The 52,084-nt window shown below is 33.2% G+C and overlaps 2 protein-coding genes across 2 annotated transcripts; both read left to right on the top strand.

Annotated features, from left to right (window-relative positions):
• Positions 1 to 17,501: 17,501 nt before the first annotated feature.
• On the top strand, positions 17,502 to 18,295 carry LOC130051457 (CD209 antigen-like; the record flags this gene model as incomplete). Its single annotated transcript, XM_056153400.1, is given in 1 exon segment — positions 17,502 to 18,295. A coding segment is annotated over 1 exon segment (573 nt), but the record flags the coding sequence as incomplete, so codon positions are not given.
• A 133-nt stretch (positions 18,296 to 18,428) lies between these two features.
• LOC130051456 (kinesin-related protein 4-like) lies at positions 18,429 to 43,215 on the top strand. The gene is made up of 3 exons (XM_056153399.1): positions 18,429 to 18,455; positions 18,934 to 19,125; positions 42,814 to 43,215. The coding sequence occupies exons 1-3, from the start codon at positions 18,429 to 18,431 to the stop codon at positions 43,213 to 43,215; spliced, it is 621 nt and encodes a 206-aa protein (XP_056009374.1).
• Positions 43,216 to 52,084: the final 8,869 nt, after the last annotated feature.

Here is a 52,084-nt window from a genome sequence, read left to right as displayed (position 1 = left end):
CAAGATATTGAGTGGACAGTATATTCCTATGTCCAGTTTGACACTTGAACTTGACAGACATCAAACATGGTACATAAAAATTTATGGTTTATGGAAGGAGTTGTATGCAGCTACATGTATCAAAATATTAACTATTTCAAGAAGCCCATTATATATCATAATTATCTCCCCTGAAGAGGAATGTGTCCCTTAGGGTAATTCCACCCTTCTAGAATCATATTGATTGATGTTTTCGGCCAAACTCAACAATTTTTTCAAGCAAACGGTTCTCAAGATATTGAGTGGACAGTATATTCCTATGTCCAGTTCGACACTTGAATTTGACATCAAACTTGGTACATAAAAATTTATGGTTTATGGAAGGAGTTGTATGCAGCTACATGTATCAAAATATTAACTATTTCAAGAAGCCCATTATATATCATAATTATCTCCCCTGAAGAGGAATGTGTCCCTTAGGGTAATTCCACCCTTCTAGAATCATATTGATTGATGTTTTCGGCCAAACTCAACAATTTTTCAGGCACCCTGTTTTTATTGGTGGAATAGAGAACCCAGATACAATGTACCTGGGAAGAGACTACTGATGTTTCAAAAGTAAACTGGGCAACTTTCTCAATTAACGGCGCGAGCGGGATTCGAACCCGCCCCGACAGAGGTAAGAGGCCGTGTGATTTTGAGCATGATGCTCTATATTAACCACTCAGCCACGGAGGCCCCAGTTCTAGAATTATAAGTTGAATCTTATAGTTCAATCTTATATTTGATTGTTGATTCTTGAAATAATACATCTTAGTTACAAATAAAAATGATAAAATAAGTATGTTGTGGTATTAATAAAAATTTTGTCCATTAGCAAATATATACCTGTTATCAACATCACAAATTTACAATTTTCCTTAAACAGCACTACCAAAATTTTATAAAAACTTTTTTAAATGACGTAATAGTATTCATAACAATTTCACGAAACTTTTTCTTTAAAAAATATACAAAATGTATGTGAAAAATAAAAGAAATCTATTGTATGATAGACTTAATATAGGATTCTATGAAAACAAAGTGATTACCCTTGGATTCAATATTTTTAAACATATTGATTATTTATATATCTAACTTAGACTTTTGAAATATTTTATGGTTAACAAGATTTTTTACAATAACAATTGAAAAAGACTCCAATAGAATTTATAATTCTGTCATGCATAAACCTTAATAAATCCGAAATCTTATGACGTCACAGGAGGGTGGAACTACGTTTGAAAACTGATGGATACTCCCCAAAATGCATCCAATCACTGTACTACTTCATATGAAAAATTGACTCGAACAATGATCAATAATTGTTGAAATATTGTTAAAATAATGAAGGTTTCTTTTTCATATATAAGGTGTATGTTGAGTGACATGGACCTTTACTAAATGACCTTCATTGACCTTTGTCTGAAATGTATTTCCTTAATACTTACTATTGTAATATATGATCAATATTTGTTCAAAAACTGTTTAAATGAAAGAAAGCAAAAGTGAGCAAGCTCACATTCCCCACGCTCCAACAAGTTCAAACTTTAAAAATAAAAACTCAAAATCTCTCTCTCTCTCTCTCTCTCTCTCTCTCTCTCTCTCCACATCCACTCCACTATCTACAAGTGAACACTTTTCATCTGATGAATAAAGAACTTCTGGGAGACCCAAGTGAACACTATTCTCCAAACCAAACTGAATCATTCTTTCCAAAGACTCTTCTACTGAAAGGTAATGTTTGAAATTTTTACTTAGAATTATAAGTTTTCTATTAATAGAGAAGCTTGGAATAAAATGAAATTCTAAAGCATGCAGTTTTAGTAATATGTGACTATCCCTACTACACATTTAATTTTTTTAATGCAATTATCCGCTGTATGAATTGATACATTGTAGTATTTAATATGCATTCATTCATGATATGATTTTATAGTTAGAAAATGGAACTGGGTGTAGTTATTGATGCAAATTTGAAAGGTTAGAAAGTAATCTTTCTTGTCCAATATTTTTGTGGTATTCATCGTCAGTGTAAGTGAATCAAGGAATTTGGTACACACCATATTGCGCCGTTCCTGCGTTTGGCCACGAAATGCAAGTGTAGGAAAAAGTAGGTTTAAATACCTAGGTAGCTATAAGTAGCTAATTAATAAGGTAGAAATAGTCTTTGGACTGGACCTGTTTAAAGCATTCTTAAAACCTACCCCAGAGTGCAATGCTAAATTTACATAGTGTCCATTTTTTGGTTATAATTTGGTGCAAATCTGTGGTATGCAATTTATTTTTGCATAAAACCATAAAATAGATGTACAAGTTAATGGATCAGTCTTCACGAAAACATTTAAAACTTGCTGGCCAGTAGTACCATGCAGTAAACTGTCTAAATTTACTAGCCCACAGTGAAATTTACTGCCCCCCCCCCCCAAATTTTCAAAGTACATGTTTATCACATACATTTTGGAATGTATTGTATAATTGTACAATAAATTTACTGAAACTTTATCAAATATGATTATTACTCATATTTTAATTCATCCAAGACATCCTTTCTGTCAATACCAGAAAGAAAAAAAACTTTCCATAGGATTCTATTAGACTCTACAGATGAGATTACAAAATTATTGACACTTGAACAGTAAAAAAAAATATCATGTCATCATTCATTACTTGAGGTATCAATCATTAAAATGAATTTTAAAAAAATGCATAGAAATAAAAGTATAGCGAAGCCAAGCCGTCTATGAGATTGATCAACTCAATATATATATATATATATATATATATCCATAGACAGTCATGGCAAGGTACAAGATGGTGTCTGATACCTTTTAACTTTCCGTTTACAGTTGATGAGGCCCGTGGCAAGGGATATGTATGAATTGAAATATAAACACGGTTGATTCGGTTATGATTACGCCATATTGTCAACTATCACATATATCAATCAGACATAGTTATATAAACGGCATTTATAAAGCATAATTAAACCAATGCAAAAGCGATATTTTAGTCCGAGGAAATATAATACAACAACAGATGTTTGTAAAACACATACTTCTTTGAATGGGGGCATAATAAGAATTATTTGCACTTTCACAATGAAAAGTTTTAGAAATGCAGTGAAAAATAGCATGACGTGATGATTCATGGGTTGAGGTACCATTCGTTAATATGAAGTAAAAATGCTTAGAAATGAAGTATAGCCATGAAATTTCATATTTGACAAAGTTCTGCTAACCATGTAATCTGTGAACAAGAGGCCGATGGGTCATATTGCTCACCTGTGTCATCTAGGCCCTGCTATTGTTCAGCTGTTGTGAATTTTAAAACATTATTTTAATCGATCCCATTTTCCCATGAATAGTCAAAATATCAAATGCCATTGCGTCACAAGATCTTGCCATAATGGATTTATACACAAAATATGATAGCCACACCTAGAATACTTATGAATACATTTTATGGGTTATGTTTTCTTAAAAGCAGGTCAAATTCCAAGTTCAAGGTCACAAAGTCTAAGGTCATGATATGAAATATAATGTCTTGCAATAATAAATATATGTACAAGATATGAAAGACCGACCTTATAAAATAGGTAAAACTAAAAAAAATAGATGAGCTAAAAATTCAAAATGTCAAAAAATTGTCATATATGTATGGCCCTTTTCTTATGCACATATAATGCATTAAGTTTATTTGCTTTAAGTAGTCTAGATTACTGAAAAACTTTAACCCTTGATGCTATATACCAAAATTGGCCAAGTAGTTTTCGAGAAGTTAAAAGTGTTAAAAAGTAAACGGACAACAGATAAATGACAATGGTTGACTATAGACATCCCAATAGCAATATGCAAATCAGGTGACCTAGAAATGTAATCTCTCTCTAATCCCCAAAACAACCAGGGGGTCATATTACTGCAACTCCCTAAAAGACATGAATATTTGTTGAGACCTAGCTGTCATTTACTTTCATATCAGGTTGCTTAAATGTACTCCTGCATGAAAGGTGTCACATTTTATTACAGATATGGAGTTTCAAAATTCAAATTACATTTTTGCTGACAGCAGAGGCAAGAATTTGAAAATTGATAATGTCTGTATCAAGACTTATCCAGGAGAATGCATGGGTCCAATTCTTCAACATGCATACAACTTTTCAAAAAAACCATCCAGGATCATTTATCTATATCTATGCTGGAATTAATGATTTTACCAACTTCAAAAAAGAAGGACAATATCAAGAATTGCTTGCAAAACCCAATTTCTCAATTCTAAAATTCATTCAGGAGGTAGAGAAGATGAAGGAACTCGTTGAGCAAAACAAAAAGATAATTTTTACAACGATTCCAACAATAAATATTCAAAAATGGAATGAAACTCGACAACAACAAGGAAAAACAACACATCTTAAATTCACTGAAAAATATAAAGAAATGCAAGACACTATTAATAAAAACATTCAAGAAATCAACAGAAACATCATCAGAATTAACTCGCTCTCAAATTACACCACCCCATACTTACACTCGACAATTGAGATAAATGTACCTGTAAAGAGGGCGGGGACAAGAAAACGATACCACTACTTCAAATTAGCAGATGGAATACATCCCACAGACCAACTTAACAAAAAAATCAAAATTATGTTTGAAAAAGCTATACATGCCAACATAAAAAAGTGGGAAGATGCTGGGGAATCAGAGGACTCAGATGAAGAACCAAAAAGATCATGGAAATATTAAGACTTTAGGCTTTAAATTCAGAATTCTGTATAATCTGTATCAAGTACAACTTAAACTAATTCCATCTTCATGTGATATAATCAGATTTTGCAAAATCAATGATATATTTAGATTTTTGTATAATGTGAACAGAGTTATCATGGTTATTTTTACAGATATTTTCTAAAGAGGTACTCTGCATTGTCGTAATGGCTGACTTCCTTTTAAAACATGGATGAAAATATAAATTTCAGCAATATTTGTCTATTCATTTCTAAAATCATTGTCTAGCTGAGCCGTCAACTGCAGAATAGTAGATCGCATGTTCTAGTCCAGCAGGAGTTATAAATTTGAATGCCCCTGAGATCGAAGAAGATCAGGGGAGGCGGAGGGGGGGGGTATTGTTTTTGTCCTAAATGTCTGTCATTCCGTCATTCTTTCTGAAACTTTAACCTTGCTAATAACTTTTGAACAGTAAGTGCTAGAGAGAATTATTTGTGACAGGACCTTTCCGTGGGTACCAACAATTTTGACCCTTTGACCTTGACCTTGTAGTTTGACCTACTTCTTGAAAACTTTAACCTTACTAATAACTTTTGAACAGTAAGTGCTAATCTTTGATATTTCACATGAGTATTCCTTGTGACAAAACTTTTCTGTGGGTACAAATACTTTTGACCCTGTGACCCTGGAGTGTGTCCCACTTTTAAAAAACTTCAACCTTGCAAATAACTTTTGAACATTATAGTGCTAGAGCTTTGATATTTGACATGAGTATTCCTTGTGACAAGACTTTTCTGTGGGTACCAATACTTTTGATCATGTGACCTTGACCTTGGAGTTTGTCCTAATTTTTGAAAACTTTAATCTTGCTTTTTACTTTTGAACAGTAAGCGTTAGAGCTTTGATATTTCACATGAGTATTCCTTGTGACAAGACCTTACCGTGGGTACCAAAATACTTGACCCTGTGACCTTGACAAGGGAGTTTGACCTACTTTTTGAAAACTTTAACCTTGCATACATCCTTAATGAAATTTTTATGTATATCATTACATTGTTATAAACTGTTTTTGTGAAATTTTGATATTAATGCTATGAAAGGTAAATTGAAATTTTCTGATGTTGTTATATGATGTTTATGTATGTCTCTCATCTTATAAAAAGTGATGAGTCTACGTTTATTTGTTTTGATAATTTAAATTATTAGTTTTATTTCTAATGAATGGAAATTTATAGATCAATTTCTTAATCTAAAATGCTAATACATGTATACTGAATTTTCATAGTGAGAATTAATGTTGGTTCATTTTGGATTTTAATGGAATTTTGTTTCCACAATACAAGCTTTTTGAAAAATATTTTTTTCTTTTTAAATTCAAGAGTTATTTTTCCTTGATTACAACACTGAATTTATCCCAATTTGAAGACGCACTTCATAAATCACTTATTTGCAATAGTTAGAAATATCATTTTGTTTTTGCAATTTGGCCTATCATTGCAAAACACCATGCAAATTATTCTAAATGCATAATTTTCCTGCGAAATTTCACCCTATCACTTGTAATCAATTGTTTTTAAAACAAACATTCATTACAGGGCCTTGGTGTACGTCACAAAGTATGTGGTTTGAGAAATGTGCGATTTGCAACACTGTAATTAAACTGTTTTGTTTATTCATATTTTTCAGCACAAAACGAAGGATATAAAAAAATCTGTGGAAATTTTAGAAACAATCGAGCTTCAAATATTGGGAGGTCTTCATAAAATTAAAAGTGGAAACAGTACAGAGGGAGAACAAGATATTGAAAAAGTTTCTAGAAAAAGTAAAGCGTCTTGTAAATCGATCAAAATTAAATTCAGTATGATAGAAAAAGAAATGAAAAATTTAAAAGACGAAAACAAAAAACTTCACAAAGAAAATAAGAAATTAGCTGCATACAAAACAGAAACTACAAAACTAAAGAAAGAAAAATCAGACATTCAAGAGGAACTCAACAAATCACAATCTGTTTTGTCGAGTTACCTCACAAATAGTCTTGATGACAAAGGAATGAATGAAGAGGGAAAAAAATTCCGATACAGATTCTAAGGCTGATGAACAGTCCCAGGACTTATTTGCACCATCATGTGCTAAAAAAATTGAAGACTGACTAGTCAATATTTATCTACAAGTTCATATTTTCATTCAAATGTCTCAATAAAGCTAGATTGAACATTTATCTTCATAAACATACCGGTATATCTAAAAAAATATTTAATCTATTAAACTGATTCCATCCTCCTGTGATATCATGAGATTTTAGAAAACCTGCTTAAAATTATTGAATCAAAGGGCAATAATTCTGTTTTCATTGAATACTTTGTCAAGTTCATTATGCAACATATTTTCCTTATTTTCTAAAAGAAATTGTGAATACTTTTGTAAAGAAACAATTTCGTGGTATTATTAATGAATACTATCATATTGTTTTAACCAGTTTTTGTAAAATATTAACGATGCTGTTAAAGTAAAATTGCAATTTTTCTGACATTGATATATGATTTTGTATAAAGTATGCCTTGCATTTTAAAAGGTTTGATGACCTATATATTTTATTTCATATTTGAGTTATAACTAAAATAAATTGAAAAAATACACATATTAAACTATCAGATGATCATGCAAGTATGAAGTTACCTTAATTTCCATTTCCTCTTCATTCATATTCCTGTCATCAAGACTATATGAATATATCAATATGTTGTAGCAAAGTTAGTATATTACCCAATTATCATTTTCTTTTGTTCATAATACATCCATACCATTTAATTTCTCATATGGTTTCTTCATTCACTTGTCTCTAAAGAGCTGGAATGGACAATGAATGTCAACAAAATGTTTAAAAGTTCTATTCATGATCACAAACATAAAACAATTGTGTTTTTCATTTTTTGCACTACAACATAAGATGTGCATTTAATTCAAATAATAATTACAATTAAAAAGATCCACGTGTCTCAATAGAGCTGGGATCTTTAAGCTACATGGCATCCTTACAAAAGAGTAAAGAATCAAAAAAAAAATTAAGAGCAAAAAAAAAAAAAAAAAAAAAAAAAAAAAAAAACCACATTTCCTTGGAGGTCCACAATATCTATGGTTCAGAGGTTCGACTCCTCTCGAATGTATTAATTTGCCCTATCTCTTAAATGATAAATGCATATTAATGTTAAATTAAACATTAAACTGGCAATTTTTATACATAAAACTTATGTTAAAATTTATATATGTGCTGAAACTTTTAAACATTTCTTGTATATATCAATTGATCAAATTATTTCCTAAAAGACATAAATACACTAAAAATAAACCCATTGAATAAAAATAAATTTTTAATTTCTTTTAGCGCTCATTCAAACTCATAAAGTACTTTTTCATCTGTATTTCAATAATTTCTCTGAATGAGGCACTAAAGGACTCAATGAATGTCCTCCCAATTCTGTTATCTTGGTTATAGGTCAGAATAAGCTCAGCAAAATTCAATCACAAAGTCAATTACAGTGGTGTTGCTATATTTAAGCACTGTTACAGCATATATGCGTAATGACCGAAAAACGAAAAATTCATAGGCCATGTTGGCCTTTCTGGAGAATTCTAGTCAGCCATTTTCAATACTAATAATATTTGCAATTTTTTTTTTATATATAGTCTTTAGTTTTGTGTGTGTGTTTTTATGCCCCTCGAGATCGAAGGGCATATCATTTTTGTCCCGTCTGTCATTCTGTCTGAAAATTTAACCTTGCTAATAACATTTGAACAGTATTAAGTACAAGAGTGGTGATATTTCACACAAGTATTCCTTGTGACAAGACCTTTTTTTTTTGTCCAACATTTTGGAGCCTGTGACCTTGACCTTGGAGTTTGACCTACTTTTAAAATTTTTTTTACATTCGTCATAACTTCTAAATGGTAAATTTATATTAGAGCTTTCATATTGCACAAGAGCATTTCTTGTGACAAGATATTTCTACTAGCTGGTACCAAGATATTTGTCCTTGTGACATTGAAATGAAAGGGAGACAATTTTGAGGAGAAGTACTAGAAAAAAAATTGACACCAAGTCAGAAAGATGAAATAATAAAAAGAGAAACAAAAGGAAGGAAGAATATAAGACACAACTATTCAACAGAACAAAAAAAGGAACAAATCTAAGGGAAACCTCAGGTAGAAGAAACAAAAGAGAAAATTCATCAACATCTGAGAAAAACAAAATCAACATTAGAGAATCCTCAGGAAGAAGAAATAAAAGAGAAAATTTATCAACATCTGACAAAAACAAAATCAATAGTAGAGAAACAAAGGGGAAAATGACTCTTAGAATTAAACTGCCAATAGAGAAAAAGGAGAAAATAAATTCACTTCAACAAAAACAGAAGGTTTTTCATTGCGATCCGTTAAGTGAACAAAACAAACTTCAAATTTCAAATTTATGCTTTTAAAACAAAACTTGCATAGATTAATTAGGTCTCTTTCTGCGTTTCAAAAAATGTTAGACTTACCGGAAGTTTAACCAGCAACTTCCGGTTTTTCGAGAAAAACTTCGGAAAAATGGTTTCTCTTTGTCCTCGTATATCTCACATATTTACCAACTTTTTAATACAATATTTACAGATATTATTGACATTATCCATATCTAGGGTACCCGTTAACACTATTTCAAAATTCACTTCCGGTCGCAAGTTACGGCCGAATTTCTGTTTTTCAAATGACATTTTGTTTCGGCGTTTTCTCATAAACGGTTAAAGATTGAGTCTTCAAACTTTCAGGGATGATAAATGGTGACTTGTAGCTCTGTAAAGTTGTTTATCATTGCGATCCGTCAATTCCGGTCGTCACCGGAAATGAACAAAAGAAACGTCAGATTTCAAATTTATGCTTTTGAAACAAAACTTGTATAGATTAATTAGGTCTCTTTCGGCGTTTCAGAAAATGTTACACTTAACGGAACTTTAACCAGCAACTTCCGGTTTTTAGAGAAAAACTTCGAAAAATGGTTACTTCTTTGCTATCATATCTCTCGCTTATAAATCAAGTGTATGATATGATTTTCACATGTATAATTGACATTATCCACCTTTAGAGTATAGTGAATTATTGTTTTTTCCAATTCACTTCCGTTCGTTAAATGTCTACGATTTCCGGGTTTTTTTCTCTCTCCAGGCAAACGTTTTCTCATAAATAGTCAAAGATTGAGTCTTGAAACTTTGAGGAATGTTAGCTTATGACGTGTAGATGTGACATACATGTTTCAATTTTGCTGCCGTCACTTTCGTCATCCACCGGAAGTACCTTAAAAATATGTAATTTTTCATTTTTCTAAATTCTAATGCTCATAACATTATTTGATAAAGTGTAAAAAGTCATGCCATTTCCACCGGAAGTTGGTTGTTGGAAACCGGAAGTTGTCGCCAAAATCAGTATTTTTCATGGAAATCTTTAGTGTGGGTTCCTACGCGGTCAATGTGGAATTTTTAGTCGTTTTATGGACTCCCGAGATACTCGAAAGTGAATGAAACAAAACCGAAATTGTTAATAATTGATAAATCATGTCTTACTTGTTTCACTGTTTATTTCTTTCATGTATAGTCGTTCTTCACTAATTGAATTCCCCCAGTCAAGATCATATCTCATCAGGAATTGGACGGAAGACCTATTCGTTGATCGCAATGAGATAATTTCTAGTTAAGGTCTTCCGTTCTTCACGGAAGACCTTATAGTGATTCTACTGTTTCTTATTATTATTATTAAGGTCTTCCGTTCTTCACGGAAGACTTATAGTGATTCTACTGTTTCTTCTTATTAAGGTCTTCCGTTCCAGACGGAAGACCTTATAGTGATTCTACTGTTTATTAAGGTCTTCAGTTACCAACGGAAGACCTAGTGATTCTACTGTTTATTATTATTTTTTTCCCCCTTTCATCTCCGAGACCGTTGGATGGATTTTCCTGAAACTTTCACAGATTATAGAGAACGATGGTACCTCGAGGCATATTTTTCATTTTTTCAAAATTCACTTCCGTTCGTGAGATACGTACGATTTTCCGGTTTTTGAAAGTAACTTTGTCCGGGGGTAAACTTGAAAACCACTAAAGATAATCAAATGAAACTTTCAGGGATGATAGATCTATTTTCTCTATGGTGCATGCACTATTATTTTTTGTCACCGTCACTTCCGGTCATCACCGGAAGTGCTTAAATGAATCATCAATTTCAAACTTTTTTCTTTTAAATTCAAACCTATATCGGTTTACTAGGTCTCGTTCTAATTTTCAAAAAATGTTGACCCCACCGGAAGTTGAATCTCCAACTTCCGGTTATATCAAAGAAAGACCAATCATTCTCTCATTTTTCAGTGCCACAAATCTCGGTCATGAAACAAGTTAAGGAGTTGAGTTTTACATATATTATAGTCACTATAAATGTCTAAAGTAACGTCAAACATTTTTGTAAAATTCACTTCCGGTCATTAGATATGGTGTGGACGAATTCAGACTTTATTTCCCTGATATCTCCGCAACGAGGATAGATATACACTTGAAACTTGCAGGGGTTATAGATTAGCGATAGTCCATCTTAAACATATTTTGTATATGAGTGTACGTCACTTCCGGTTTCAACAGGAAGTGGTTGGAAAATTTACTATATTCATTTTTTTTCAACACGATTTCTGAAAGATGTCTAAATGGATTTTCTTGCCAATTATGGAGATGATAGAGAATTGCAGTACCCTTAGACACGATCTTTCATTTTTACAAAATCGACTTCCGTTCGTAAGATATGTCCGATTTCCATTTTTCAAAAAATCATCTTGTCCGGAGGTAATCTCAAAAACGACTAAAGAGGAACAAATGAAAATTTTAGATATTATAGATCTCTCGATTGCATAGTGCATACACATTAATTTGTTTTTCGTTATCACTTCCGGTCGTAACCGGAAGTGATTGAAAGAATCACTAATTTCAAACTTTTTCTTTTAAATTGAAACCTACACTAGTTTATTAAGTCTCTTTCAGAGTGTTCAAAGAATGTTGACCCTGTCGGTATTCAAAACGCCTACTTCCGGTTTCTCGATAAAATACTCTTATACCTTTCGTCTTTGTGTCCCCCATAAATCTCGTTTATATTTCAAGTGTTTGACATGATTTTCAAATATCTGAAGAACAGTATCAACATCTAGAGTTAAGACAATTTTATTTTTCAAAATTCACTTCCGGTCGGTAGTAAGGCACTACGTTTTCTTTTTTTAATCTGCTTCTTTTTCTTGAGAACTCTTTCAAATAGAGACGTGAAACTTTCAGGGAATATAGATAATAGAGAGTCGCTGTGGTTTATGGGAAAACACATCTGAATATTACTTCCAGTCGTCACCGCAAGTTACGAGAAATGGGTGACAACTTCATTAACACATCTCTCATGTCTTGAAAAGGCATTCTCTGATATATTTGAATGATTCTCGTAAGAACAGAAAGCTGTGTACCGGAAGTGTTCAAACGGAAGACCTACTCATTACTAGTAATGAGTGTCTAGTTATGTTCCCCAAACAAAGTTTCGGAACATATTGTTTTTACTCTCTTTCTTATTATTATTAAGGTCTTCCGTTTCCAACGGAAGACCTTCTAGTGATTCTACTGTTTATTAAAGTCTTCCGTCTCAACGGAAGACCTTATAGTGATTCTTATGTTTCTTTTCCTCTATTATTATTAAGGTCTTCCGTCTCAACGGAAGACCTTATAGTGATTCTTATGTTTCTTTTCCTCTATTATTAAGGTCTTCCGTTTCCAACGGAAGACCTTCTAGTGATTCTACTGTTTATTATGTCTCCGAACACAAAGTGTCGGAGACATATTGTTTTTGCTCCGTTTCTTATTATTCTTATTATTATGTCTCCGAACACAAAGTGTCGGAGACATATTGTTTTTGCTACGTTTCTTATTCTTCTTTTTATTATTATTTTCTTCTTATTTTTCCTCTTCTTTAGTGAGAAATTTGTCCGCACGATTTTATGAACATGCTTCGACTGATCCACTTCAAACTTTGTGAGCTGATAGAGGGTCATTAGTAGAGGTGCAATCAACTTTTCAAATTTTCAAAATGGCCGCCGTTTCAAGATGGCGGCTAAAAAACGTAAAAAAGTCAAGATTGTCGGATTTCAACCAAATTCTATTTCTAGGGTAATTTAGTGACCCCGAATCCATTTCCACCATCAATTTTTTTTTGAGCCGCCATTTTTAAAATGGCCGCCAGATACCGAAATTTTTGAAAGTGTTAAAATCTCTACAATATTTGGGTTCTGGGGTCAATTGAGGGTCCACAATTCATTTTTAGAATCACTATCTCCTTCAAATCAATTTTCAAATCTTTCAAAATGGCCGCCATTGAAGAAAATGTTGGCCAAAATTCAAGTCCGTCCGATTTCAACCAAATTTAGTTTCTAGGGTTCTTTGAGGATCCTGAGTGCATATCTGGCATCAAAAACCATTTCCGACATGGGGAGGTGTTCGGAGACATTTGTGTTGGCATCCCAACACAGTTATAGCTCGTTATTATTATGTTTCCGAACACAAAGTGTCGGAGACATATTGTTTTTGCTCCGTTTCTTATTATGTCTCCGAACACAAAGTGTCGGAGACATATTGTTTTTGCTCCGTTTCTTATTATTCTTATTTTCTTCTTCTTCTTTTTATTCCTCTTCTTTCCAGAGAAATTTGTCCGCTCGATTTTATGAAAGTGTTTCAACAGATCCACTTCAAACTTTGTGAGTTGATAGGGGGTCATGAGGAGGGGTGCAATCAACTTTTCAAATTTTCAAAATGGCCGCCGTTTCAAAATGGCGGCCAAAAACGTCAAAAAATCAAGGTTCTCGGATTTCAACCAAATTCTATTTCTAGGGTAATTTGGTGACTCCGAGTTCATTCCCACCATCAAAAAAAAATTTTGAGCCGCCATTTTCAAAATGGCCGCCATATACCAAAATATTTGAAAATGTTAAAATCTCTACAACATTTGATTTCTGGGGTAATTGGAGGGTCCACTGTTCATTTCTAGCATCAGTATTTTCCTCCAATCTATTTTCAAATGTTTCAAAATGGCCGCCATTGAAGAAAATGGCGGCCAAAAATCAAGTCCGTCGGATTTCAACCAAACTTGGTTTCTAGGGTTTTTTGAGGATCCTGAGTGCATATCTGGCATCAAAAACCATTTTTGACATGGGGAGGTGTTCGGAGACATTTGTGTTGTCATCCCAACACAGTTATACCTCGTTATTCTTATTATTCTTTTCTTCTTATTTTTCCTCTTCTTTAGTGAGAAATTTGTCCGACCGATTTTGTGAAAGTGCTTCGACAGATCCACTTCAAACTTTGTGAGCTGATAGGGGGTCACTAGGAGGGGTGCATTCAACTTTTCAAATTTTCAAAATGGCCACCGTTTCAAGATGGCGGAAAAAAACGTCAAAAACTCAAGGTTGTCGGATTTCAACCAAATTCGATTTCTAGGGTAATATGGTCACCCCGAGTCCATTACCACCATCAAAATTTTTTTTGAGCCGCCATTTTCAAAATGGCCGCCAGATACCGAAATATTTCAAAGTGTTAAAATCTCTACAATATTTGGGTTCTGGGGTAAATGGAGGGTCCACAATTCATTTCTAGCATCAGTATTTCCTTCCAATCAATTTTCAAATGTTTCAAAATGGCCGTCATTGAAGAAAATGGCCGCCAAAAATCAAGTCCATCGGATTTCAACTAAATTTAGTTTCTAGAGTTCTTTGAGGATCCTGAGTGCATATCTGGCATCAAAAACCATTTCTGACATGGGGAGGTGTTCGGAGACATTCGTGTTGGCATCCCAACACAGTTATAGCTCGTTATTATTTTTTTTTTCCCCTTTCGTCTCCGAGACCGTTGGATGGATTTTCCTGAAACTTTCACAGGTTATAAAGAATGATGGTACCTCGAAGCCTTTTTTCATTTTTTCAAAATTCACTTCCGGTCGCAAGATATGTCCAATTTTCGTCTTTTTACAAGATATCTTGTCCAGCGTTTTACTCAGAAACGGTAAAAGATAGAGTCACCAAATTTTCAGAGTTAATAGATCTCACTTTGTAGGCGTGCAGTAGGGGGTTAAGAATGTCGGCCGTCACTTCCGGTCGTCACCGGAAGTGATTAAAGGAAACATGAATTTCAAACTTTTTTCTTTCAAATTGAAACCTATTTCGGTTTACTATATCTCGTTCTAATTCTCAAAAAATGTTGACCCCACCGGAAGTTGAATCTTCAACTTCCGGTTATATCAAAGAAAGCCTATTCATTCTCTCATTTTTCAGTGCCATAAATCTCGGTCATGAAACTAGTTAATGAGTTGAGTTTTAGATATATAATAGTCACTATAAATGTCTAGAGTAACATCAAATATTTTTGTAAAATTTACTTCCGGTCGGCAAATACGGCTTATTAGTTGTTTTCCTTGTCCAGCGTTTTTCTCAGAAACGGTAAAAGATAGAGTCACCAAATTTTCAGAGTTAATAGATATCACTTTGTAGGCGTGCAGTAGGGGGTTAAGAATGTCGGTCGTCACTTCCGGTCGTCACCGGAAGTGATTAAATGAATCATATATTTCAAACTTTTTTCTTTCAAACTGAAACCTATATCTGTTTACTAGGTCTGGTTCTCATTCTCAAAGAAATGTTGACCCCACCGGAAGTTGAAACTCCAACTTCCGGTTATATCAAAGAAAGACTATTCATTCTCTCATTTTTCAGTGCCATAAATCTCGGTCATAAAACATGTTAATGACTTGAATTTGACATATGTTATAGACACTATAAATGTCTAAAGTAAATTTAAATATTTTTGAAAAAATTCACTTCCGGTCGTGAGATATAGGGTGGACATATTCAAACCTTGTTTTTTCAGTTTCTCAATAATGAATATAGACAGACGCTTGAAACTTGTAGAGTTGATCAACTAACATTAATACATTGTACACATACATTCAATTTTTTTGTCCGTCACTTCCGGTCTATACCGGAAGTATTTGAAAAAATGTCGATTTTCCGATTTCTTCGAGTGATTTCTCAGAGATGGCTGAAATTTTCAGGAATAATGTCTTATGAAATGACCTTGCTATAATTATTTTTGTTTTTACAAAATTCACTTCCGGTCGGAAAATATGGCCGATTTTCTGTTTCTCAAAAGGAATTTTGTCCAGCATTTTTCTTGGAAAAGGTAAAATATAGGTTCATCAAACATTCAGGGATGATCAATCTCCGTTTGTAGGCGTGCAGTAGTGGGTTGAAAATGTCGACCGTCACTTCCTGTCGTCACCGGAAGTGATGGAAAGAATCGCAAATTTCAAACTTTTTCCTTTAAATTGAAACCTATACTAGTTTATTAACTCTCTTTCAAAGTGTCAAAAGAATATTGCCTCTGTCGGTAGTCAAAACGACTACTTCTGGTTTCTTGATAAAATACCTTTTTAATTTTCATCTCTTTGTCCCCATAAATCTCGCTTATATTTGAAGTCTTTCATATGATTTTCACATGTCTTAATAAAAGTATCAACTTCTAAAGTTTTGATAATTTTGTTTTTCAAAATTGACTTCCGGTCGGTAGTAACCTACTACTTTTTCTTTCTTTAGTCTACTTCTTTTTGTTGAGAAGTCTTTCAGATAGAGACGTGAAGTTTTGAGGGAATATAGACAGTAAAGAGTCGCTGTCATTTATAGGAAAACGCATCTGAATAGTACTTCCGGTCGTCACCGGAAGTTACGAGAAAGGAGTAAAAAATTCGATAATACATTTCTCATTCATTGTTAAGGCACATTTTCTGGTACATTTAAATGGTTTTTGTAGGAACAGAAAGCTCTTTACCGGAAGTGGTCTAACGGGAGACCTACTCATTACTAGTAATGAGTGTCTAGTTAAGGTCTTCCGTCTCAACGGAAGACCTTATAGTGATTCTTATGTTTCTTTTCCTCTATTATTATTAAGGTCTTCCGTCTCCTGCGGAAGACCTTACTATTATTGTTCGCGTTCTTCTTCTTCATTATTATTATTATTATTATTAAGGTCTTCCGTCTCCTGCGGAAGACCTTACTATTATTGTTCGCGTTCTTCTTCTTCATTATTATTATTATTATTTTCCTTGGTAGTACACGCGTTTTTCTCAGCCATTTCTCTATCGATTTTCACGAAATTTTCAGGAAAGATGTCTTTTGGTGACGAGACTTTGCTTGCAAAATTTCGTGCTTGACGTCACTTCCGGTCAGGAGTTATCTCTCTTTTAGTGACTTTTTGAAGGGCCTTGTTGTCCACACATCTCCTCCGTTAGTTTTGAAGCTAGAGTCTTGAAATTTCTACACAAGATAGAGTAAACATTTTAGAAGATTTGTGGAGGATTCGATTTTACCGGAGGCGATTTGCCTAAAGGCTCGCCTGGACCTGAAAAAATGGATGCCAAAATTTTTCGCCGATTTCGGCGATTTTTGACCTTTGATCTCCAATATCTTTTTTCTTGCAAATATTTTGTTAAGACATGTAGAACAAAAGTTGTGCACATTTACGAGATCTTTTCGAAAATATCAGAATTTAGGGAGGAGAAATACTAGAAAAAAATTGACACCAAGTCAGAAAGATGAAATAATAAAAAGAGAAACAAAAGGAAGGAAGACTATAAGACACAACTATTCAACAGAACAAAAAAAAAAAGGAACAAATCTAAGGGAAACCTCAGGCAGAAGAAACAAAAGAGAAAATTTATCAACATCTGAGAAAAACAAAATCAACATTAGAGAATCCTCAGGCAGAAGAAACAAAAGAGAAAATTTATCAACATCTGAGAAAAACAAAATCAACATTAGAAAATCCTTAGAAAGAAGAAATAAAAGAAAAAATTTATCAACATCTGACAAAAACAAAATCAACATTAGAGAATCCTCAGGAAGAAGAAATAAAAGAGAAAATTTATCAACATCTGACAAAAACAAAATCAACATTAGAGAATCCTCAGGAAGAAGAAATAAAAGAGAAAATTTATCAACATCTGACAAAAACAAAATCAACATTAGAGAATCCTCAGGAAGAAGAAATAAAAGAGAAAATTTATCAACATCTGACAAAAACAAAATCAACATTAGAGAATCCTCAGGAAGAAGAAATAAAAGAGAAAATTTATCAACATCTGACAAAAACAAAATCAACATTAGAGAATCCTCAGGAAGAAGAAATAAAAGAGAAAATTTATCAACATCTGACAAAAACAAAATCAATAGTAGAGAAACAAAGGGGAAAATGACTCTTAGAATTTAACCGCCAATAGAGAAAAAGGAGAAAATAAATTCACTTCAACAAAAACAGAAGCAACAAACCAGGTCTAAAATTAAAGATAAAAAGAAAACCATGGAATACATAAAGCAAAAATTTGAACAATCAATAAAAGAAGGACCTATATATATTTGCACATCCTGCAACAGACTTTTGTATCGTAAATCAGTCAAATGCTTTTCTTTGAAGAGATATCACTCCACTTCGAATTCAATATTAAAAATTTGTAGAACAAAGTGTGCGAGTCTTGACAGCAAAGAATACATTTGCAATACTTGTGACAAATCTATGAAATCCAATAAAATTCCATCACAGTCAGTAGGAAATGGACTTCAACTTGACGATATACCTGGTGATTTGAGAGAAATTTGTCCACTTGAAGAAAGATTAATATAAAAAAGACTTCCTTTTATGCAAATTGTTAATTTACCTCGAGGAGGACAAAGAGGTATTAAAGGGTGTGTTGTTAATGTCCCATCCAACCTTTCAACAGTTACAGAAATTCTCCCCAGAATACCATCAAATTGTGGACTGGTTCCAATTAAACTTAAAAGAAAATTAAAATACAAAGGTCATGCAATGTACCAGTCAATAAGACCAGAAAATGTAATGAAAGCATTGCAGTGTCTTAAAAAAATTAATCAGAATTACAAAAATATCCAAGAAGATGAAGAATGGGTTGATCACACAAAATATATTACAGAAAATGTGTACAATGATATATTTGAATGGAAATTTGATACTAACTCAGAGCAAAGTGATGGCAATCATGATTCAAATAATGAAAACCAGAAAAAGATCATATAAAGACACCAAATGAAATTTTGAAGGGAAGTGATGACATCAATATCAATGATGATGATGAAGATGATGATGATGATGATGATGAAGACGACAATGATGAAGCATTGAGAGGATTGCCATTCAATACATGCCTTCAACCCATCAATGATTTACATCTAAGTAAAAATCAAGACATTTTCAGTATAGCTCCAGGTGAAGGTCAAATTCCTGTTGATATGGTAGCTGACACATCAAGTGAAATTCTTGCATTTCCAAGAGAATTTCCTACTGGAAAATTTGGCCTGAACTATTCAGATCGCCCTACAAAACTCTATCCTAAAAGATATTTTAATCAACGACTTCTAAACAAAGATAACAGATTTGCAAACAATGCTGAGTACATTTTTTTTGCTCAATACTATACTGAAGTAAAACAAATCAGAGACAACATTTCAATAGACCTCAGAAAAGGATCAACAGATGATGATAACAGAAAAGCAGGAAAACTTCAAAATCCTGATAATATAAAAAATTTACTTAATCACAATGAAGGGTTCACTTTTCTTCAATCAATTAGGGGAAGTTATCCATACTGGTGTAAACACTTCATGATCTGTTTGCAATGGTACGTCAACTTGATATACCAACATTTTTCTGCACTTTTAGTGCAGCAGATCTCCGATGGCCTGAAACAATACAAATCGTTGGAAAACAATATGGGCATTCCTTTTCAGACGAAGATGTTATGAATATGAGTTGGCAAGAAAGGTGTCAATGGATTAGGAGAAATCCAATTACTGTTGCACGCCAATTCGAACACAGAACAAACACTTTTATAAGTGACGTCATTAAATCCCCTGCGGCCCCAATTGGAAAAGTTGAAGATTTATTTTTAGGGTAGAATTTCAACAAAGAGGATCTCCACATATACATTGTCTCTTTTGGATTAAAGATGCACCAAAGATTGGAAAAAATACTGATGAAGAGATCTGTTCATTCATTGATGAATATATTTCTTGTTCTGCAGAATCTGAAGATGATCTTACCAACTTACAGAGACACAGTCATTCTGCAAGCTGCAAAAAAAGGGATAGAATGTGCAGATTTAATTTCCCACGCCCCCCTTCTTCTAAAACATTAATTGCAAAAAAGTATGTTTCTGAAAATCCATCACAAACTATCCAACAAAAAGCTGCTCAAAAATTCTTTTAAGTAAAGTTTATGAAAAGCTACCAACAAACACAAATATGACTCTGACAAATCTACTTACAGAATGTAATATAACAAAGGAAAACTACATGCAAGCATTGAGGGATACTGCATCAAAGACAACTATTATTTTGCAAAGGGAGCCTAAAGATTGTTTTGTCAACAACTATAACCAACATTTATTGTCAATCTGGAAGGCAAACATGGACATTCAATTTGTAACAGATCCATGGGCTTGCTCAATGTACATACTAAGTTACATTAGCAAAGGTGAACGAGAAATGGGCAGATTACTTAAAGAAGCCTCAAAAGAATCCGATAAAAATGATAATATTCGAAGACAACTTAAAAAATTGGGAAATGTATTTCTTACCCATCGAGAAGTTTCTGCTCAAGAGGCTGTTTATCGTGTTCTTTCGATGCCAATGAAAAAATGTTCAAGGCAGGTTGTTTTTATAAACACAAGTTTACCATCAGAAAGAATTCATATTCTAAAATCAAGAAAACAGTTAGAGGAATTAGATCCAGAAAGTGATGACATTTTTCAAAAAGGGTTGTTAGAAAGGTATTCAGCAAGACCAAAAAATCTTGAAAACATGATTCTTGCAGATTTTGGTTCCTTATACCAAACAAAATATACAACATCAAAAGATGAAGAAAATGTATCTGCAGAGAATACTGATATAGAGACCGAGGAAAATCTTAAAAAAATAAAACTGCTAAATGGTATCGGAACAATGACTAGAAGAAGAAAAAGGGCAGTCATACGATTTCCAAGATTTTCAAAAGAAAAACATCCTGAAAAGTTTTTTCATGGCATATTAATGCTTTACACTCCATGGAGAAAGGAAGAAAATGATTTACTTCAACCATACAACACTTATGAGGAGCATTATTTCACAAGACAAAAAGAAATCATAAAAAATATGGAAGCATACGAGAAAGAAACAGGATTATTAGATTCAGCCCTCCAAATACTGCGATCCGAACACTTTGAGTGTAATGAATGGGATAAAATATCTTCAGCTACAGAACAAGAACAAAATGATTCAAAATTAGAAGGAACAACTTATGCAGATGAATTTGGATTGAACACATGTTCACCTGATATTCTAAACAACCCACCAGAATTACAAAATGAACCAGACATTGCATACAGATTAGAAAAACAAGAAAGGGTTATCAATTTTGAGGAGTACAGTAAATTAATTCACTCACTAAATAATGATCAAAGGCAAATTTTCAACATTATATCAAAATGGTGTAGAAATCTTAAACAATCCTATAAAACACAGGTACCTTTCAAACCTTTCCATTTCTTTGTGACCGGAGGAGCTGGTACAGGAAAGAGTCATTTAATAAATGCTATTGTTAATATGGCAAGACGAGAGCTACAAGTACTCTGTGAAGATAATCCAGAAGGAACTACGGTTTTACTGATGGCACCAACTGGATGTGCAGCTAAAAATATTAAAGGAAATACAATACATAGTGCACTGGGCATTCCTGTTGAAAATAGGCAAAATTCAAATCTTTTACCTCTATCTGCAAACAGACTTGCAACTATGCGTTTTTATTTGCAACATTTAAAATTGATCATCATTGATGAAATTTCTATGGTTGGATATTCATTACTAAACAGCATTCACCTCCGTCTTCAAGACATCATGGGAATCACAGATACATCAACTTACTTTGGGGGAATAAGTGTACTTGCTGTGGGGGATTTCTACCAACTTCAACCTGTAGGAAATAAACATCTGTTTTGTTCACCAACAAATTCCCTTAGCAAACTGTCCCTTCACTTATGGAAAGATTTATTTCAATTGGGCGAACTTACACAAGTAATGAGACAAAAATCAGACCTTCAATTTGCAAATATTTTAAACAGAATAAGAATTGGTATCCTAGAAGAGGATGATTTGAAAGTAATAGAGAAGCAGGTTATACTTTCCACTGCAGAATACTATCCAACAGAGGCACTGCATGTATTTCCTTTAAACAAACAAGTGGATGAGCATAATTTAAAAATGCTACAGAGTCTTAATATGCCAATATATTACTTCTCTGCAAAGACTTCCCAAAGAGATGTAACAACTGGAAGAGTTAAACTGCCTGAAAAACAACCAAATATACTAGATAATTTAGAAGATGTTTTAGCAATTGCAATTGGTGCTAGAGTTATGCTCATTAGAAATGTAGATTTGTCTGACAGTCTTGTCAATGGTGTTATTGGAATAGTGACTGGATTTATCAGAGATGCAAACAGAGATGAAATAAAATTCATTTTAGTTAAATTTGATGATCCAATAGTAGGACAACATAAGAGGAGAAAAATGCACATGTCATCAAATGGATCTACACCAATACAAAGGGAACAAATAACTTTTACAGTCAGAAAACATAGTTCAGTGGAGCAGATGAAAACTCAATTTCCTCTGAGTCTGGCCTTTGCCTGCACTATTCATAAAACCCAAGGAATGACAACAGAAGAAATAGTGGTTTCTTTTGATGGACCTTTTAGACCTGGACAAGCCTATGTTGCTTTGAGCAGAAACAAAACTATACAACGTCTACATTTAACATCCTTTGATAGAAAGAAAATCAAAACAAGTCCATCAGTACAAGAAGAAATGACCAGATTGAGAAATGAAATGCCACTGATCAAATCAACAACTTTAGAGGATTTTGACTGCAATCATTTCTTGAACATTTCTCACATCAACATCAAATCATTAAAATGTCACTTGAAAGATCTGAAAAATGACAAGAATCTCTTATCTTCTCATATCATTTGTATATCAGAAACATGGCTATCCGAGGCTGACAAAGATGAAAATCTGCATATTCCAGGTTTTTACCTATACAGAAGAGACAGAAAAGAATGCTTCAAAGGTCATGACTGCTCAAATCAAATATGTATGAAGTGTAACAAAAAAGGAGGAGTTTTGATGTACCTGAAAAATTCATTGAAAATAGAGAAAATTGATATCGCAAACGATGCCATATTAGAAATATTAGGCGTGACACTATTTTGTGATGAAATATCTCCATATGTTGTTATTTCAGTTTACAGACCAAATCACGTACAGATTGAAACATTTATTAAGGCACTGGAAACAACACTAGACAATTATCAGAGCAAGGGAAAAATGTGCATAATTACTGGAGATTTCAACATTGACTTTTTGAAAAACAGCCTGCCTTTATACAAACTTTGTTGTGAAAAAAAATTGCAACAACTCATTCGCATTCCAACACACGTTTCTGGTTCTCTTCTTGATCATATCTATATTAACATTGAACTGAAAAATTTGTATTCAGGAACGATTTCAACATATTACTCAGATCATGATGCAATTTATTGCTGTGTTCCAATGAAAAGCTCACTAGATCTACCTGAAAACAAACCCTTATGCATCCAGCTTTGTAAAGTTGACAACAATGGCAAAAATATACCAAAAAAGAAGGTACCAGTTGAGCAATACACAAAACAGAGCACAAAAAACAAAAAGAAGTGTATCAATACAGAAAATATGAGAGTTCAGAGAACGAAAGATCATATGAGACAAGATGTAAATATCATGAATATTACTGAACAAAATTATGAACTCACAAAACAAAGCAAAAGAAACAAAGAGAAACTGTGTATCAATACAGAAAATATGAGAGTTCAGAGAACAAAAGATCATACGATACAAGATGTAAATATCATGAATATTACTGAAGAAAATTATGAACCTCTTAGTGTACAGGAATTAAATGCCATATCCCTTTCCAAAAAAAAAACAACAAATAGCACAGATACTCAAAGTTCCCTACAGGTTTGATGATATCAATTATCCACTTCCGAGAGATTTTAGATATACACAGATCATTCAAAAATTACAATCAGAGAGTCCAAATTTTACTATTGATGCAACTGATCCTGACGGAAATTGTTTTTTCCGTGCAATAAGTAAGGAGATACTTGGATCTGAATGCTACCACAAAAATGTGAGAAAACTTATTTGTGACTCTCTCCAAAATCATAGGTTTGCATTCGAGACATGGATGGAGGGTGGAGCAGATAACTTTGAGCACCATGTAAACACTATGAGAAAACAGAGAACTTGGGCAACACAATTAGAAATAATAGCAACTTCTACCATATTTAACTGTCATATTTTCATCTTCACAAACAGTTATGTCCAAAATCACAGTCATGCTTGGAAATGGATTAAATTCCCTCCTCAACAAATAAACAACATTGATCAATATTTTCACGTTGATGGAAATATCTACTTGCATCATACATGGGATACCCATTATGATAGAATTATCAGCAAACGTTATGCTGTTCACTGACTTTAAATTTCACTTTGATTTTACCTCTTTTGTCCATGTACATGTGTCTCAACAAAGCTGGGACTTACAGCTAGTCAGTCAGGTTCTTTGATTATTTAGAACTGTCAACATAGACGTTTAAGATGTAAATAAAGATGTATAGTACTGTACATAGTCAAGATGTAAATACTTGTCTTTTTTACGTATGTTTCCTATAATATTCATTATAATATATTCCAATATACTGCAATTCAAATTATTAACAAGTAAAAGCACACTCAATTTGTCCTCGTGTCTCAATAGAGCTGGGATAAATTCAGTAAGTCTCATTCTCATTTTAGTTGACTTGTAAATATATATATATATTTTGATTGTAAATTTTGCATAATCAATTTGGTTTTTTGTTTTTTGTTTTGTTTTTTTTTTTTTTTTGGTTTTTTAGCTCACTTCAGCCAGAGGCTCACTTGAGCTTTTCTTGTCATTGTTATAACTTGTCACATTTTTATCTTCTCCAGAATCACTAGGCCCATTTTAACTAAACTTCTCATAAAGTATCCATCAGTGAAGGGAATTCAAGTTAGTTCAAAAGAAGGAACAGCCCCATCTACAAGGGGAGATAATAGTGAAATAGCAAAATTACATAGGTGTCAACTTTAAAAAATCTTCTCTTCCACAACCAAGAAATCAATAATCCAATTTCAACTAAACTTTGTACAATGTGTCCTGTAGTTAATGGGACATATCAGGAGATATGTTTATAGCTTAAAGTTTATAGATTTACCACAACCACTTCACTAAACAGAACTGAACTTATCAAGAATTATCCGTTTATTTCATTCATTTATTTCAAGGGGGGGCATACAAATTTATACAATTTCCATGAAAATTCTAGACTAATTGCAAACAGAGTCAGGACTTACAGCTATAGTCAGTCGGGTTCTTTGATTATTTAAAACTGTCAACATAGATGTTTAAGATGCAAATAAAGACATATAGTACTGTAGTTAAGATGTAAATACTTAATATCTTTTTTACGTATGTTTCCTATAATATTCATTATAATATACTTCAACACACTGCAATTCAAATTATTAACAAGTAAAAGCACACTCAATTTGTCCTCGTGTCTCAATAGAGCTGGGATAAATTCAGTGTGTCTCATTCTCATTTTAGTTCACTTGTAAATATATTATATATATATAATATATGTATTTTGAATTTAAATTTTGCATAATCAATTTGTTTAGTTTTTTTGTTTTTGCTTTTTTAGCTCACTTCAGCCAGAGGCTCACTTGAGCTTTTCTTGTCATTGTTATAACTTGTCACATTTTTATCTTCTTCTCCAGAATCACTAGGCCCATTTTAACTAAACTTCTCATAAAGTATCCATCAGTGAAGGGAATTCAAGTTAGTTCAAAAGAAGGAACAGCCCCATCTACAAGGGGAGATAATAGTGAAATAGCAAAATTACATAGGTGTCAATTTAAAAAATCTTCTCTTCCACAACCAAGAAATCAATAATCCAATTTCAACTAAACTTTGTACAAATTACAATGTGTCCTGTAGTGATAGAGATTCAAGTTTCTTCAAATGGAAGTACCTAACCAATCTTTTGATTAATGGGACATATCAGGAGATATGTTTATAGCTTAAAGTTTATAGATTTACCACAACCACTTCACTAAACAGAACTGTACTTATCAAGAATTATCCGTTTATTTCATTCATTTATTTCAAAGGGGGGGGGGGCATACAAATTTATACAATTTCCATGAAAATTCTAGACTAATTTCAAACAGAGTCAGGACTTACAGCTAGTCAGTCGGGTTCTTTGATTATTTAAAACTGTCAACATAGATGTTTAAGATGCAAATAAAGACGTATTAGTACTGTAGTCAAGATGTAAATACTTAAAGGGACTGGTTCACGATTTTTGATAAAAAATATTTTTCTTTTTTTATGTTACACATTAGAAATATAACTCATTTAATGTTCACAGCCAAAATGTTGACCTTCTGAATGCAAGAATGAAAGCAATATTTTAGCCTTAAATATGTGTTATGTAAACAAAGACTCGAGTCTTTTTATGTAAACAAATAAACAAGTGAAATATTGATTTTGTAATATAATGCATCTTAATTTTGCATTGTCTCAAATTTTAAATTATAGATGACACATGTTACCCCAAAATGCTTGAAATGTTAAAGATATAATAAACTTGGATCGATATCCATTTATTTGAAAATTTCGTAAACAATAACATACCGCAATCTTTGTTTACAAAACAAAGAATAAACTCTCTACAATGAGCTTCTGTCATGCTGTATAACCTTAATTTTCATGTGAAATCGTTAAAACACATTAGACAGTAGATTTTGATCATTAAAAGTGAAAAACAAAATGTTGGGTAAAATCGTGAATCAGTCCCTTTAATATCTTTTTTACGTATGTTTCCTATAATATTCATTATAATATACTTCAACACACTGCAATTCAAATTATTAACAAGTAAAAGCACACTCAATTTGTCCTCGTGTCTCAATAGAGCTGGGATAAATTCAGTGTGTCTCATTCTCATTTTAGTTCACTTGTAAATATATTATATATATATAATATATGTATTTTGAATTTAAATTTTGCATAATCAATTTGTTTAGTTTTTTTGTTTTTGCTTTTTTAGCTCACTTCAGCCAGAGGCTCACTTGAGCTTTTCTTGTCATTGTTATAACTTGTCACATTTTTATCTTCTTCTCCAGAATCACTAGGCCCATTTTAACTAAACTTCTCATAAAGTATCCATCAGTGAAGGGAATTCAAGTTAGTTCAAAAGAAGGAACAGCCCCATCTACAAGGGGAGATAATAGTGAAATAGCAAAATTACATAGGTGTCAACTTTAAAAAATCTTCTCTTCCACAACCAAGAAATCAATAATCCAATTTCAACTAAATTTTGTACAATGTGTCCTGTAGTGATAGAGATTCAAGTTTCTTCAAATGGAAGGACCTAACCCATCTTTTGATTAATGGGACATATCAGGAGATATGTTTATAGCTTAAAGTTTATAGATTTACCACAACCACTTCACTAAACAGAACTGTACTTATAAAGAATTATCCGTTTATTTCATTCATTTAAAGAGGGGGGGGGGAGGGCAGACAAATACAATTTCCATGAATATTCTAGATTCACTTGCTAACAGAGTTGGGAATTACAGCTATAGTCAGTCGGGTTCTTTGATTATTTAAAACTGTCAACATAGATGTTTAAGATGCAAATAAAGACGTATAGTACTATAGTCAAGATGTAAATACTTAATATCTTTTTTACGTATGTTTCCTATAATATTCATTTATTTATAATATATTTCAATACACTGCAATTCATATTATTAACAAGTAAAAGCACACTAAATTTGTCCTCGTGTCTCAATAGAGCTGGGATAAATTCAGTGTGTCTCATTCTCATTTTAGTTGTAAGGCAAAAATAAAAATATTGTTTGTTTCCCCTCATCCGACTGAGTCTGAGAAAGTCCCACCGACCCAAAAGATTTTATTCTGTCATTATGGCAAAGTTTTGTTTTTGTTTCCAGAAAATTTTAGGGTTGTGGGTGTGATATTTTTGACAGTCAATAAGAAATATAACTTATTTCGGAACTTGATATATTTACAAACTGGGAAATACCTAATTATGTGCATGTGTAATTCAGTTCTGATTGGTTGATTTAAATATAAGTGAACTTGTAAAAGATGTCAGCATGCATACATTTTTTTTAATCGGCAAAATGAAGTCCCGTTGAAACGTTTTCTGGTAAAAGTTAGATCTATTGATATCATTAAAAAATTATAAACAAAATCAAAACCACATAATTATATAAATTAATTAAGATAATGAACAAAAGCATAAAATGCCAGTGATCCACAAAATTAAATTAAAATTTATTCTAACGTTTTTGAACACACAGGCGGATATTATTATTTTATAATATAATTTGGATTCATTACAAATCGAAGTGGCAAATACGACGAACTAGATTACAAATTGGCATGACCTAACTTGTTTAAAATGGCCTGTAAATTTCCATAGATTTGAAATAGGGAAAAACATATCTATAGATATAAATATAATTGAGAAAAAATAGCTACTTTTTGTGAGGGGAAACTGCCAAATATTGGTGGCTTAAAATTTTTCGTTAAAAAAAAAAAAAAAAAAAGGTTCTACAGAAAGGAGGCCTCCACGTGGCTAGAGCTGGAAACATATGGAAACTATGAATGTTTAAATAAACTTGAAATTCATGTTTTCCTTATGGCTGACGTCCTTATTTATACTAGTGTGTGGGTGGGTGTATATGTGTGTGTGTTTATGTACAGAAAAATCTATATCAGTAGCATAATAAATATATCACTATCATGTAAAACTTATACGGTACCAATTTTCATGCACCAGATGCGCATTTCAACATAATGTCTCTTCAGTGATGCTCAACCTAAATTAAACTTTGTCAATTGTAGTTCCATATATTTAAAGAAATTTTTTTTCCTCGCGCCATTTTTCTCATTTCCTCCTCTTCTTTTCTCTTAATTTTTGTACCCCTGATTAGGAAATTTTGTGCAATTTGTAGAAATAACAAAGTCTATACAAAGGAACTATTTGCTGTTGGTAGCTGAGGCTACTTCCTGAGGTGCACTCTGCCTGTTTACACACATGTGAAAAACATGTGGATTTGAGGGCTAAGTCTTGTTTGCAGGTATTTTTTTTTTCCAAAATGCCGCATAGGGTATTGTTTTTCTGGTGTCGGCAGACGAGATAGCTAGTTACATAGAAAGTTTCCGGCTGCGTTATTCGGCATCAATTCTATAAACTGATTTTTGATGATTTTTTTCCCTTTATAGTAATATATATACAACAAACTGTCAGACACTAGTAAAAAAGAGATTCTAGTCAGTATAAATTTAAGAAAACTGTAAAGAAATTACTCTGTGATAAATACACTGAAACCTGGTACAATAATCAAAATAATTTAATTGATGGGAAACTGTGCACTTTATATTTTAAACTTAAGGAGCACTTTGGTTTTGAGAACTATCTTAATAATATTAAAAAATTTGATATTACAAGATCTATTTGTAAGTTACAGATATCAGCTCATTTAATGATTGAAGTTGGTAGATATTCAGGTATTACTAGGAATGAACGAATATGTAACAAATGCAACTTCGGTTCATTAGGTGATGAGATTCTCTCTTTACTTGTATATGTATATGTACATTATTTGTATGCATTTTCATGCTGCCCCTTGAGGGCCCTTGTCGGATAGGAAAATAAAATATGTTCCATGTTCTATATAGTGAAACATATAATATTGTACATGTGTCCTTGAATTCAATTTTCATGTTCATTCAATCCTAGCATTAATATATACATGTGAAATAGATTAAAATGTATATGCTTTTAAGTTTCATTTTGCTGAATTTATACTGGCCCCCCTTACACTTTATGTTGCTTCTGCTCTTTCTATCTATGCAGGGTTTATGTGTGTGTTTGCAATTGACTCAATATACCTTTCTTTTCTATCTTTACTTTTATTATTTATTTTTTAGTAAATTCCATCAGCAATGCCATTTTAAATATTTATATGTCCTGGCCGCGGCAGGGCTGACGTTGTGTCCTTGGGAAAGGCACTTAACATGAATTTCCTCACTCCACCCAAGTGTAAAAGGGGTACCTGGCTATAGACAGTGAAAGATATTGTTAGAATGTTAGTGCTCTAGGGCTTGTAATGGCAGCTTGCACTGTATGCTTCCTAGGAGGCTGAGAAAGTTCTAGATTGATATAAGGTCTGCCGGGGTAATAATGTACATTGATTATTGTAAAGCGCTTTGAGCAGCATACGCTGGATAAGGCGCTATATAAAACTAATCATCATTATTATGATTAATTTACTACCATCATTGATATTCAAAAATTCTTATACTATCCAGCTTTTACTTGAAACAGCAAACATAGCTAATTGACTTGAAATTTAATGATGATTTTTATATACATATACTCTTGCTTGCAGTATTTTATTTCTTCCTCTTAGTGTTATGCCTTCGTATCTGTATATTCTTGCATGAAAGTTTTCTTTTATTTTCTATTCTTTTGTTAATCTGTGATATGTCTGTGTATATGTGTACATGTATGTGTCTTTATCCTTCATATACATGAATGTGATACTGATAGTCGGTTTTAAAGCTCTGTCAAACACGTGGTACAAGTTTCAGTACAGGGGCATCTTATTCGCTTTGCAGCTTTGTTCTCGATTACACATATATAACTTACAAATATTTACTTACCATGTTACCAACATCATAATTATCCATTTATAAAACATGATAAGAATTCCTAATGCACAAAACCAACTCTTGAAATCGAAAAATCATAGACATGTATAACAGTCCGTTAAATATACACGCCGCGTGCAAAACGCAAAGCATGAGTAAAGGTAAAACTAGGCCTAGTTCTGAAAGAGCTTTGGAATGGGTATTTTCGATCCCTTTAGTCAAGTCTGTTTGCTCATATAAAACTTGTTTTCCCTGTACCTCGTTCGCCTCATTAACTGTTTGTCCCAGTAAAATCATGTTTTAAACGTTTATTTGGATTTTTAAGTAATTTCTACTTTTTTAAACCCAGAGTCATCGTTCTTTACACTCACATACCAGGTATTTATCATTTGAACCAAAGCACCTGTTGATGATCTTAGAATCTCATCCGGCGAGCCCCTTCCCCCTAAACTTTTTATCCGCCACTGCATATTGAATTAAACTATCAAATTACTATTATTGTTTTCTTGCTAGTTATACACAAGTGCAACGGAAAATATATATTTAAAGACAAACACTTGCGTGCGGGTATTACTGTCTTAAGACAGCATCTAGTTATCATTATTATACCCCCACTTTCTAAAGAAAGTTCGGGTATATTGTTTTTATCCCGGTCCGTCCGTCCGTCTGTCCCGGTTGTTGTCACTAAAACTGTGTCCACATTTACAGTGCAATCGAAATGATATTCTAGGAGCTGAATAGCAAAGTCCTGTAGATGTGCAATAAGGTTTCAGAATGTTCATATTGGCCCCAGGGGGCAAATAGGGCCTGAAAAATGACATTTTCTAACATAAAGCTTGTCACTTAAACTCCATCTACATCTGTAAGAGCAGTCACATGATATTCTAGGAGCTGAATAGTAATGTCCTGTAGATGTGCAATAAGGTTTCGGAATTTTCATATTGGCCCCAGGGGGCAAATAAGGGCCGAAAAATGACGTTTTCTATCACAAAGCTTGTCACTTAAACTCCATCTACATCTTTAGGAATAGTCACATGATATTTAGGGAGCTGAATAGTAATGTCCTGTAGATGTGCAATAAGGTTTCGGAATTTTCATATTGGCCCTAGGGGGCAAATAGGGGCTGAAAAATGACGTTTTCTATCACAAAGCTTGTCACTTTAACTCCATCTACATCTTTAGGAATAGTCACATGATATTCAAGGAGCTGAATGGTAATGTCCTGTAGATGTGCAATAAGGTTTCGGAATTTTCATATTGGCCCCAGGGGGCAAATAGGGACCGAAAAATGACGTTTTCTATCACAAAGCTCCATCTACATCTTTAGGAGTAGTCACATGATATTCTAGGATTGTTGACCTTGAATGACCTTGAAAGTGGGGTCAAGGTCAAAGGTCAAGATCACTTTCTCCTCCACAAAGTCTTAGGTGGTTGACCTTTAAAAATGGGGTCAAGGTCAAAAGTCAAGGTCACTCTTCAAGATGTGGGTCTCCACAAGCGACGCAACATTGAGTATGTACGTCATTCCAAAGGAAGTCTATATCCCCTTCCTTCACGGGATTCAGCATGATAGCTGTCTGCACCAAGTACTTGCGAGACACAGATAGATGACTGACACTCTACGCATAACTTGGAAAACAGTCTCCATGGGAAAGCCCTGTCAATGTCAGGGAGGACTGCATAAACCAACCAAGTGCCAATTTACATAGCTGCCCCATGTTCAACAGTAGGACACTGGTACTGATCTTTAAGCAATACACAAAACTGACACTCTACACAAACTGATAACAGCCCCCCCCCCCCCCCAAAGAAAATTAAAAATTAAAACAAATACACATACATGATACACAGAAATAGTTAAACATGTACATTTCACCTTCTGTAATATTGTAAACCAATAAATGAATAAAAAATAATTCCAAAAAAAAGAAAAAGAAATGATAAATAAAATAAATGAACAAGCCAGACTTGCCTGATCAGGAATGATGCAATATCCTCGGTTCAGACTCTATACTCAGGAAACAATTTCTTTGTGCCTTTACTCAGCCTCTCAAATCCAAGTGAACTCACTGAAATGACATCCACGTCCACACATGTACACAAATCATCCAACGAGGAAATGCGTAGCTTCCCCTCCTGTCGTCCGTTTACTGCATCCTCAAAAGTGAAAGTAGAAATCCCCGCCAACCAACTTTCTCACATGTCACTGTTTCGGATCCTATAAAAAGCCACTTTATCAATGTACAATGATCACCATCATGCATTCAAACACAAATAAACAACATTGATATCATTCAAACTCCATTATTTCTTCTCTTTATATCACCCTGGTCACATTACCTTCGTAAATATTTTGCTCACTAAAACGTCATGCTGAGTCAAATGATCATAGTTATATTTAGAGAGGGGAAAAGTGGAATATGACGATGTCTGATCATCAACTTTTATCACATTTGTTTGAGAATGTAATTCACTAAAAATTAAACTTGTCGTAAAAATTACACACTGAAGTAACTACGACGAGTTGCAGAAAACCTGGATTTTCGAGTTACTGCCGGATTCTATCTCTTGTGAAGTATATCTTGTACAGAAGCGGATGTAAGAATTTTTTAAGTGGAGGGGGTGGGGTCCAGCACTTGATCGTTTAAATACTTTTCACAACGTCTATCCGCTATCTATTTCTGATATCGCAAAGAAATGAGAGAGAGAGAGAGAGAGAGAGAGAGAGAGAGAGGTTACTCCCAGTAGGCTTGGGGCGGCCTAGCCCCCCCCCCCCCCCCCCCCACCGAAGCTGTAGGGTAAATGGTGCAACTCCTGCATTCTGAACATTTCCTGGCACTTCCTTTTCACTTTCAAATTGTCTACTTCTTAAACAAAATTTTTTATGTTACATATACAAATGTACTTTTTAAGAATTCTTTTTAAAAGCGATACTTGCATCTGACGAAAATATCGTAAATATATTATCAGTGTGTTGTCTTATTTATCCTAGAGTTCAATGATATTTATAATAGTGTTGATAAATTCGAATGAAGCAATTAGTAGTACATATACATGTAAGTATCTACCGTTCATATCATTTGGACTCAAAGTCTCGTTAAAATTGAATATTTCTTAAACTTTTTGGTTCTCCAAAGGGGAGGGGGGGGGTCAGACGCCCTAGACCCCCCCCCCTTCTGGATCCGCGCATGTCTTATGTGTTGTTTCTGCTACGAACTTTCATTTGCGATTACAGTCACCTGCCCTTTAAAACCATCCCAATGCGAAGTAATATGAGCCCCGTCGGTTTTATTGACAACGCAATTTCTTTCTTTTGAAATGGGAAAGAAGTTCGAGTTATTGACCTCTCTCTCTCTCTCTCTCTCTCTCTCTCTCTCTGGTAGGCAGTCGAAACGGTATGTAGTGAAAATGTAAGTTTAAACGATGAATTCAGTCATGTTTTGAAGATTTGGTATATCGAGGTTTGGCTTTAAGTACGTACTTTGTTTTAATAGCGTTAGGCCTAGTTGTCAAATTACTGAGTCAACTTCTTCATCCCCTTTTGGAACTGAGAATGCAATGACGTAGCCAAATCACTTCTTTGCTAGTTAAACATTATAAGATTCAGCGATATAAAAAAAAAAGGGGGGGGGTCCAGGAATCCAAAAAAAGAAGGAAAAAAAATGAATCGATAAAAATAAATATACGTGTATCACCCAGTGCTAGTTAATATTTTATTCAACTTGTACATTAAAAATAATTGCCTACAAATATTAGCAGTATCATATTTAAAAAAAAAAAAAACCACTACAAAGATGTCCCACAGAAAGGGGGGGGGGGGATGCCAATCCCCGGATTCCCCTCTGGATCCGCCATTTGGACAGAGAGTATATTTAAAGGCAAACACTTACGTGCGGGTATTACTGTCTCATGACAGCATCTAGTTTTATTTATCATTTCTTTTCGGGGTTTTTTGTTTGAATTATTTTTTATTATACCCGCACTTTCTAAAGAAAGTTCGGGCATATTGTTTTTATCCCAGTCCGTCCGTCCTGGTTGTTGTCACTAAAACTGTGTCCACATTTACAGCGCAATCCAAATGATATTCTAGGAGCTGAATAGCAAAGTCCTGTAGATGTGCAATAAGGTTTCAGAATGTTCCTATTGGCCCCAGGGGGCAAATAGGGCCTGAAAAATGACATTTTCTAACATAAAGCTTGTCACGTAAACTTCATCTACATCTGTAGGAGCAGTCACATGATATTCTAGGAGCTGAATAGTAATGTCCTGTAGATGTGCAATAAGGTTTCGGAATTTTCATATTGGCCCCTGGGCTCAAATAGGGGCCGATAAATGACGTTTTCTATCATAAAGCTTGTCACTTCAACTCCATCTTTAATTTTCCGAGTAGTCACATATCATTCTAGGAACTGAAAAGGTATATCCTGTAGATGCGCAATAAAGTTTCGGAATTTTCATATTGGCCCCTGGGCTCAAATAGGGACCGATAAATGACGTTTTCTATCATAAAGCTTGTCACTTCAACTCCATCTTTAATTTTCCGAGTAGTCACATATCATTCTAGGAACTGAAAAGGTATATCCTGTAGATGCGCAATAAAGTTTCGGAATTTTCATATTGGCCCCTGGGCTCAAATAGTGGCCGATAAATGACGTTTTCTATCATAAAGCTTGTCACTTCAACTCCATCTTTAATTTTCCGAGTTGTCACATATCATTCAAGGAACTGTAAAGGTATATCCTGTAGATGCGCAATAAAGTTTCGGAATTTTCATATTGGCTCCTGGGCTCAAATAGGGGCCGATAAATGACGTTTTCTATCATAAAGCTTGTCACTTCAACTCCATCTTTAATTTTCCGAGTTGTCACAGTTTGACCCCTGATCTTTTACCATGTCACCTCAAAATAGGGGTCATCTTCTCCTGAAGATGTACCAGTGTACCAAGTTTGATTTCTGTGAAGGAAAGGGTTCTTTAGACTCTGAGTGGTCAGTATATTCCATGTCCAGTTTGACCCTTGACCTTTGACCAGGTGATTTCAAATCCAATAGAGGTCATCTACTTTTTAAGATGTACCAATGTACCAAGTGTGATGTCTGTCAAGCAAAGGGTTCTCAAGATATTAAGCAGACAGTATATTCCTATGTCCAGTTTGACCCATGACATTTGACCAGGTCACCTCAAAATCAATAGGGGTCATCTTCTCCTGAAGATGTACCAGTGTACCAAGTTTGATGTCTGTCAAGCAAACGGTTCTCAAGATATTGAGTGGACAGTATATTCCTATGTCCAGTTTGACCCTTGACCAGGTGACTTCAAATCCAATAGAGGTCACCTACTTTTTAAGATGTACCAATGTATTAAGTGTGATGTCTATCAAACAAAGGGTTATCAAGATATTGAGTGGGCAGTATATTCCTATGTCCAGTTTGACCCTTGACCTTTGACCATGTGACCTCAAAATCATCAGGGGTCATCTTCTCCTGAAGATGTACCAGTGTACCAAGTTTGATGTCTGTCAAGCAAACGGTTCTCAAGATATTGAGTGGACAGTATATTCCTATGTCCAGTTTGACACTTGAACTTGACAGACATCAAACTTGGTACATAAAAAATTATGGTTTATGGAAGGAGTTGTATGCAGCTACATGTATCAAAATATTAACTATTTCAAGAAGCCCATTATATATCATAATTATCTCCCCTGAAGAGGAATGTGTCCCTTAGGGTAATTCCACCCTTCTAGAATCATATTGATTGATGTTTTCGGCCAAACTCAACAATTTTTCAGGCACCCCGTTTTTATTGGTGGAATAGAGAACCCAGATACAATGTACCTGGGAAGAGACTACAGATGTTTCAAAAGTAAACTGGGCAACTTTCTCAATTAACGGCGCGAGCGGGATTCGAACCCGCGCCGACAGAGGTAAGAGGTCGTGTGATTTTGAGCATGATGCTCTATATTGACCACTCAGCCACGGAGGCCCCAGTTCTAGAATTATAAGTTGAATCTTATAGTTCAATCTTATATTTGATTGTTGATTCTTGAAATAATACATCTTAGTAACAAATAAAAATGATAAAATAAGTATGTTGTGGTATTAATAAAAAATTTGTCAATTAGCAAATGTATACCTGTTATCAACATCAGAAAATTACAATTTTCCTTAAACAGCATTACCAAAATTTTACAAACACTTTTTTAAATTACGTAATAGTATTCATAACAATTTCACGAAACCTTTTCTTTAAAAAATATACAAAATGTATGTGAAAAATAAAGGAAATCTATCGTATAATAGACTTAATATAGGATTCTATGAAAACAAAGTGATTACCCTTGGATTCAATATTTTTAAACATATTGATTATTTATATATCTAACTTAGACTTTTGAAATATTTTATGGTTAACAAGATTTTTTACAATAACAATTGAAAAAGACTCCAATAGAATTTATAATTCTGTCATGCATAAATCATTGATTTTCCGAAATCGTATGACGTCACAGGAGGGTGGAACTACGTTTAATGACAGACAGATTATTTATCAATTTCACAAAAAGAAAGAGTAACAAATTATATACTCCATTAGGAGAACAACACAAGAATTTCAATAAAACTGATGGATACTCCCCAAAATGCATCCAATCACTGTACTACTTCATATGAAAAATTGACTCGAACAATGATCAATAATTGTTGAAATATTGTTAAAATAATGAAGGTTTCTTTTTCATACATAAGGTGTATGTTGAGTGACATGGACCTTTACTAAATGACCTTGATTGACCTTTGTCTGAAAGGTATTTCCTTATTACTTACTATTGTAATATATGATCAATATTTGTTCAAAAACTGTTTAAATGAAAGAAAGCAAAAGTGAGCAAGCTCACATTCCCCACGGTCCAACAAGTTCAAACTTTAAAAATAAAAACTCAAAATCTCTCTCTCTCTCTCTCTCTCTCTCTCTCCACATCCACTATCTACAAGTGAACACTTTTCATCTGATGAATAAAGAACTTCTGGGAGACCCAAGTGAACACTATTCTCCAAACCAAACTGAATCATTCTTTCCAAAGACTCTTCTACTGAAAGGTAATGTTTGAAATTTTTTCTTAGAATTATAAGTTTTCTCTTAATAGAGAAGCTTGGAATAAAATGAAATTATAAAGCATGCAGTTTTAGTAATATGTGACTATCCCTACTACACATTTAATTTTTTTTAATGCAATTATCCGCTGTATGAATTGATACATTGTAGTATTTAATATGCATTCATTCATGATATGATTTTGTAGTTAGAAAATGGAACTGGGTGTAGTTATTGATGCAAATTTGAAAGGTTAGAAAGTAATCTTTTTTGTCCAATATGTTTGTGGTATTCATCGTCAGTGTAAGTGAATCAAGGAATTTGGTACACACCATATTGCGCCGTTCCTGCGTTTGGCCACGAAATGCAAGTGTAGGAAAAAGTAGGTAAAAATAGTTACCTGAACTAGGTTTAAATACCTAGGTAGCTATAAGTAGCTATGTAGGTAGAAATAGTCTTTGGACTGGACCTGTTTAAAGCATTCTTAAAACCTACCCCAGAGTGCAATGCTAAATTTACATAGTGTCCATTTTTTGGTTATAATTTGGTGCAAATCCGTGGTATGTAATTTATTTTTGCATAAAACCATAAAATAGACGTACAAGTTAATGGATCAGTCTTCACGAAAACATTTAAAACTTGCTGGCCAGTAGTACCATGCAGTAAACTGTCTAAATTTACTGGCCCACAGTGAAATTTACTGCCCCCCCCCCCCCACAAATTTTCAAACTACATGTTTATCACATACATTTTGGAATGTATTGTATAATTGTACAATAAATTTACTGAAACTTTATCAAATATGATTATTACTCATATTCTAATTCACCCAAGACATCCTTTCTGTCAATACCAGAAGAAGAAAAACTTTCCATAGGATTCTATTAGACTCTACAGATGACATTACAAAATTATTGACACTTGAACAGTAAAAAAGTAGCATGTCATCATTCATTAGTTGAGGTATCAATCATTAAAATGAATAAAAAAAGTGCATAGAAATAAAGTATAGCGAAGCCAAGCCGTCTATGAGATTGATCAACTCAATATATATATATCTATATTTATATATATATATATATATATATATATATATATATATAGGTAAAAAATAAAAATGAAACACGAAGACGTTTAGTAAAGCTTTAGCGCTTTCATTTCAAATCTTCAGAAGCTTTACATTTAGTAACATAGCGACGTTTTTTATATATATCTCATAGACGGCTTGGCTTCGCTATACTTTATTTCTATGCATTTTTTTATTCATTTTAATGATTGATACCTCAACTAATGAATGATGACATGCTACTTTTTTTTACTGTTCTATTATCTATATATATATATATATATATATATATATATATCCATAGACAGTCATGGCAAGGTACAAGATGGTGTCTGATACCTTTTAACTTTCCGTTTACAGTTGATGAGGCCCGTGGCAAGGGATATGTATGAATTGAAATATAAACACGGTTGATTCGGTTATGATTACGCCATATTGTCAACTATCACATATATCAATCAGACATAGTTATATAAACGGCATTTATATAGCATAATTAAACCAATGCAAAAGCGATATTTTAGTCCAAGGAAATATAATACAACAACAGATGTTTGTAAAACACATACTTCTTTGAATGGGGGCATAATAAGAATTATTTGCACTTTCACAATGAAAAGTTTTAGAAATGCAGTGAAAAATAGCATGACGTGATGATTCATGGGTTGAGGTACCATTCGTTAATATGAGGTAAAAATGCTTAGAAATGAAATATAGCCATGAAATTTCATATTTGACAAAGTTCTGCTAACCATGTAATCTGTAAACAAGAGGCCCATGGGTCATATTGCTCACCTGTGTCATCTAGGCCCTGCTATTGTTCAGCTGTTGTGAATTTTAAAAGATTATTTTAATCGATTCCATTTTACCATGAATAGTCAAAATATCAAATGCCATTGCGTCACAAGATCTTGCCATAATGGATTTATACACAAAATATGATAGCCACACCTAGAATACTTATGAATACATTTTATGGGTTATGTTTTCTTAAAAGCAGGTCAAAGTTCAAAGGTCATGATATGAAATATAATGTCTTGCAATAATATATATATGTACAAGATATGAAAGACCGACCTTATAAAATAGGTAAAACTAAAAAAAAATAGATGAGCTAAAAATTCAAAATGTCAAAAAATTGTCATATATGTATGGCCTTTTTCTTATGCACATATAATGCATTAAGTTTATTTGCTTTAAGTAGTCTAGATTACTGAAAAACTTTAACCCTTGATGCTATATACCAAAATTGGCCAAGTAGTTTTCGAGAAGTTAAAAGTGTTAAAAAGTAAACGGACAACAGATAAATGACAATGGTTGACTATAGACATCCCAATAGCAATATGCAAATCAGGTGACCTAGAAATGTAATCTCTCTCTAATCCCCAAAACAACCAGGGGGTCATATTACTGCAACTCCCTAAAAGACATGAATATTTGTTGAGACCTAGCTGTCATTTACTTTCATATCAGGTTGCTTAAATGTACTCCTGCATGAAAGGTGTCACATTTTATTACAGATATGGAGTTTCAAAATTCAAATTACATTTTTGCTGACAGCAGAGGCAAGAATTTGAAAATTGATAATGTCTGTATCAAGACTTATCCAGGAGAATGCATGGGTCCAATTCTTCAACATGCATACAACTTTTCAAAAAAACCATCCAGGATCATTTATCTATATCTATGCTGGAATTAATGATTTTACCAACTTCAAAAAAGAAGGACAATATCAAGAATTGCTTGCAAAACCCAATTTCTCAATTCTAAAATTCATTCAGGAGGTAGAGAAGATGAAGGAACTCGTTGAGCAAAACAAAAAGATAATTTTTACAACGATTCCAACAATAAATATTCAAAAATGGAATGAAACTCGACAACAACAAGGAAAAACAACACATCTTAAATTCACTGAAAAATATAAAGAAATGCAAGACACTATTAATAAAAACATTCAAGAAATCAACAGAAACATCATCAGAATTAACTCGCTCTCAAATTACACCACCCCATACTTACACTCGACAATTGAGATAAATGTACCTGTAAAGAGGGCGGGGACAAGAAAACGATACCACTACTTCAAATTAGCAGATGGAATACATCCCACAGACCAACTTAACAAAAAAATCAAAATTATGTTTGAAAAAGCTATACATGCCAACATAAAAAAGTGGGAAGATGCTGGGGAATCAGAGGACTCAGATGAAGAACCAAAAAGATCATGGAAATATTAAGACTTTAGGCTTTAAATTCAGAATTCTGTATAATCTGTATCAAGTACAACTTAAACTAATTCCATCTTCATGTGATATAATCAGATTTTGCAAAATCAATGATATATTTAGATTTTTGTATAATGTGAACAGAGTTATCATGGTTATTTTTACAGATATTTTCTAAAGAGGTACTCTGCATTGTCGTAATGGCTGACTTCCTTTTAAAACATGGATGAAAATATAAATTTCAGCAATATTTGTCTATTCATTTCTAAAATCATTGTCTAGCTGAGCCGTCAACTGCAGAATAGTAGATCGCATGTTCTAGTCCAGCAGGAGTTATAAATTTGAATGCCCCTGAGATCGAAGAAGATCAGGGGAGGCGGAGGGGGGGGGGGGTATTGTTTTTGTCCTAAATGTCTGTCATTCCGTCATTCTTTCTGAAACTTTAACCTTGCTAATAACTTTTGAACAGTAAGTGCTAGAGAGAATTATTTGTGACAGGACCTTTCCGTGGGTACCAACAATTTTGACCCTTTGACCTTGACCTTGTAGTTTGACCTACTTCTTGAAAACTTTAACCTTACTAATAACTTTTGAACAGTAAGTGCTAATCTTTGATATTTCACATGAGTATTCCTTGTGACAAAACTTTTCTGTGGGTACAAATACTTTTGACCCTGTGACCCTGGAGTGTGTCCCACTTTTAAAAAACTTCAACCTTGCAAATAACTTTTGAACATTATAGTGCTAGAGCTTTGATATTTGACATGAGTATTCCTTGTGACAAGACTTTTCTGTGGGTACCAATACTTTTGATCATGTGACCTTGACCTTGGAGTTTGTCCTAATTTTTGAAAACTTTAATCTTGCTTTTTACTTTTGAACAGTAAGAGTTAGAGCTTTGATATTTCACATGAGTATTCCTTGTGACAAGACCTTACCGTGGGTACCAAAATACTTGACCCTGTGATCTTGACAAGGGAGTTTGACCTACTTTTTGAAAACTTTAACCTTGCATACATCCTTAATGAAATTTTTATGTATATCATTACATTGTTATAAACTGTTTTTGTGAAATTTTGATATTAATGCTATGAAAGGTAAATTGAAATTTTCTGATGTTGTTATATGATGTTTATGTATGTCTCTCATCTTATAAAAAGTGATGAGTCTGCTGACTTATATATTTTGTTTTGATAATTTAAATTATTAGTTTTATTTCTAATGAATGGAAATTTATAGATCAATTTCTTAATCTAAAATGCTAATACATGTATACTGAATTTTCATAGTGAGAATTAATGTTGGTTCATTTTGGATTTTAATGGAATTTTGTTTCCACAATACAAGCTTTTTGAAAAATATTTTTTTCTTTTTAAATTCAAGAGTTATTTTTCCTTGATTACAACACTGAATTTATCCCAATTTGAAGACGCACTTCATAAATCACTTATTTGCAATAGTTAGAAATATCATTTTGTTTTTGCAATTTGGCCTATCATTGCAAAACACCATGCAAATTATTCTAAATGCATAATTTTCCTGCGAAATTTCACCCTATCACTTGTAATCAATTGTTTTTAAAACAAACATTCATTACAGGGCCTTGGTGTACGTCACAAAGTATGTGGTTTGAGAAATGTGCGATTTGCAACACTGTAATTAAACTGTTTTGTTTATTCATATTTTTCAGCACAAAACGAAGGATATAAAAAAATCTGTGGAAATTTTAGAAACAATCGAGCTTCAAATATTGGGAGGTCTTCATAAAATTAAAAGTGGAAACAGTACAGAGGGAGAAAAAGATATTGAAAAAGTTTCTAGAAAAAGTAAAGCGTCTTGTAAATCGATCAAAATTAAACTCAATATGATAGAAAAAGAAATGAAAAATTTAAAAGACGAAAACAAAAAACTTCACAAAGAAAATAAGAAATTAGCTGCATACAAAACAGAAACTACAAAACTAAAGAAAGAAAAATCAGACATTCAAGAGGAACTCAACAAATCACAATCTGTTTTGTCAAGTTACCTCACAAATAGTCTTGATGACAAAGGAATGAATGAAGAGGGAAAAAAATTCCGATACAGATTCTAAGGCTGATGAACAGTCCCAGGACTTATTTGCACCATCATGTGCTAAAAAAATTGAAGACTGACTAGTCAATATTTATCTACAAGTTCATATTTTCATTCAAATGTCTCAATAAAGCTAGATTGAACATTTATCTTCATAAACATACCGGTATATCTAAAAAAATATTTAATCTATTAAACTGATTCCATCCTCCTGTGATATCATGAGCTTTTAGAAAACCTGCTTAAAATTATTGAATCAAAGGGCAATAATTCTGTTTTCATTGAATACTTTGTCAAGTTCATTATGCAACATATTTTCCTTATTTTCTAAAAGAAATTGTGAATACTTTTGTAAAGAAACAATTTCGTGGTATTATTAATGAATACTATCATATTGTTTTAACCAGTTTTTGTAAAATATTAACGATGCTGTTAAAGTAAAATTGCAATTTTTCTGACATTGATATATGATTTTGTATAAAGTATGCCTTGCATTTTAAAAGGTTTGATGACCTATATATTTTATTTCATATTTGAGTTATAACTAAAATAAATTGAAAAAATACACATATTAAACTATCAGATGATCATGCAAGTATGAAGTTACCTTAATTTCCATTTCCTCTTCATTCATATTCCTGTCATCAAGACTATATGAATATATCAATATGTTGTAGCAAAGTTAGTATATTACCCAATTATCATTTTCTTTTGTTCATAATACATCCATACCATTTAATTTCTCATATGGTTTCTTCATTCACTTGTCTCTAAAGAGCTGGAATGGACAATGAATGTCAACAAAATGTTTAAAAGTTCTATTCATGATCACAAACATAAAACAATTGTGTTTTTCATTTTTTGCACTACAACATAAGATGTGCATTTAATTCAAATAATAATTACAATTAAAAAGATCCACGTGTCTCAATAGAGCTGGGATCTTTAAGCTACATGGCATCCTAAAAAGAGTAAAGAATCAAAAAAAAATTAAGAGCAAAAAAAAAAAAAAACAAAAAAAAAAAACAAAAAAAAAACCCACATTTCCTTGGAGGTCCACAATATCTATGGTTCAGAGGTTCGACTCCTCTCGAATGTATTAATTTGCCCTATCTCTTAAATGATAAATGCATATTAATGTTAAATTAAACATTAAACTGGCAATTTTTATACATAAAACTTATGTTAAAATTTATATATGTGCTGAAACTTTTAAACATTTCTTGTATATATCAATTGATCAAATTATTTCCTAAAAGACATAAATACACTAAAAATAAACCCATTGAATAAAAATAAATTTTTAATTTCTTTTAGCGCTCATTCAAACTCATAAAGTACTTTTTCATCTGTATTTCAATAATTTCTCTGAATGAGGCACTAAAGGACTCAATGAATGTCCTCCCAATTCTGTTATCTTGGTTATAGGTCAGAATAAGCTCAGCAAAATTCAATCACAAAGTCAATTACAGTGGTGTTGCTATATTTAAGCACTGTTACAGCATATATGCGTAATGACCGAAAAACGAAAAATTCATAGGCCATGTTGGCCTTTCTGGAGAATTCTAGTCAGCCATTTTCAATACTAATAATATTTGCAATTTTTTTTTTTATATATAGTCTTTAGTTTTGTGTGTGTGTTTTTATGCCCCTCGAGATCGAAGGGCATATCATTTTTGTCCCGTCTGTCATTCTGTCTGAAAATTTAACCTTGCTAATAACATTTGAACAGTATTAAGTACAAGAGTGGTGATATTTCACACAAGTATTCCTTGTGACAAGACCTTTTTTTTTGTCCAACATTTTGGAGCCTGTGACCTTGACCTTGGAGTTTGACCTACTTTTAAAATTTTTTTTACATTCGTCATAACTTCTAAATGGTAAATTTATATTAGAGCTTTCATATTGCACAAGAGCATTTCTTGTGACAAGATAATTCTACTAGCTGGTACCAAGATATTTGTCCTTGTGACATTGACCATCTTTAGAATTGGCCATTATTGGCGGCATTTGTGTTTCACAAACACATCTTGTTTAATAAACATATTATGGCATGACCATCGTGTCTGTCTGTTCCAAAATAACATTCTATTTATTTGGGGTTGGCGGCCGACCTACTATTCAAATTGGTGCAGTCTGGGGAAATTGTATTCATCTATAATAATCTTAATAATATTTTTTTTTATTTCAACGCATTAATCTGATATTCTTAAATGGTTGCGTTTATATGCTATGTAACATCAATTCAAATCGCTCACAAGTGCACTTAGATTTCAACGATCTTCATTCAAAGCTTTTCTATGATTTGTTGAGTATGCAAATTACAATAAACAAACAACATGGCAGGCATATGCCGAATGTAAAGTGTTGAAATTACATACATCTTTAATTTCGGTATTATTCACTAATAAAAGAAAGGGGTGAGCAAACTCACATACCCCACGCTCCAACATTGCTTGACAATGCCTCACATATTGAATGGTAATTTAATGCTATGCATTACTGCAAGAACAGGACAGACGGGTTCAAAATTCTAACTTCAGTAGGGGCATAACTCTCAGTAAAATTATTGAATCAGAATTTTTTGGGAATATGCACATCTACACAGTGTGCCCTTATCAACTACAAAGTTTCACAATATTCTGTTGAACAGTCTCAGAGAAGTTTCACTGAAAAGAACAAGACAGACGAGCTCAAAATTCTAAGTTCAAAAGGAACTCCCAGAAAAAATACTGAATCAGAATTTTTAATGGGAATATGCACATCTGCATTATAAGCATGTCCTTCACCTAAGGATGTTTTTGGCCAAGTTTGGTTGAAATTGGCCCTGTGGTTCTGGAAAAGAAGCTACAAATGTAAAAAGTTTACAGATGGACAAATGGTCGGACAAACAGACAGACAGACAATGGACAACAGGTGATCAGAAAAGTTCACTTGAGCTTTCAGCTCAGGTGAGGTAAAAACTGCAGAAAACTGATTAACCGGACTGACATACAGAGAGACAGATGGCAAAGTGCAAATCTTAAGTGCCCTTTGACTTCATTGGTAGGGAACTAATAAAACTAATAAAATAGGTAAAGATACAACAGAATAACAAGGTCTTCCATGGAGACGGAAAACCTTATCAAGAACTGAGTAAAAACAATAAGTCTCCAAACTTTGTTTGGGAGACTTGATAAATTTAAGGACATGCACGTGTGCTGATGTCTGATTGACATGTTTAAATGACATGCTTTTAAGTAATAGTGTACCATTTTAGAGATAGGCATTTATTTGGAGAACAACTGTAATGGTCCCTGTTACATTTAATACTGTATAGTCCTGACCAATGATTGAATTCTTTTTTCAATTTTTTAGACAATGAATACCACTATATCATTATTATTTTGAAGAAATCTAAAAAGATTGACGATGAAGATCAAAAGGTAAATATTTAAAATTGCAATTTGTCTCAACACCAAATGACAATTTTTATTAATATCTGTGTATTACAGCAATAGATTTCTTCTTCTGCAAGAAAAAATGTCAAACTATCAAAATATTTAAATTTTAATGTAGCTCTTTACATCCAAATTTTATGTCCCTCTTGAGAATATTTCAACTCATATGGAGACGGCACTATTGCGTGTGAAGGGCTGCAAAATTTAGGCCTATGCTCACCAGGTATAGCCTTTGAGCAAGGAGGGATCTTTATTGTGCCACACCTGCTTTGACATGGGGCTTGGTTTTTGTGGTCTTATCAAAAGGACTACCCCATTTAGTCAACTCTTATGACAAGCAAAACATAATGAGCACTTATTCTCACCTGGATCCCCACCGGATAAAAAAATATTTCAAATGTAGCCTCATATAATGATGTTGTAAAGATATGATGCAGTAGCAATTATCAAAAGGATTTTTTTTTAATTTCCAGATGTTTTCAATTCATTTCATTCAATATCAGAGAATAGTATCATTTTGTGATACAAATACTTTTGATTATTGCTGGTGTTGAGAGCAATCCAGGACCAAGAAAGAAGAGGCAGTCAATCACCCAAAGAGTTACAAGTGATAAAAATAAGAAAATTAAACAACAATCTAGGAAAGAAATGTCTGAAATTAGCATCAAAGACACTGGTAGAAAATTGAATAACAAGAGAAAATTAGCAGAGGAAGATACACAAAATTGCCAACTTCCTGTTAAAAAACCAAAATATGATGAAAATAAAAACCACTTAATAAATCCCATAAGCAAAACTTTAAATGCAAAAGAGGAATTGGGAAGAAAAATTGAAAGAGAGAGAAAGAGAAAAATGAGAGCAAAGATGTCCATGAAACAAAAAGTCCAAATGAAGGAAAAAGAATCCACTAACAGAAGAAAGAGACAAAATTTAATGTCAACAAATGAAATCAATATCAGAAATGAAAGGGAGACAATTTTGAGGAGAAGTACTAGAAAAAAATTGACACCAAGTCAGAAAGATGAAATAATAAAAAGAGAAACAAAAGGAAGGAAGAATATAAGACACAACTATTCAACAGAACAAAAAAAGGAACAAATCTAAGGGAAACCTCAGGCAGAAGAAACAAAAGAGAAAATTCATCAACATCTGAGAAAAACAAAATCAACATTAGAGAATCCTCAGGCAGAAGAAACAAAAGAGAAAATTTATCAACATCTGCGAAAAACAAAATCAACATTAGAGAATCCTTAGGAAGAAGAAATAAAAGAGAAAATTTATCAACATCTGACAAAAACAAAATCAACATTAGAGAATCCTCAGGAAGAAGAAATAAAAGAGAAAATTTATCAACATCTGACAAAAACAAAATCAATAGTAGAGAAACAAAGGGGAAAATGACTCTTAGAATTAAACTGCCAATAGAGAAAAAGGAGAAAATAAATTCACTTCAACAAAAACAGAAGGTTTTTCATTGCGATCCGTTAAGTGAACAAAACAAACTTCAAATTTCAAATTTATGCTTTTAAAACAAAACTTGCATAGATTAATTAGGTCTCTTTCTGCGTTTCAAAAAATGTTAGACTTACCGGAAGTTTAACCAGCAACTTCCGGTTTTTCGAGAAAAACTTCGGAAAAATGGTTTCTCTTTGTCCTCGTATATCTCACATATTTACCAACTTTTTAATACAATATTTACAGATATTATTGACATTATCCATATCTAGGGTACCCTTTAACACTATTTCAAAATTCACTTCTGGTCGCAAGTTACGGCCGAATTTCTGTTTTTCAAATGACATTTTGTTTCGGCGTTTTCTCATAAACGGTTAAAGATTGAGTCTTCAAACTTTCAGGGATGATAGATGGTGACTTGTAGCCCTGTAAAGTTGTTTATCATTGCGATCCGTCAATTCCGGTCGTCACCGGAAATGAACAAAAGAAACGTCAAATTTCAAATTTATGCTTTTGAAACAAAACTTGTATAGATTAATTAGGTCTCTTTCGGCGTTTCAGAAAATGTTACACTTAACGGAACTTTAACCAGCAACTTCCGGTTTTTAGAGAAAAACTTCGAAAAATGGTTACTTCTTTGCTATCATATCTCTCGCTTATAAATCAAGTGTATGATATGATTTTCACATGTATAATTGACATTATCCACCTTTAGAGTATAGTGAATTATTGTTTTTTCCAATTCACTTCCGTTCCTTAAATGTCTACGATTTCCGGGTTTTTTTCTCTCTCCAGGCAAACGTTTTCTCATAAATAGTCAAAGATTGAGTCTTGAAACTTTGAGGAATGTTAGTTTATGATGTGTAGATGTGACATACGTGTTTCAATTTTGCTGCCGTCACTTTCGTCATCCACCGGAAGTACCTTAAAAATATGTAATTTTTCATTTTTCTAAATTCTAATGCTCATAACATTATTTGATAAAGTGTAAAAAGTCATGCCATTTCCACCGGAAGTTGGTTGTTGGAAACCGGAAGTTGTCGCCAAAATCAGTATTTTTCATGGAAATCTTTAGTGTGGGTTCCTACGCGGTCAATGTGGAATTTTTAGTCGTTTTATGGACTCCCGAGATACTCGAAAGTGAATGAAACAAAACCGAAATTGTTTATAATTGATAAATCATGTCTTACTTGTTTCACTGTTTATTTCTTTCATGTATAGTCGTTCTTCACTAATTGAATTCTCCCAGTCAAGATCATATCTCATCAGGAATTGGACGGAAGACCTATTCGTTGATCGCAATGAGATAATTTCTAGTTAAGGTCTTCCGTTCTTCACGGAAGACCTTATAGTGATTCTACTGTTTCTTATTATTATTATTAAGGTCTTCCGTTCTTCACGGAAGACTTATAGTGATTCTACTGTTTCTTCTTATTAAGGTCTTCCGTTCCAGACGGAAGACCTTATAGTGATTTTACTGTTTATTAAGGTCTTCCGTTACCAACGGAAGACCTTCTAGTGATTCTACTGTTTATTAAGGTCTTCAGTTACCAACGGAAGACCTAGTGATTCTACTGTTTATTATTTTTTTTTTCCCCTTTCATCTCCGAGACCGTTGGATGGATTTTCCTGAAACTTTCACAGATTATAGAGAACGATGGTACCTCGAGGCCTTTTTTCATTTTTTCAAAATTCACTTCCGGTCGCAAGATATGTCCAATTTTCGTCTTTTTACAAAATATCTTGTCCAGCGTTTTTCTCAGAAACGGTAAAAGATAGAGTCACCAAATTTTCAGAGTTAATAGATATCACTTTGTAGGCGTGCAGTAGGGGGTTAAGAATGTCGGCCGTCACTTCCGGTCGTCACCGGAAGTGATTAAATGAATCATATATTTCAAACTTTTTTCTTTCAAACTGAAACCTATATCTGTTTACTAGGTCTGGTTCTCATTCTCAAAGAAATGTTGACCCCACCGGAAGTTGAAACTCCAACTTCCGGTTATATCAAAGAAAGAATATTCATTCTCTCATTTTTCAGTGCCATAAATCTCGGTCATAAAACAAGTTAAAGACTTGAATTTGACATATGTTATAGACACTATAAATGTCTAAAGTAAATTTAAATATTTTTGAAAAAATTCACTTCCGGTCGTGAGATATAGGGTGGACATATTCAAACCTTGTTTTTTCAGTTTCTCAATAATGAATATAGATAGACGCTTGAAAGTTGTAGAGTTGATCAACTAACATTAATACATTGTACACATACATTCAAATTTTTTGTCCGTCACTTCCGGTCTATACCGGAAGTATTTGAAAAAATGTCGATTTTCCGATTTCTTCGAGTGATTTCTCAGAGATGGCTGAAATTTTCAGGAATAATGTCTTATGAAATGACCTTGCTATAATTATTTTTGTTTTTACAAAATTCACTTCTGGTCGGAAAATATGGCCGATTTTCTGTTTCTCAAAAGGAATTGTGTCCATCATTTTTCTTGGAAAAGGTAAAATATAGGTTCATCAAACATTCAGGGATGATCAATCTCCGTTTGTAGGCGTGCAGTAGTGGGTTGAAAATGTCGACCGTCACTTCCTGTCGTCACCGGAAGTGATGGAAAGAATCGCAAATTTCAAACTTTTTCCTTTAAATTGAAACCTATACTAGTTTATTAACTCTCTTTCAAAGTGTCAAAAGAATATTGCCTCTGTCGGTAGTCAAAACGACTACTTCTGGTTTCTTGATAAAATACCTTTTTAATTTTCATCTCTTTGTCCCCATAAATCTCGCTTATATTTGAAGTCTTTCATATGATTTTCACATGTCTTAATAAAAGTATCAACTTCTAAAGTTTTGATAATTTTGTTTTTCAAAATTGACTTCCGGTCGGTAGTAACCAACTACTTTTTCTTTCTTTAGTCTACTTCTTTTTGTTGAGAAGTCTTTCAGATAGAGACATGAAGTTTTGAGGGAATATAGACAGTAGAGAGTCGCTGTCATTTATAGGAAAACGCATCTGAATAGTACTTCCGGTCGTCACCGGAAGTTACGAGAAAGGAGTAAAAAATTCGATAATACATTTCTCATTCATTGTTAAGGCACATTTTCTGGTACATTTAAATGGTTTTTGTAGGAACAGAAAGCTCTTTACCGGAAGTGGTCTAACGGGAGACCTACTCATTACTAGTAATGAGTGTCTAGTTAAGGTCTTCCGTCTCAACGGAAGACCTTATAGTGATTCTTATGTTTCTTTTCCTCTATTATTATTAAGGTCTTCCGTCTCCTGCGGAAGACCTTACTATTATTGTTCGCGTTCTTCTTCTTCATTATTATTTTTATTATTATTAAGGTCTTCCGTCTCCTGCGGAAGACCTTACTATTATTGTTCGCGTTCTTCTTCTTCATTATTATTATTATTATTTTCCTTGGTAGTACACGCGTTTTTCTCAGCCATTTCTCTATCGATTTTCACGAAATTTTCAGGAAAGATGTCTTTTGGTGACAAGACTTTGCTTGCAAAATTTCGTGCTTGACGTCACTTCCGGTCAGGAGTTATCTCTCTTTTAGTGACTTTTTGAAGGGCCTTGTTGTTCACACATCTCCTCCGTTAGTTTTGAAGCTAGAGTCTTGAAATTTCTACACAAGATAGAGTAAACATTTTAGAAGATTTGTGGAGGATTCGATTTTACCGGAGGCGATTTGCCTAAAGGCTCGCCTGGACCTGAAAAAATGGATGCCAAAATTTTTCGCCGATGTCGGCGATTTTTGACCTTTGATCTCCAATATCTTTTTTCTTGCAAATATTTTGTTAAGACATGTAGAACAAAAGTTGTGCACATTTACGAGATCTTTTTGAAAATATCAAGATTTAGGGGCTAGCCCCTTCAATTAGGGATCTAGAAGGGCTCAAAGTCTAGATCAAATATCTCAAAAATCGTTAATATTTTGGTATAAGTCAAAGAACAAAAAATGTTCATCTCAACAATCCAAATCTA

This window comes from Ostrea edulis, chromosome 2 (genome assembly GCF_947568905.1).
Source record: "Ostrea edulis chromosome 2, xbOstEdul1.1, whole genome shotgun sequence".
Classification (NCBI taxonomy): domain Eukaryota; kingdom Metazoa; phylum Mollusca; class Bivalvia; order Ostreida; family Ostreidae; genus Ostrea; species Ostrea edulis.
The sequence above is the reverse complement of the archived record's forward strand: the minus strand, read 5'-3'. Positions and strand labels throughout refer to the sequence as shown.

What these genes read in the sequence shown, in the direction of transcription:
- LOC130051456 (XM_056153399.1), top strand. Translation starts at nt 18,429, where the DNA reads ATGGACTTCAACTTGACGATATACCTG. An exon ending in TCAACTTGACGATATACCTG is followed by an intron (nt 18,456 to 18,933) that starts GTGATTTGAGAG and finishes GAAATTTTGAAG; the next exon opens with GGAAGTGATGACATCAATAT. An exon ending in GTCAAATTCCTGTTGATATG is followed by an intron (nt 19,126 to 42,813) that starts GTAGCTGACACA and finishes CATATTTTTCAG; the next exon opens with CACAAAACGAAGGATATAAA.